Source organism: Ctenopharyngodon idella, chromosome 6, assembly GCF_019924925.1.
Source record: "Ctenopharyngodon idella isolate HZGC_01 chromosome 6, HZGC01, whole genome shotgun sequence".
NCBI classification, from domain to species: Eukaryota; Metazoa; Chordata; class Actinopteri; order Cypriniformes; family Xenocyprididae; genus Ctenopharyngodon; species Ctenopharyngodon idella.
The window spans coordinates 30567654-30633457 of NC_067225.1; the positions used below are offsets into that span (position 1 = coordinate 30567654).

A 65804-nucleotide genomic window follows, 5' to 3' on the forward strand; every position below is an offset into this window, starting at 1 on the left:
GCCTTTACAAAAAAAAAAGGTAAAACAACGATGTCGGACAATTTTGAAGTTGGTGGAGAAAATGAGAAAATGAACTAATCCTTTAAGTATGTAAATATGCAGAGGTACAAATGAGATGTGAGAGTTGCGCTGGAAGGCAAGATTTTTATTAAATAACAAATACATTTCAGAAATTTCAGGATGATTATGGTCTTGGAAGAACCTGATGAGAAAATGTTTGAGTTTATATTGAGATTTACATATTTTGGATTTGATGTGATGTCGAAATCTCTTCTGAAAAAGTAGACAAAAGTCTCCATTTGTTCTTAATATAATCTTATTGTTGAGATTAACAGTTGCAATATTAAAGCTATTACTGAGATATCAATATACCTCCTTTGTTATTTTCTTCCCAAGGAAAGCCATTTATGTCTCCGAATGAGTTAAATGTGAATTGTCTTAGGGTTGTGAATGTCTTGCATTTACAGATACATTAGGAGACGCTACATTGGCCAGTCAGTGAAGCTTTTAATAAGCATTAATGTGAGTGTGTTGAGCTGCATTGTGAGCCAGTAAGTGCATCCAGCTGGTGGTGTTATCGGTGATATAAGTGACGGTTTCTTTCCTCGGTACACTCCTCCGTATGTGAGTCACCAAAAGCCAGAGGAAGCAGGAAGAGACGAGAACAACACCCAAAATGACAGTCGTTTTATTTTTGTCCCCAAAGACTCAGGGATCTTGTGTGGGAGCTAAAAACAAGCAAAGACATTTATGAGACGGAAATATATTTATCGCACGTGGATTTCTGATAATCCTTAAGCAATTAAGGTATAGAATCACTTTGAGTTATCTAGGGCAGCTTTCACATTAGCCTGTTGTATAAGGCAGTGCAAACTGGGTCTCAGCTGGTTCTCAATTGGTTTTGCACCATAACACAGATTACAAATGGCGACCCATCAAAGTACCAAAAGTAAACAAAAATGTCTTTAAAATTATACATTGAAAATTTGAAATGTATTAATATTACCATTCATGAGCTATGCAAAGCTATAATGACCAAAGCTGAATAAGAAAAATGTCAATTTTGGTTTGTAAATATCTCCCGAATATCGATTTTTAGAGACATTATTTATCCTTTGATTAAATGTTTTTAAGCATTATTTATTTTACTATCCTAACTATGCACGATTATATGGCCAGTTGCATGTTATTATTTAAAATTAGCTCTCGGTGACCTTATCAGAACAGATCTGCAGCCCATTTTTTGGGTTTGAGCACACCAATTATTCACCACTGCGTTACACATTATTTCTGCAGTTCAGCAGTAATCTGTTGTTTAATGGTTAACCTTATGAAAGTGTCTAGCAGATTAATACTCCTAATCACCATTTTATCAGCGAAGAAGTATAAATGAAACAGAGTGGATGTGCAAATCCAAGGCTCATCCTAAGTTTTCCCTCAGCACGACTCCTGCTTAAAATAGCTTGGCTTGCGGTTTAAGAACAGGCCTGTGTATCAATCAACAGAAGCGCGCACATGCACAATTCAACACCCGGTCTGCAAAAATAGATCATCGCACTGAGTGCTGGCACGTTGTACAAAAATATGCCATGGCAGTGGAGAAGAGCATGCATTTGTAGCCGTTTCATCAGGATTTATAGATGTCTTTGAGCAGTTTTAGTGTTTGATGAGGTCATGTGTGCATCTAAAACAAGAGACACAGTCAGGTGGGATGTCATGAGTGATTTTTGCATGGTTGCACAGTTGGACAAAAGTGTTTTTGGTTGGTCATCATGTGGCCACCTGTTATTCCACTGGGAAAATTCCATTAGCATGTTTAGGGTCATGGTGACCATGCAAGTCACACCGCCCACCTCAGAGGACACTTCCTCTTCCCATTCATATAAAAGACCCTGGTGACCACCAGTAGTGCCCAAACAGATTATAAACCTTGAGATTTGAACCTCGACAGCTTACCAAACCAGTAAAACACAAGAAGAAGAACCATGAGTACGGCTGCCGTTCAGCAAAACCGGCCTTTCAATAGAGCCGTCAGAAAGATCAAGGTGGCTTCGACAGTGAACAGCCTGGCCAAGAGCTGGCAAAGCTGGGCAAATAAACACACCAACAAGCAAGACACAATCCCAAGCGGCTGGATGCCCGACACCATCATTGAGGATGAGAAAGAAAAGCAGAAGGAGAAGAGTGAGATGAAACTCTTGGTTACACCTCGTGTGGTATCGGTGAATAGCGAAGACTGTGCGGACGACGAGATCAAGACCGTAACCGTGACTAAAGCCATCATACCAAAATGTAATGAATACGAAAAAGACCTAGTGAGCGTCATCAAGGAGAAGATCAACACCAATCAGCTAACATCAGAGGACACCAAAAACTTCCTTGGCAATGAATCTCCCACCAGGAGACGTTACTGTGGTGGAAAAGCTGGAACTTTGGTGAAGGCACTTGGAAAGAAAGAGGAAAAGACAATGGGATCCCGAAGTAGCAGTTTTGATGCAGAGGACAGTGGTCTTGGGGAGGAAGCATCTCTGAGCGACAACAGTGATCAGAATGAGAACGAACCGAAGAAACATGTCAGCAGACACAAGGTATGTTTATCTGTATCAATCAAGCTATAATTATGGCGTATGTTTTGGCAGTTAGAGGCAAAAAACACAAACAATCAGGGAAATAATGAGAAACCAAGGAAACACACTAAACAGAGCAGGGAAACAGGAACTAAATGAAACAGAACAGAATATTAAAATAAGAGTCCATAAGCGTAACACTACCATATTTTCCAGGAAAATAATTAGCAGTTGACTATAAGTATGTACATTTTAAATAAATGAAAATGAATCATTCACAATAAGATCAATAACATGCATTTAGGACTTGCATTTAGGGTGGATTTTCATTTAATGACGGCTTTAAGTATTAGTGTGTACTGAACCAAACTGAAGAACAAGTTGTAATATTATGCTGCTGTCCACAAGACACCAAAACATTACTTTGGTTATCACTTAAAAGTTTAATTTTAGGAGGGCTAAAACAATAATCGATTACACTTTATTTTAAAGAGACATAGTTACATTGTACTTACTCATAAGTACTGTGTAATATTAATTATTAACTATATATACTTACTGTAGAGTTATGGTTGGAGTTAGGGTTTGGTTTAGGGTTAGTTACTTGTAATTATGCATAATTTACTGTTATTACTATAGTAAGTATATGTAGTAACGTTGTAACTATGTCAACTTAAAACAAAGTGTTAGCCAATAATCTTTTTAAAAATGATTCAGATTAATGCGGTTCACACAATTTTGGAGTTTATACATGATGTGAATTACTGCAGAAATGAACAGACTATTCATTCAAGGCTTTAATCAAAACAATGAAAGTTAACTCAGCATTATTTTAAACTATAGATTTAGCCTGTAAGTAATGGTCACAGTCTATATATACTGTCATTGCAGCACAATGTTCCATCATAAACTCAGACATGTTTTGCTGCAATGGAATATATGTAAATAAAAACAGTGATGGATCATTTACATCTGACCTTAAAAAGTAGCATGCTCACCCTCAACTTGACGAGTGAGATCCATCACAGCTGTGTCACCGTGGTATTTGATTCACCATCTTGCATTTCACAAGATGCATTTGCACCGGTTCAAATGGCACCCTTGTGAAATAAGTGGCCCTTGAAGATATCATGGCAAATATTTAGCAGTAATGCTCAGGCATGTTGGACAGTAGAGTTATATCACTGTCTGGTGACAAGCCAGGTGTCTACACCTCAAACAAGACCTGAATAATATATTAATGACAACCGATGAAAGAAATCAAAATTTACAGTACGTACTTTACTGATCTTATTGTGCACATGAATATAATGAAAAAAAAAAAGTTTAACTTCAGAAACACACTATTGCTTTAAATTAAATTAATAACTTGAAATAATCTTTAAAAAGCAACTTTCCTTTTCAGATAATGTCATCTAGTCCATGCTAAACACTATTACCAAAATACTTTCTTGTCTGAGTACTATAAAATCTATGGAGCCCCTAGAGGGACATGGTGGTGGAAAAAAATATGAGATGGGAGGAAAAAATATACATCTTTCAAAACTTTTGCGTTCCCCTGAGAAACTTTGCGGTCGATCGCAGAACTTTTTTTTTCCCTGAGAAACTTTGCATTTGCATACAACATTTCTGGGGGGGAACGCAAAACATTTGTGAGAGAACGCAAAAGCAGTAGGGCTGTCAAATCAATTAATCGCGATTAATTGCATCTAACATATTAGTTTTTGTTTATGTAGTGTGTATATATTGTTTTTATATATACATATGTGTATATATAGACACAGACATACACACACATATATATATATATAATATATAAATGTGTGTGTGTGTGTGTATGTGTGTGTGTATATATATATATATATATATATATATTATATTATATTTTTATATATATATATATATATATATATATATAATATATATATATAAAATATAATATAATATATATATAAAATATACACACACATATATAAACAAACTTTTATGTTAGATATGCTTAATCGCGATTGATCGACATATAATTTTCCCTCCCATCTCATATTTTTTTTGTCACTTTAGGGGCTCCATAAAAACTAGTTTATAAATTCTAATGCAAATTAGTAAAGATTATTAAAGATTTTAAGCTTTTATTTTTTATCATTTAATTTTCAGTGTTGACTTTTATTATCCAAACTCATCCATTTTATTTTGCAGCACCTCTCTTTTTTTGTATATAATTCTTTAAAACATACAATTGACTCTGTGGTTCTCAATAACCTATCAACCCTGTCATTTCTGGTCCTTTCAGATTAAAATAGCCACAATGAATGACCTGAAGAGCAGGTGGCAGCAGTTCGCTAAAGAACACATTGAGGGTCAGAAGCTCAACCCTTTCAGTGAAGAGTTTGACTTTGAGCATGCAATGGCTATTCGACTCCACAAGGGCGACGCAGGATATGGACGGCCCAAAGAGGGATCCAAAACAGCCCAGCGTGCCGATCGAGCCCAGAAACACATCCATCGTGAGATGGATGAGATGTGCTTTATCATTCGCGACATGGGCCAACGCGATAAGAATGGACATATCTGGGTTACCTTCGGCCGCCTGTTTGACCGCTACGTTAAAATCTCAGATAAAGTTGTGGGAATCTTGTTGCGCTGTCGCAAACACAAGATGGTGGACTTTGAGGGCGAGATGCTATGGAAGGGCCAGGATGATGATGTTATAATCACGTTACTGGTTTAATGTTCTGAAAAGTTGCTATGCTAAAATATAGCTAACAATAGCAGTGTCAGGGAGTAACTTATAACTAATAGTAACTTATTTTTTTTCAGTAGTGTGACAGTAGCTCAATTCTTTTCAAAGTACTGTAGCTTTTCCACTGAAAACAAGTAATGGAGTAGAATGTCAAAATGGTACATTGCTGTTTTTTACACATTGGAAAAGCTGTGCAAATTTAAACAAAGATTGTTTTGATGCTATTTTTTTGCTTCAGATAAAAACTTCTTTCAAAAAGGTAGCTTGAGTGTAGTTGAACTACTTTAAGAAGCTATCTGGTTTCAAATTAGCCCCTATTACACTATTTATAATTTTATTTAGCAGGATGAAATAGTAGAACCTTGAGAACGTTCCAGAAATCTGATAAACTCTCTGAGATGAACATGTGCTCTTCTGGTGCAAGATGTGTTTTAAAAGTGGCGTCAGGGTTTAGTTTTAGTGGTGAGGAGTGTCATATTTGAGATGGTGAAAGGGCGACTCCTCGCTCACAGTTTACACAAGGGAATGGACGGTTCTCTGCCTCCTCACGCATCAAACATCAGGCATCTTCTGAATGCTTAGCACACCAGCCTTGATTTCCAGACATGTTGTGGAAATAATCTCATGTTTCAAACTTCATGTTGCATGTTGCCCTGTCAGATCAGAGTTAGGGTTTCTTTTATGTTTTTGCACAATTAGTAATTCCCATCTGAATATTTTGTTCATTTGCGTCTATTTTCAAACATTTACTGTTGTTGTATTGTCCACTGTTTGTTCACTCATTTTAATAACCTCTTTCAAAATGAAAGCATGATGGTCTTCTTACAGAAGGATTTGTTATAAATACTTGAATATGTAGTATAAAAAAAATATTTATTTGATGTGGAATTATTCTTCTGTCAGTTAAGGGTGAAATAAAACCACAGAAAATACAACATTGACCTGAGAGGATGTCTCACTTTTTCCCCTCATTTTATATATATATATATATATATATATATATATATATATATATATATATATATATATACAGGTGCTGGTCATATAATTAGAATATCGTGAAAAAGTTCATTTTTTTATTGTAAATTATTTTAAAAAATGAAACTTTCATATATTCTAGATTCCCTACATGTAAAGTAAAACATTTCAAAAGTTTTTTTTTTTGTAAATTTGTTGATTAGAGCGTACAGCTAATGAAAGTCCAAAATCCAGTATCTCAAAATATTAGAATATTTACATTTGAGTTTCATTAAATGACCATCCCTACAGTATAAAATCCGGGTATCTTTTGTTCTTTGAAAGCACACTAATGGGGAAGACTGCTGACTTGGCAATGGTCCAGGAGACAATCATTGACACCCTCCACAAAGAGAGTAAGTCACAGAAGGTCATTACTGAATGGGGTGGCTGTTTACAGAGTGAAATATCAAAGCATATTAAATGCAAAGTTGACTGGAAGGAAGAAATTGGGTAGGCAAAGGTGCACAAGCAACAGGGATGACCGCAAGCTTGACAATACTGTCAAGTAAAGCCGATTCAAACACTTGGGAGAGCTTCACAATGAGTAGAATGAAGCCGGAGTCAGCACATCAAGAGTCACCACACTCAGACATCTTCAGGAAAAGGACTACCAAGCCACTTCTGAACCAGAGACAATGTCAGAAGCATCTTACAGTGGTCGAAAGTCCTCTTTTCAGATAAAAGTAAATTTTGCATTTCATGTTGAAATCATGGTCCCAGAGTCTGAAGGAAGACTGGAGAGGCACAGAATCCAAGCTGCTTGAAGTCTAGTATGAAGTTTCTGAAGTCAATAATGATTTGGGGGGGGCGTGACGTCTGCTGGTGTTGGTCCATTGTGTTTTATCAAGTGCAAAGTCAATGCAGCCATCTTCCAGGAGATTTTGAAGCACTTTATGCTTCCATCTGCTGACAAGCTTTATGGAGATGCTGATTTCCTTTTCCAGCAGGACTTTAGCACCTGCCCACAGTGCAAAAACCACTTCCAAGTGGTTTGCTGAGCATGATATTATTCATTTATATATATATATATATATATATATATATATATATATATATATATATATATATATATATACACATAACCCTCAGGTCCTACAATGTGCAGGCCTCCGACCCGGGTTGCCAGCATGGGAGGCGGGTGCACTAACAAGGACGCTAAAAACCGCAGTCTCTAGCATCAGTCATTAGTGCGCCTCTTGAGATCAGGGGAGTGAGGTTTATCCACACAGTTCTCACTAGCTGGCCTCCATTACACTCACCCCCCTAAACCTCACTCCCACCAGGGTCAGGACACCAATATAACCCCTCAGGTCCTACTCACCCCATGGGAGGCGGGCACACTAACAAGGACCGCAATCTCTAGCGTCAGTTGTTAATGCACCTCTTGAGATCAGGGAAATCAGGGGAGTGAGGTTTACCTGCACAGCTCTTACTAGCTGGCCTCCGTTTTTATATATATTTATATATATATATATATATATATATATATAAATATAGTACTGTGCAAAAGTCTTAGGCACTTCAGTATTTTCACCCAAAAAAAAAAAAGCCTTTAAGCCAGTTATTTATATCCGTCATCGAGTCCGTCTGGAATTACATGAAGATACAGAAAAAACTGAGACAGACTAAATCCAGAAGAACTGCAGCAACGTCCCCAAGATGCTCGAAGAAACCGACCTGCAAATCTACAGTACTGTGAAAAGTTTTAGGCACTTGTGTTAAAATGCTGTAACGTGAGGATGCTTTAAAAACATGTCATAAATAGATTTATTTACCAATTAACTAAATTAAATCAATATTTGGTGTGACCACCCTTTAAGTGTACCTAGGACAAAAGCTGTTTTAAACACAAACATAGTTTTTCAGGTAGCTTTGGAGTTAGGTTTCTGCCAGTTGTAAGTAATGTTTTTTGAAAATCTAAAAATGCAGAAAGATTTCTGTGATGAGTAGGTTTAGGGTTAGGGGATATATACAGTTTGTACTGTAGAAAAATCAATAAGTCAATGGAAAGTCCCCATAAAACATGAAAACCCGTGTGTGTGTGTGTGTGTGTGTGTGTGTGTGTGCGTGGGATGTGTATAAAAGCAACCTGAATCCTTTGTAATTACATCAAACAGGGACAAGATTATTCATCTGTCCCTTTGTTAGTGACAGTGGCTACACACACACACACACACACACACACACACACACACACACACACACACACACACACACACACACACAGAATAATGAAACTCAGCTGTATCCCCTAAATACCAACATCCAGCTCAATTCCCAAATCAAGAGTGCTTGATCTAATTTTCCTTGATCTAACTCTTAAAAAGCCATTTCGTCTCCTGATAAAGACTTGAGTGAAACAGACAGACTGGGTAACTATAACACTCAGGCAGTCAGAAATATCTGATTCTCTCTGACATGCTCAATAAGCTCATCTTTATATGTTGGTTGTCAAAGGTTATCAGATGGTTTCAGAGGAAGTCTCCTTTCTAAACCACAACACTTCAGGGAGCTCATGCAGTCATCAGCCGCACAATGTTTTGTAAATCAGAGTGAGCTATTTTATTCTTTATAACCATTTTCAACAGAGTAACAATACACTAAATTGTGCATGTATTAACAGTGACATTATTTTACGAATTCAAATTCATTATTTTACATATAATAAATAGTATTAAGGAATTAAACAAGTATCTCCACAAAGAAAAATATCACAGCATCCAATTTAGGAATATGTTGATTATTTTGCCATATCAACTTCAACAAGTATATTTGATATGGTAAATCGTTAAGTAGTAACAAAAATGTGTGGTGAAAATTGTGATGACGAAAGGCCATGACTATTTACCAGATTGAAATAAAATTAATTACAAAAAGAAAGAGAAAGACAGAAATACACATAAAAACAGAATGACATTCTTGCATGCTCGTTTCTCCGCCGTACAATTGAATTGTGTTAAGACCTCTGGTTTACAAGTTAAGGCTTTACAAAAACTATTCCTAATTCAACATGTGGAATGGAGATGATTAATTTTTATGCTCTATAAATCACATTCTTTTAAACATTTGGAGTGTATTTGGAGTTTAAAAGCTATTATGCAAATATATCCAATCCATTTTACAGTAGCCTATCAGCAAGACCATCATGCTGATATAAACAGAAGAATTGTGTTGCTTAACCAAAGTATTACAGCCTAAAAAACTAAAATGTCAATATTGACCATCTTTTGATGAGTTACTGTTGTTTTGCCCACTAAATCCAAGCTGTCTATTTACAGTAAACAGACCAATAAAATGGAACAGGAATCATATGTAGTTTTTCAGACAGTGATTGACTATGATCAATGGAATTATGCTATATTAAATTGATGTATATTAATATATATGGTTTATATTAAAGGTACACTATACTTTTTTTGTTGTTCAGAATAACAAAATTTAAATAATTAACAAGTCAATACATAATAATAAGTCAATACATCATGAATGCGTCTTCCAAAACGTGTTTTGTCTTACCCTGATTCACTATGGTAAGCCTGTTATAAGTGTTTATATTTTAGAGCTAGCGGGATGGTTTTCGCGGGAAATTGCATACATACGTCACTCACCGCGTGTGTCACTTCATATCCGTAAATAGAGAAATGTTTCTCCGGCTACTTTGATGGGTATATAGTGTGGGAGTGACATAAGATAATTTAGTTGTCACAACTTTTTTTTCTCGCAATTGCAAGAGTTATAAAGTCAGAATTGCAAGATATAAAGTCTCAATTCTGACTTATTTCTCGCAATTGCGAGTTTTTAATCACGCAATTCTGACTTTTCTTAGAATTGCGAGTTATAAAGTCAGAAATGCATGATATAAACTGGCAATTGCGTCTTGTAAAGTCAGAATTGCAATATAAATTCGCAATTCTGACTATAACATGCAATTATTAATTTAATCTCACAATTCTGACTTAATAACTAGCAATTCTGACTATAACTGTCAATTCTGACTTTATATCTCGCAATTCTGACTTTATAACTCGCAATTGTGAGGAAAAAAGTCATAATTGTGAGATAAAAAGTCGCCATTAAATTTTTTATTTTTTATTTCATAGCGGAAACAAGCTTCCATACTTAAGCCTAGAACTGAATGTTTTATGAACAGTAGGATAACCATATTCATCCACACAGTCACGCAGAGCCGAAGCACAACCAAAACAAAGTTTTTCTGCAAATTGCATGCAGTTTTGTTCTTTAACCGCTAGAGGGCCAAAAGTTACTTAGTGTACCTTTAATATACAGTGCTAATCACTACATTGCTCATTTTTTTCAAGCTTCTTTAAGCTTTTCCAAATCATTAATTTCTTTTAGCCCATCAACACATCATGAAATGCACTTTTTTGGCACTAAATTGTTGAGGATCTCAGACATTCAGTGCTTCGTCTAAAACTGAGTATCTACTATATTGCTACATGGATGCAGAAGTTTCTAATGTAATGCAGAGACAATCTGGCTTTACTCCCTGTAACAAATAAAGTGAGCAAAAATTGATTTAGTTATTGCTTTTTAAGACAATGAACATTTAATTCTTCGAAAAGAATGTGGCAGTGCTTTATATGGCCTTAACAACATGATTATGTTGAGGGTGTTTGAGGTATGTTTTTCAGCGTTAATTGAAATAATCACTCCCGAGACTCTCAGAGAGGAATAAATCTTTTTAAAAAATCCTTTTGTCTAGTGGTAAATCTTGTATTTCCTTCACAAATAGTCATATTGTTATGCTGGACATAAAAATTCTTGTCTATGCAGAATGCTGTTTTCTTCCATTTAGTTTTCTGTGCTAGCATGTATAAATGTTTTGCTTTTCACCATTTCAGGACATATGAAAAGAAATTGTATCAGTATTATTTATTAATAAAGATGGCACAGAGTATATCTCTGTGCAGTGTAACAGTATTTGTTTGATCATTCGCTGCTACATGTTTGCTCGACTGCCAGCGAAAACGCTCTATAATCCAATTCCATGCAAATTCTCATTAGATCGTGGCAAACTAAGATGCCTTTCATGCGTATGCTACTATCTAATGCTACAACCTTATCATTGCTACTAAAGATTCTGCATCCTGAAGTCACAAATAATATAATAATATAAAGAAGAAAATTAACTTTGGCTTATGCCAAACTAGCGGTTGCTTGTAAGAAAGACATTTAAGATCATAAAGTGCAAAATGAAATTATCTTTTTATAATTACTGATAGACTGTAAAATATCTATCGACCAGGCCCATTAATTTGATCGATATTTGGCCATTTTTTGTCCAATTGGCCGATTTACAGAAGTGGTCATTCCGCATAGTGTCAGTTTTAAAAATCACAACTTTGTTGATCGATAGCATAAATTTTCAAATATTTGTCATTTGTTATTATATATGTATATATCATGTCTGCTTTCTATCACTTTCTAGATATCGGTATCAGCCATTAAAAACCTGTTGGCCACTACTGCAGTTATAACTGTAAGTATATAATTTACTGACATTAAGCACTCTATAACCATATGTTACTTAAGTGTCTTGCATCCATTTTCTTTTTTCCATATACTATTAGTGTGGAAAAATATACAGTGACATCAACATTCCTCATCTGGAATATATCACTGTTACCTCGGGAAAAGACTGTGGACAATTATCATCTCTCTTTTCAAATTTGTGTCTGGCTAGATTATTGATCAATAAAGCATCTAGTCACTGAATATAGACACTAACCACAAATAAAGCCACTTGCTGGCAACATTGGCACTGTTCAGTAATGAGAAAGACGAAACAGAAGAGACACGAACAGAAAAAGATCATTGACTCTTGTCAAACTACACATATTGAATCTTTTTAAGACATATATCTGTTCCTGTATTGTTAATTACGCAAGATAATGAATGCAAACCCGCACTTTTTTACCGATACATTCTTCTTTCTATCGTATGTCATATTGCACAAGCCCATCCGTTTCATCTAATAGGAATCAATCCGTTGCAGCACCCACAAACATTGGCCTGTTTTCTGGAAATCAATTTTAAATTGAGGACGTTTCCTCTGAAAGACATACGGACCATCACAAGCTAATGTGTTGAAAGCTAAAATAAAGCCCAGACGTTTGGTCTGCATTCTTTGCCTGTCCTGAAGTCTTTTTCTCGGAGGCTGAAAAAGAGCATTCCCTCTGTGGTCGATTCTGGAATATTCCAGAAAGGCTATTTGTTCTGAAGAAATTCTAGAACATTCCAGAGGGTTCCAGTGCTGCAGTCATGCACAACCAGGGGCTGTGAGAGCCCTTCCAGAGAAAAATAAATCTAGTTGAGTTGTTAGTCTTAGGAGCGTTCACAGCACGGCCCCACGGTGCTCTCCAGAGAGAGCTGTGAGGAGTGTCGGATCAGCGGCGCCATTGTGGGATCCACCATAGAAGAGGTGGGGAAAAGCTTGTACCAGCCAATCACCATGTTTGTCAAATCCAGCTCCTCCAATAGGATGCGTGCCACGCCCATAAAGCATTTACGATCCATCCGGCCATAGTTTCCCCAAACAATGACCTGTTTGTGAGAGATGGAAGTATTATTTATCATATGGAACAATCAACAGTTTTGATTATAATATCGACAATTTAACATTTATATCATTTAATTGATCATTATTCACATTGATTTTTTGTTAGTTCCATTAATCTAAAGGTGAATCACACGATTTGAAATGTATATAATCCTCCTAATTCAAAAGTCTCTATTTTGAATTTATTATAATTCATAATGATTTTTTGTTCCATTAATCTGGGTGATTATCAAAATTTGAAATGTATTTAATCATCATAAATTCATCATTCTCAATTTTGAATTTTTCATGATTCATAATGATTCTTTGTTAGTTCCATTAATCTGGGTGAATATTACAGTTTGAAATGTATATAATCTTTGTTATTCATAAGTTTAAAATAGAATATAATCCTCATAATTCATAAATGAATAATTCTCAATTTTGAATTTACCATTATTCATAATGATGTTTGTTTCATTAATCTTATGTCCAGAAATACATGTCCAGATCACCTTAAAATCTAAAAAATTATATTTTGCATAAAGAAAATAAAGCATATTTTTGGAGCATTAAGATTTTTTTTTTCATTAAAATTAAGCAATTTTGTAATTACTCTGTGAATTCTCATCACATTCTCATTACTGTATTTTATCCCACATTACTTAAAAAAATTCTGTAATACAATGATTTTTTTTTTTTTAAATAAACCTTTACCATTTAAATAGTACATCATAATTTTTTTCTGCATCAAAGTGTCAAATTCAGTGTTTTTGCATTACAGTAATGACAAATTGCTTTATTGTCATGAAAATAATGTCACATCGCAAAAGTTCCTTAAAATAGGCTACATTTTCTTTAAGCAAAACAAAATTTCTTAGTTCTTTCTTTTGATTTTTGTGGTGTAATATAATGCAGACATGTTTTTGATAGGTTTTGTGTGATTCTTCCATCTTATATAGCACAAAACTGAATAGTTAAATTCCCAAATATGATAATGTGTGAAAAATTTGAAGAATAATCTTTAAAAAGGGAATCAATCTGAAAGTTCCCTTAGATTCATTACATAATAATGGAAGATGTTTGGATGGAGGGTGCCGTACATCAGTGAATAAACAAATGCAAATGATGTTTTTCCCACCACCTGATGTTCCTGAACATCCTGCGGTCTGTTCTAACCTTTAATGTTTGCTGTGACAGGTTCTCATAAACGGTGTCCTTAGAAAAATGTATAATACGGAGAGATATGAAATGTTTCTCCCTATTCCTTCTCCACTGCTAAAAATAAAGCATTCACTGCATTGCTTTTTCTTTGCCTGTTCTCTTCGCAAGTGATGGAGAGAATGTATAAGAAATGATCATTCACTGACATCACGTCACCTACAGAGAAATTACACCAAACTGGAAAAGACGTGGGTAAAATTTGCTGTAAATTAGAGCCTTTAATCGCTGTTTTCTTTGTCATTTAAATAACAAACCAGACAGATGCATTTAAAGTGCTTGACACCCTAATGTTCAATGCATTAAGAAATGCAAGTATTCTAGGGTTAGTTTGCTGGTTTGATGTTGCAGTTTTAAGCAACACTACTTCTTTTGCTCATACTTAGAGTTTGACATTTGAACATCCTCTTACCCTAAATATTAAAGTACTTTTGTAAAAACCTCTATGATGGAGCGTAGTATCATTGCGGTCAGTTTTCCACAAGCAACCCTAATTTATTCTTCAGAAAAGGTCGAAATCTAGTTTACCTGTACAACCTTTCCCTGCGGGCTCTCTGAAAAAACAAGGACTTGATTGTAAAGGGGATCTAGCGATTTCCGAACAGACTTCGTCTTCTTTTTGGCAATGCAGATGCCATTTTCCAGAAGGTACACTTTAATGTAGGCCGCTGAAAAGGAGGAAGAAAACAAAAAAAATATAATAGTAGTTCAAACTACATCCTTGAAATCTGCAAGACACTGAAAATCACTTTGAATACCCAGAAGAGCCACCAATTTAGACTCTTTTCAATTTCCCTTCTTTTTTCAAAACACACACACATTCGCTTCTAGATAATGAATGCTCAAATAAGAAAAGAACAATCACAGATTGGATCTAAGAGAAACTTGTGTATTTGAGAACCAATCTATAAACATTTTCAGTCAGTTTTGTCCTCTGGCTAAATTAATCTAATCAGACTCATCCCTCAGTACGTCAGGTTTTGTCTGATGAAGAATCACCTGGAGGGCCCTTAGATCCAGGCTTCATGATGAGTCCTCGAGCCTGAATGATCTCAACCTCCAGCTGCCCGTTCCTCTCCATCAGACCGATCTCAACATCTCCTGAAAAACATCAACGCACATTAAAGAATGTCAAGTGACATGGGTGAATACAGGTAAAGTGACTTTTTCATCCTTTTTCAATAGCATTGTGTTGATCTTAGCTATTTAAATATTTTACTGACAAATTACATTGTCATTTGTAGTCTTATTTAAAGTTATTTTATTGAGAAAGTTCAGTCCTGGAAGCTCATTGATCCATACAGCATTTTGGCTAAATGGCTGCTTTTAGTAACATAGATGCAAAACGCAGCACCCACACAAAGAACACATTTTGTTATTTTTTTACTCTACTCCAACGAAATTGGTAATCATAATTATTTGATTTCTATCATTTTACATCACATTTGAGAACTAAATAAGCCTTGATTAGCATTCACTGACCATTTCTTGAAATGACATCGAAATTACATTGTTTCAATACCCTAATTTCAGAGTTTGCTTCTTTAATTATATAACTGTTTTTGTCAGAGGTTTGTTGAAATTATTTTTCATTATAATTTTTTTTAGAAGCATTAAGATGGAAAAGCATGTTAATTTTTATGCATACTAATTTCCAAGTATTTAATTAAATATTTTGTTAAACAAACCACCTTTCGACAAGCACCTCTGACAATTAATAACCACTTGTTGAATATTTAAAAAGGTGTCAATTTTTGCCAATCTCCATCATGCTTGTTACATACATATTAATGAAAATTGTGTGTATATATATATATATATATATATATATGATGCATAATTTTCATTATCATTTTAACACAATAAAACACAAAATTGTGTATTTACAAATGGCTAACTTTTATTTGCATAAAAGAAAAGGAGACATTTCAGCCTGTTCACCTGTAGTACATTAAGATGCGAGGTAGCATCAGTAGTCTGATGTATAAGTGCACTCACCCAGTGAAGTTGTAGCTAATGTCTGTCTCCCCACAAACTGAGCCGGCCCCATCCCATCCAGAAAGTCACTAAACTGAGCATCTGATGCCAAACACATTCCACTGTAGTTCAGACTAAAGGGAAGAAAACAGGGCAGTGTTACTTTGAACATTGGCATTCATTTGATTTGAAGTTTCATGTATACAATTTAATGAGTGGTGTGTTTTGTTGGCCATATATTTAGCTGGATAGAATATAGATAAAGCCGTATTAAAGGTGGGGTAAGCCATTTTTCAAAAACGCTGTTGGACATTGTTGATATTTGAAATCAACCCAAACAAACCCACCCCTCTTTTCACTGCTCCGCCTCCAAAACTCACCCTCCAATTATAACCTCCCTGCTCCAAGTCAGTCTCGAACCTCGGCCTGATCGCTGCTGCCAGGTGAGGCGAGTGCACTAACAATGACGGTAAACACCACATTCTCTAGCGGTCATCAGTGCACAGGTTTACCTGCAGAACTCTCACTAGCTGGCCACTGTGACACATGCAGTGCAAGAGTGGATGTCTGTTTATCACAGCTGACACGCAACTAAATAATGCTTCATGAAAAATAAGGCGAAGATGATGAACGAACGACAAGGAAGCAAAAAAAATGAAAGTACAGTACACAAGACTAAATACAAACAAGTGTTTGTTGCTAGTCGGCAACAGCACAGCAGCTCCAGACATTCAATGACACTCAAACCCAGAGTTACTCGCTTGTGGAGCAGAATCAAAGCAGCCTCTCTGAAAACAGGCAGTTCTCTCCAGCGCTGGAAAGCTTTTCTAATATAAACACGGGTCCTAAAGTGCTTGCCCAGTCATAAACCTTCATTCCAGTGATATTCTTTTGAGCTCTTTTGTATTGTGTCTCATCTCTCTTTCTGTTTTTTTTCTTGCTCGTTCTGTCTCCTCGACCGTCATATGCCCCCTAATGCTGATTGGTTACACGTTTGTTGTTGGTGTCGGCCCGACTAACTTCCAAACAGTGTTTTTGAAAAATGACTAAACCCACCTTTAAAATAATGTTCAGAAGTTCAGTGCAGACATTTTTGAATGCATTGAGTACATTTATTTCATTGCTTTGAGTATTGACAGCCTAAATTGAGCATGTAGAATTACTTTCTGTCATTTGTAAAGGTTAATTTCCAATCAGTTTTTTTCATTTTATATTCAGCTTGCAAAAATATCTGGCTTTCAGAATATCTGTGTTGCTTGTGATGGCTTTGAAGATGCTAATGACATTTTCACATTATGAACATGTATGACTGACATTAAGAGTTTTGCTTTATTCTGTGATGTCTGAACCGATAATGGCACGGCTCTGTGATGGGACGGGATCGGTGGACGGAAGGCTCTTCTCTTTTATATAATGAAGACAGACAGCCTTTAAGCCTGACAGTGAAGCTCTGCTTTGATAGTGCAGAGTGCTCCACTGGAGCAAAGCCAACACAGACACATATAATCATACTGCTTTCCTGTTCCTATAGGCACATTTCAGAGGTATGCGGCCAAAAATTCATTACTAACAGTATATGTGTTTCTAGGAGATGAGCCCAATGCTCCGTGTCATATTCACCCTAGTGATCCCTTGAAATAGGAGGCCTGGCCTTCATCTAATAGCACAGCAGTGACTAGCCACTTTTTCATCAGCCTTGGTTTCCGGAAATATTTTTCGGATTACTTTTACCCCCCAAAAAATCTTCAATAAATAATTCTAAGCCTTAAAAAAACCCAACAAGCTCCAATACTAATCACAATGTTATAAACTATACGTATATACACACACAAAGTAAAGTATATACACTTTGACAGTATATATAAAATATTAATAATGTTATTAATTATTCATAATCAAATATATTAATACACAGTGTTATATATTTTGAAGTATATTGTCAAAGAAATGGCCATGTACCTGCTTGTCTCATTTGTGAAATGATTCTCATCTCTCATTTTCTGTTTTACTCTTCAGTTAAAATTAAAGACTTAATATCAGCTATCTACACAAGTGAAGAAGCCCATATTTGCTTATCGTAGCTTTTTATGATGTTTTTTCAGCAAACAGAAGGCAGCCACTTGTGCTTGGATGAGATTAATTAGGTCCAATTTTTTGTAACAAGAGATCCATTTTAGATACAGAAACAGATGGTGGTGGAAAAAGTGTTTTTCTTCTGCAAGAAAAAAAGGGCTCTTGGGCCAAAGATGGGAAAGGGGTGCTTATTTGAGCCAATGTAACCACCCTGCTCTGTACATCTCTGCTGACATAATGTGTTTTCACATTCCGTGTGAAGATGTAGTACCACATAGAAGTTGAGATTGGGCATATTTGATGTGGTTATTGTTGTAAAAGAAATGCCACTCATTTTACTTTGTGACTTCTCACTAAAACTGGGCCATTTGTAGGTTGATTCTCCTGAAAACACTGTGGCACTATTAAAACATTTTTCTTTTTATTTAAACAGTCCAACACAACAACTACGACTCAACCAATGGCGTGAGTTTGGGGCGGGACTATCTGTTTTGACCGACCAATGGCAGATGGGGTGAGTGTTCAGGAAACCTGTTTGGAAATAGTCATTACACACACATTTCATCTGTATTTATATCAATTAAAAAGAACATATGCATTTTAAAAAGCTATCCTTGGTGGTCCTATATCACATTCTCCTTCAAGCCTCCTTTCAAACCTATCCCTCCCTCCCTTCTCCATTCCCATTCTTCTGTGTTTGTTCTCAATGATCCTCCACACTAATGTGGACGGATTCATAATTAATTTTCTTTCTGCGGTTTGACCTCGATTCTCTCCGGCTCCCCTCCACCCATTCCCAGTTCTGTCTCTTTCGCTTGCCATCTCCGCACAGGTCTATTTTTAAAATGCTTTTGGGAGGGTCCAGACAATCCTGATGCCTAATACTCAGACTGGGCATCCCAAGAGACGCCATTTTCATTGGCCCTTCATTCTCTTGCTCATTTTTCACTTCATCCTGTCTCTTTGTCCCACGTCAATATCTAGTTCATCATTTAGTCTCTCGTCTGGTGTTCCTATCCACTTGTCTCTCTGTTCTTCAAGGAATAGTCATCATTTACTCCCCCTGATGTCAGAATCTTTATATAACCACACCACCAAAAAAGAATCATAAAAGTATCCCAAACAAATTATTTTCACTATAATAATATTCACTATAATTACCTTTTTCTTTTTTTTTGGTCTAATTTTCCAATTAAAATATGAACAAATAATTTTACTTGAAGCTACACTTTTTAACTAAAAAAATCTGCCAGTGCAGACAAAAATACACTTAAACAAGATTTATTCTTTTATGCAGTGGTACGTCTCATGTAAATTTAGCTTGTTTTAAATGTTGGTTGATATACACTGCCATTCAAAAGTGACAGTGATAATGTTTGAACTCTACTGATCAAAGAACCCTGAAAAATGTATATTATTCAAATTTTAATAATATTTCACAATAGTACTGCTTTTACTTTATTTTTGATGTAAATGCAGCCTTGAGACTTCTTTTAAAAACATTAAAATATCTTACCAAACCCAAACTTTTGAATGGTAGCGTATTTTTTGGACAATAAAGGCCTGTTCACACCAAGAACGATAACTATAAAGATAACTGTATTTGCATCCACACGAACATATGATAACGGTCTGTTTATTCGAAGCTCACACGCTGCAGTTTCAAAGTGTGTACAACTTCCTCTCTTATTGCATTTACACGGCTTTAACCAGCAGATGTCCTCAGCATGCTATGTTTCGAGTGAATACTATAGCTAGTGTAATCGATCTAATCTAACAGTGAATTTAGCTGACAAAGTCAATATAGTGGAATAAAAACAACGCCTAGTCTTTTTCACTGCAACTTCAAAGGAAGCTAGACAATGTTGTCGAAACTAGCGCTGGATACCTGAAGTAATTTTATGTTCTGTTTGCTAGCCTAGCATAATGATCTCATCGTTAATACTTCTCACCATTTTTTATTTCGAGGGTATGACCGATTATATTCCATAAATCCATTTTCTTTAAAGTATCCTTGAAAAGGGGGGTTGACTTGTCAAACAGTGGTGGCTTTATCTGAACCTCGCAGCAATTAACTTCTCCGCAATGTCGTCTGCCATTTTAAATGGCGAGCCCTTAAATTATTACGTATTCTTATTGGCTGGCAGTGTTTTATTGTTCAACAGCTGGGGAAAAAATCGCTCTGAAAGTGATCCCAATGATATCGTTTCTCTATCGTTATAATTGTGGTGTGGACAGTCATGTTCTTTTATATTTAGAACAATTTTTAGAACTATATCTTTATAGTTATTGTTCTTGGTGTGAATGGGCCTTAAGACAAAGAAGGCCTAATTGAAAACTCATTAAGAAGTATTTATGCAGTGTTGAAGCCACATGAGGACCAAAAGTGTTTAAGTGCATCTTAGCCTCCAAAACAACTAAGCTAAATAAAAGCTAAAGAAGCAAAATTTATGATACCATTGTTGTCATATTTTCTCGCTGATTTATTATGTTATTGAAACAATCTTGACATACACTTTGATTTTTCATAGTAGACAGGAGCTGTACTTGTACAGGAAATGGCAGAAAGATGGCAGCTGAGTGAACTGATTTTGAAAACAACTTGGAAGGCTTGGAATGAAGCACACAAGTCTGACTACTTTTTTGTGATGTTTCTTATCTTTTAAGGAGCCATAAATTTAACAGCTGTGGTCATGGCTATGATGGACTGCAATTTGTGGAATAGGCTGCATGAAGATTCTTCAAAACATCTCCTTTTGTGTTCCACACGGGTTTGGGACGACATGAGGGTGAGTAAATGATGACAGAATGTTCATTTTTGGACAAAATATTCCTTTCACTCTCTCCTCTCTCTCATGTGACATTTCATCATTCTATCTCGCAAAATGGAGAGTCATTATTAGTCACTGGCCCCTGTGTGCACTGGCGTCAGCAGCAGCCATCAGTAAACACACATACATTACTACAAACGCTTCGGAGAGTGACAAATACACCTATCACCGCTCCACATATTACACGCCGCATTCTTGATGTCACTCGAATAAACATTTGTCTGTGTTATGTGTTAATCATGGCGTCTCAGCGCACTGCTTTCAATTGCTTTATATATCACTGTCTCCATGCTGTTCTTCTGGCGCTCATTGCATGCAAACTTTTTAAACAGATGCTCCATTCTTGCATGCAGGAGTATGTACAAGAGTTCTTTTCTGGAAGAAGGTGAAAAGTATGTAGGGAATGTTTATGCATCTAAAATAGAGCGCAGAAGTATCTGCTTATCTTTAAATGTGGCAGAGATTATCTTCTGTTCAATTATAGTTATATCTCTAAGTTTAGCTGGTTGTTTTTACCTGCCTTTTGAGAATTTATAGAATGTAGAACTCGACGTCACAATCCTTGTTAATTATACAGTGGCCCCAAAAAGAATTTGGACACTTAAAGGTGCAGTAAGTGATTTCTGAGAAACACTGTTGATATTTGAAATCAACCCAAACAAACACACTGCTCCCTTCATTGCTCTGCCCCCAAAATGCACAAACACGCAATGCAAGTGTGGATGTCTTTTTATCATAGCTGAAGAGAGGCAAAATAATGCTTCACAAAAAATAAAGTGAAGATAATGAACGAACGACAAGGAAAAGCAGAAAAAGAACATAGAGCACACAAGAGTATATACAAGCAAGAGTTGTTTGTTAGTCACTGGCAGCACATCAGCGCCAGATAAAAAAAATGACACTCAAAACTGTCCTTTTATTCTAGCTAACATTACAACAACAGCACATATTGGTTCTGTGAAACACAGCAAAACCAATGTTACTCACATATGGAGCAAAAACAGCGCAACCTCAGTGTCCGTTTTCAGGCCTTCCCGCTTAGGTCTCTCCAGCGCTGTAAAGCTTTTCTGATATATTAAAGCGGGTCCTAAAGCTCTTGCCTGATCATAACACTTCTTATTCCAGTGATATTCCTCTGACCTTTTCTCCTTTGTAATGTCTCTCAGCCATTTCCCTCTCTACAGTCTTTCTTCAAATCTCCCTCTTGCTCACTCTCTCTCCTCCCCCATAATGAGTGGACACGCCCTCTATTGCTGATTGGCTACAAGTGTGTTGTGGCGCTCAGTCTGATCCACTTTCAACAGCGTTTTTCAGAAATTCGCTTACTGCACCTTTTAAGACACGCTTGTGAATGTATGAATTGCATATGAAATATCCAAACTAAGTGGCATTTAGCACAACCCAATTTTTGTAAGTGGAACATTTCACAAAAAAAGTTTTAAATGATAAGACAATATACTGTTCATAATTAAGTATTTGGGCACTTTTTGGTTGTCAAATGTCAAACCTGTGGTAACTTTGCTATAACACCTGTGTGAACTTGAGGATTCACTTTTGCATTCACACTGACTTCATTGCATTTCAGTTTCTGGCAAAATGCAATTTTTATGATTTTATTTAGGACATCTAAAATGATCATATTTTTGGTCCATGCACCATGAGCAGTTCTGGTTTTGGAGTTATAATTAGAGCGCTTTCTGCTTTCTAGGGCATTTTGACAGGTCCATTACATAAATGTCACTCATGTGACCTCTTTCAAACTTTCTGCTCCCCAAAAGATGACTTTACTGATAAAATAGGAGTTCATGCAAGAGAATCAGTCTTTAATTTAGGTTCATACTATTTGTGTTTTAATAGTGCAAAAGCACATGAACTGTAATGACAACTATGCTTCTACATCTGTATAACAGCTGCAGCCAGATGCTTATTATACAATATTTATTAATCTTTGTAAAACTCGCAGTGGGTCAATAGACTATAAGTGAGTTAAATTTAACTTCATTATGTTTTGCAGGCAACAACTGGTAATAAATAATACTCTAATGTTTTAATAATTTGTTGTTATTTATTGATGCTTTTTGTAATGCTTTTACATTTTTAAAATGTTTTTATAAATGTACTCTTCGTAATGTTTTCTTACTTTTCATATAACGTTTAAAGTGTTTAATGGCAAAAAGCCCAACTTTATCTAGCCTAAAAGGCAAGTTACAAATAATATCTAATGGAAACCGCATAAAATAGATATTGAATAAATATTAGAGAAACTTCCACAGAAGTTTATCCAAAAATACCATTGCATCAAATCAACCTTGCGCTATGACTTTCCATCACTGTTGTTTGTCAGAGCTCAGACCGACAGCGAGTGTTTATGTAAAATATGTTTTACTCCGTTATGTATTCATGAGATGCATAAGATGCAATGTAATATGGTAAAATATCCTCAGCGATGGCAGCCAAAACTGTAATCCCCATGCTCCATAAACTGCGCAGTAATCCAGCTGAATTGGGCTGGATTTTACTCCCATGATGAAGCTGCACAGGAAGAGTGTTCAACTACATTACATAAGGTTTGTGGGGAGTTTTTGTCTGTTTGTGAATTTCTAATAGAGCTTTGGGTATTGGACATGGAGTTTGAGGGGAAATTTATGCAGAATCGACTGCTGTTTGAGCACAACATATTGCTAATTATGTAACTGAACATACTGTTTCAAAGTGAACTATACGAGTACATTTCAGAAGTTTTTGTCATAAATGAGTGGTTCTTTTTTTGATTGACCATAAAGTGTCCAAATACTTTTTTTGTCTTCATTTTGAACCAAATATCTATTGCTTAATCATCGTGTTTTGTTTTAAAAGTGAAATAAATAACACTTGCTTCAATATTTTGTTATCTAATGCAATAACCTTCATACATTTCTTACTTTTTTGGCCTAAAATTTGGTGTAAAAAAAAAATTCTCTCAAAAAATGCTAGTAAATTTCACAGATAATTACGAAGAATTGGCAAGTAACACAGAATTAAATGTAAAATTTTGAAGTATAAAGAATTAAATATATTTCCTTGTAAAGCGTATTCTAATAATCTTTGATTTATTTACAACTTTGAAAAATATTTTTACTGTAAATTGTTTTTGTTTTTTTGACCATGTAGTAATGGTTGATAATCAGTTTGTTCAATGAAATAAAATTACAAAACTTTAAAATCTAGACAGCAAAACATATTTGTCTGAACTAGCCCAAACCTGCAAATATCTTCTCCATTTATGTATCCAAACTTTCTGGCACATTGGAACTGAAGTTAAACAGCTTTTGTCCTCCACAGAGCTAATATAAGACTACATCTTACAAAACCCAAAACCTGTGGCTTTGATGTGACACGCCGAATGGTGTCCAGATCTGAAATGAGTTTACAGTACATCTACACAGAATTCTGGATTTCATTCAGAAATGGAGCCAGCAGGGAAAAGGTTTATTACTGAGAAGGGGGTTTATGTAACTTATGGGAATACCTCAAACACTTTTTATTTATTGCTCGATAAATAAGATATAAGCACAATCTCCTGACAGTAAAGACACTTTTAATGCTTTTCTTGTGTTATTGGATGAGCATCCCTGTTTCTAGAGGAATGTAATGCAATAACGCATGCAGTGTATCCCAAATCAATAAAATGGGAACATGAGACTTGTGATTCCTGTATAACAGTGATTCCAATCCAGGGGCATTTAGGTGGATGCCAGAGGGTACATGTAATTTTTTTGATTTTGCTTTGTTAAACTAATAAAACAGACACGTATTATATAGTAATTCATGTTTTTTTATGTAGCTGGAAAAAAAAACACAACGATTTTGTCTGGATGAAGTATGTAGCTGAATATATACAAATTTGTGATTTATCTTTACTCATCTCACCTGCACTTTTCCACAATTTAATAAAACAGTCCTTCCTATTTTTATCCCATCAAATGCATCAGCCAATCAAACTGATAACAAACTAAATGCGGTTGCAAAATAACAGATTCTATATTTGTTCAGTTTGAGAGGAAGCATCTTTGGGAGTCTGTTTTTACCCTCAGTATTAATTGTTGTAGTTTAAAAGTGATTCATTGTGTTAGGGGATATTTTTATGACATCAATAATAATGCTAAATAATATCAAGTATAATAAGAGTTGAAGTGGACACGTTTCTGTTTTGTTGTGGATGAAAGCCTGTTTCATGTAGGACATAAGTACACTCTTAAAAATAAAGGCCCTTCATTGGCATTTGTGGATCCATGAAGAACCTTTAACATTCATAGAATCTTTGCATTGCACAAAATGTTCTTTATAGTGAAAAAAAGTCCAATCATGCTGTTGCACATTTTAAAGAACGCTTTGATGCTTTATATAAAAAGGTTCTATATAAAGAGAAATGTCTTAAAAGATTGCATAATTTAATTTAGTATGTTTACGAGCTGCTTAATTTATAAAATTTAATTAAAGTTAAAAATGAATTAAAACTAAAACTAAAATGATCCCATGATGGGAACACCTTAAAGGTTGTATATATACAGCATGACGCACCTGACAGAACCCTTTAAGTTTTTATTCTAAGAGTTTGTTGTTGGTTGTGTGTTTGGCCTTACTGTTGGGATTATTAAAGGTACATTGATTTATAATACTCACTTTCCCTCTGAGCCATAGCTGTTCATGCTGTCCTCGATGGACTCGTGGCTCGCCTGTCGGACCGTACGACTGGGCATCTCTACTGCCAGCCCTGTCTCTGTACTCCTCTGAATGCTCTTTAACCTGCGGCCCTCTGGGTCTGAAACAAAGAAAGAAAGATAAGTTCACCAAACCAGTGTTTAATTCATAAGATGTTTTTCTATACAGTCTCTTTGATTTTAAGTCCCTCCTTCAATGTAAATTTTTGGGATTTTTATGCCTCTTTATTGTGAATTTCATTACACCTCTTTTCATCAAGCCACATGATTTAAGGTATCATTCACGTATGTAGCAGAAACAGTTTTAATATGTATTAGAGCTGTGCGATTCAGGATAAACTGAGAATCACAATTTTTTGTTTCAAAAAGAGATTATGATTCGACCACGGTACTGAGTAGACAACTAACTAAACAAAATAACATATAATTTACTAGAGGTGCTGCCAGAATGTTAATTGCTGCAGTCCATTTAAAATACATATATATTAATTTGAATGAATAATTTTTTTTTTTTAAAAAATCAGTTTGAATGATTGATTCAATGACTCACTCATAAAGACTTCACTTGTTTCATTACTGGATGAATTGGTGTTTTTAAACAAATCTCTTGAATGAATGATTCAATGACAAATACATTTTTTAAGTCACTTGTTGCCACCTACTGGTGTAATGATGTAATTGATACAGTCTTTATTTTTAAAGGTGATTTACTCTATTCTGATTGCTACCATGGACATCCATGTTTATATCCGAACTACAAAACTTATATCTCAGTACTTCTGTGATAATATGAAGTATTGTAAGACAGAAATAATGATACTGAGATGTTGAAAAGCCTGTTTGTGAAGCTGTTTCATATATATAGATGACAACTGCTCTCTCTGGCTCAGCGCCAACACGGATTTGAATGTTTTCGCTGTGATCGTACTTGTCAAAGATTTAATAGACACAGCTGAATCATTGTCATTTAGGAATTAGTTCGCATGGGTGTATTTGAATCGAGATCACAAACTTTTAACAATTAACCGTGTAGCTCTCATGTGTATGGTTAGGGTTTTTTCCTTAGCAAGCATCACAAATGATTGTGAAATATCTCTGATATTCTTGTATTTCTGCCTGAGCAGCAAGGCACTGGAAAAAGCAAGTTATATCAAATCCTCTCCATATCATTCTGAATGAAATGTTGTGATAACATTTCAGCCAGGTAGAGCACTGGTTGTATTAAAAATAAATCCTTTGGAAAATATAATCTTCTTGTATAATTCAAGTGTGTAGTGGTGCCTTATTGAACTCGGATGGCTTAGAGAACAGATTCACAAAGCCTGAACTTTTCCTAGTAAAGGTGAAGGGGATCAGCCACAGACTGATCGCTTTACTAGCCCATGAACTCATGAATATATTTCTATTCAGAGAATGATTTTCAGAGGAATTTCAAAGCTGGATGTCATTTCATAATGGTTTTGTTATTCATTTTTTGCATGTATTTCATATAAATCAACATAAAACACAACCCATTTTACCCTCGTAGACTAATGGTGAGCCTGATTTCACCAAGTGCAAGTAACATGTTTATTGATCCTATTATTCCAATCAACTAATTAGATTTGAGGAACAAGTTTACATTTTATGGCAAGTTTAGGTTTAAAAAACAGGGTCAGGTGTTTCTATCATTTCCCTCTGATTTTAGGGATACGTTATGGGTAGGGTTAGGTTCAGGTGTAGGGATAGGGTCAAGACTAAAGTTTTGGACAGGAATGTTGTTCCAGGATCAACAAAATATGTTTATCCACTTCTTTATTTATGTTTATTTACTTGGCAAAATCACGGCGACCTGGATGGATATTCAATGAGGTTGAAAACCTCAAAAGAGGGATTTTTGATGTCCAAATTTTATTTTATACATAAACATATATATATATATATACACACACACACACACACGCACACTAACGTTACAACATTTAAAGGGTTAGTTCACCTAAAAATGCTATCATTTTATATCATATATCTACCTTAATATTATAAAGTGACGAGAATACTTTTTGTGCGCCAAAAAAACAAAATAACGACTTTTCAACAATATAGTGATGGGCCGATTTCAAAACACTGCTTCGGAGCTTTGTGAATCGAATCAGTGACTCAGATCTCCTATCAAATGGCTAAACTGATGAAATCATGTGACTTTGGCGCTCCGAATCACTGATTCGATTCGTAAAGCTCTGAAGCAGTGTTTTGAAATCGGCCCATCACTATATTGTTGAAAAGTCGTTATTTTGTTTTTCTGGCGCACAAAAATATTTTCTTTGCTTTATAATATTAAGGTAGAACTACAGAACTTGCATGAACTGTTTTAAATATGTTTTTAGTACCTTTATGGATACTTTATGACTCACTGAGCCATCGGATTTAATCAAAAATATAATTTGTGTTCCGAAGATGAATGAAGGTCTTTCGGGTGTGGAACGACATGAGGGTGAGTAATAAATTACATTATTTTCATTTTTGGGTGAACTAACCCTTTAAGGTTGGCACAATTTAAAAAAAAATGTTTTTAAAAAAATAATAATTAAAATAATTAGTCTATTATTGGATCAAAAACAGTAACAACAGTAATATTGAGAAGCATTACTGCAATTTAAAAGAAATGTTGCAAAGCTGAATCAATGCTGATGTGATGCTCAAGAAACATTTCTGATTATTATCACTGTTGAAAACAGTTGTGCTGCTTCATATTTTTGTGGAAACAAAAAGTGATACTTTTTTTCAGTATTCTTTGATGACTAGAAAGTTCAAATTAACAGCATTTATTTGAAATAGAAATCTTTGTAACATTATAAATGTCACAGAATAAATAATGTAACAGAAATTAAGATATAAATATAATTTAGTCATCAGTGAGAACAAGTTATCCATGGAAATGCGCTCTATCTGCACTAAGACGTTCTCTCTGTAGTGATGGGAATACAGCCATTTTCACAGCTTTTTCCTGGCCGTGAAGCACATGACCTAGTTAGGCGGTTCCTAAAAATACAGCCCTCTTTTGTCTGTTCCTGCGTTTCTGGTACGGTTGGCACATGCTAACTAGCATGTCATCGTAACCTTCCAAAACAGAACATCGTGTATCAGGAAATGCACTAGAAATGCCAGGGTTGCTATGGGAGACAAGAGCAGTGTGCTTCAATGGATCTCTCACTCTCTCTTTTCTCTTTTGCAGTTTTTGTTTAGTGGAACATGCTTGAAAGAATGATTTAATCTTTTCACAAAAAACAGTCCAATTTCAGGAAGTGTGTGGGCAAAAAATTTGATTTTTAAATGTGCATTGTACATACACTTTCCACCACAATCCTAGGCTCCTCAGTGTGGCCTCCAGGGTGTTGCTAGGGGGTTGCTAAGATGTTCTGTTCGGTTGTGGTCACTTGGGAGTTGTTTGGTGGTTTCCATAGCAGTTGCTAGGGCATTGTTAAGTGGTTTTTAGAATGTTCAGGGTGGTTGCTAGAGATTTGTTTGCTGGTGTCCAGCGAGTCGAAGTCCCTTTAAGACAAGTCATTTCATTCAGCAGCCATCTTTGAAACGCCTCTCAGGCATCCAGCTTCTATCTTTTTCAATGAGGAATCATCAAAGTCTCCAAAACTGTTCACTAAGCTTACGGTGAAATTTCATATTTGAAAACACCAATGCATTCTGACAAAAACATTCTCATAATCTTGTTTCTTATGTTCAAATAGCGTTTGTTTTTCATGCTAGACCAGCCAATGCGCATGCGTAGTCATGAGCGCGAGTCTGAGAACGCTTTCTATAGCAACTGGAGCTTCTAATGGCAGCTGCAGTGATGCGATGACTTTACTAATCAACGATTGGCTCTTTCACTTAGAAGGCAGGGGTTATTCGCCATATTGGGTGTTGCACTTTCTCCCATTCATAAGTAATAGGAGTGGGCCATCTTTCAGCGAGTGGTTACTAAGTGGTTACTAGGGAGTTGTTTGGTGGTTTGCAGGGCGGTTGCTAGGGCATTGTTAAGTGGTTTCCAAGGATGTTCTGGGCAGATGCTAGGGATTTGTTTGTTGGTGTCCAGGGAGTTGTTTGGTGGTTTTTCACAGTATAAGCAACAATTAATTGGCTCTAAAAACACTCCATTTTTTAATTATATCTTGTGTAAGTGTGATGTTTCTGATCCCAGGACATCTCTCACCAACGCTTTCTGTCAAGTATTGTGCAACCACAAGTAGGTCTCACCGACAACAGATAAAGTATCTCATTTTATCAGTATGACCAACACCATTAATCAAAGTGGCATTCATGAATTTACTGCAAACAAGAAAGAAATAAGAGGCTTTTCTAACAAGCCCTTTTAGTTGCTATCTCATCTTGCTTGTGGTTTATGACCCACGCTTGTTAGTTGTCAGAGCGTTTAGATTTATAATTTGATTAAAAGAACAGAGAGGCTTATAGAAAACCTATTATCAGACTACATCCTTAGTAAAGACCTATTGTTAAAGCAGAGTGATATGTGAATTTAATTGCAAATAGTTGCATCATTCACTTAATTAAAGGAATAGGTCATTTATAAATGAATTTGATGTCATTTACTCACCTTCATATCATTCTAAACCTTTATTATTATTTTATTTCCTCGGTGAAAACACTAGGAGAAATTCTTTTCCATTAAGAGCTTACCAGCTCCAAAAAGGACACAAAGGCACCATAAAAGTATCACTTGTGTGCTTTATGGACTACTTTTATGGTCCTTCTTGGAGCTTGGTGCAGGAAAAGAGCACCAAGTAAGTTTCCTTTTGTTGAAAATAGTGACAATTTAAATTTTTGTGTGAACTGTCTCTTTAAGAGCATGTTGTGTTGATGTGTCACTAACAGACTGCGCACATCCCATGTTCAGATGAACAGGAATAGGATGCTCTTAACTTAGAGCAATCAAATCAAACTCAGTTTGATTTCAACATGGCTTGCTGAAGATCATTAGGGCAGTCATTGATTGTCATCTAAATGAGCATGTCAGTTTTCTGGTTTGTCCATGCTATCGATCATGCCATTACCTCTCATTACCCCAGCCTGCCTTAATTACCTATTAACTCTTTGATAAATCAGTAGCACTAGAGGCCTATTGACCTACAGTGATGTTGATAGATGCCTGGTTGGAGGCTATAACCTCTGCGCTTTCTAATCACATGCAAAATCTAAGGCCATACTGTTTTTGAAGTAAAGAGGGATATCCAGACCTTCCTTTCATCCATCCATCCATCCATCCATCCATCCATCCATCTATCCATCCATCCATCGCACTGTTTTTTTTATAGAACGATTTAATGGAGGTGGATGATTACATGCAGTTATTTCATTCGTATTACTGTAATGCAAAAACATTACATATTATTTCAAATTTTTAGATTTATATATCATTATAATATTTTTTTATTTTACATTTTATTTTACATTTTATTTTATCCAGGACGTATTTTTACCCTACAAGGTTCTCATTTTGTGGTTTGATGTTCAATTCCCTATCAGCTCCTTTATATTTGCTGTATTGCCTTGTTTGTATAGAAATATTTCACTGTATTACAGAACCAGAACTGAAAATAATTGGAATTACAAAAATCTCAAAACTAGAACTTCCAGATGCATTATGGGAAATCTACATTATGGAAAATGGAGCAATACATTGAGATTAGAATGCAAATATTTTAATCAAATTAAAATTAATAAAAATGCTCTCCTTTCTTCTAAATATTTACTTTGACGTCATTTTTATTTTATTTTTTTTTTTTTTTTTTATAACCTGGACATGTTCTTGTCCTGCTCCACATATGAATGTGTTAAAATCCTTTTAAAGCCCCAAATACAGAAGCATTAAGCATGTGCTAGTGGTTAGATGAGAGCCCATCTGTTTAATCACAGTGGAGGGTCTGATCATACACAGATGCGTCCGTCTCAGCCAAAAATTATGCCAAATATTTACTCATATACTGGCATAATTCAGCTCTGACGTTTTCCGTACATGCTAAAAGAGAAGTGAGCTTCAGGAGACAGTGAACGTAAGAGCTTTGATCTGAGCTATAAATGAATGCAAGGGGGGAAAATGACCTCAGAAGGTCATTTATCAGAAGCAAATATATGAGAGTTATATTAATATACCTGGGATATTTCTGGGATTTTATGAGTTTGATTTTTCATACTAGAGCTTCAGTATAGCTGTAGATCAGACACAAGAGTCTGTTCACAGCGAACATTATTAAAACATTTGTCTTGTGTTTTATAATTTGAGTATTTTATCATTGCTGATAGTTTAAGTTCATCTATATTAATATAATTTATATTTTTTTTTTTCATTATTTGATTAGCAATTAACTGACGTTTTTCTTAAAGTGCCCCTATTATGCAATTTTAAAGGTTTTGGAGGTCTCCTGCAGTAGATTGACATGCATCAAAGGCCAAAAAACACTTTTCTCATAATATACATTGAACATCACCTCATTTCTCAAAGGGTCTGAAAATGGTTCGTTTGAAGATTATAAACCCCTCCTTTCCACGAGTCTACTCTGCTCTGATTGGTCAGATGGCTCAGTATGTTATGATTGGTCTATCGCACATGTCGGCAATGGAAGGCATATTACCATATCTGAATTTTTTTAATGAGTTTGTTGGTGTTTTGGAGGTTACCTTTGTAGAGTGCCACTTGTGTTTTATATGTTGAGGATGTGTGTGAACAGAGTAATAATTCTATAATTCTTTTGTGCTAATGTAGGTATTTGAATAGAGTGTATGGTTTACATTGTGTAGAAACACTGCCTACAATAGTTCAGCCAGACAATATTTCTTTGAGTGTAGATTGTCTCAGAACGTTCTATCTTCAATTTTTTAAAATATGTAAAAGCTGGTAATGTGTGAATATCATTAAGAGATGGGAGTGCATTTACCCTACCATCCATTACTTAAATGAAACTCAAAATAAGTAACTCTTTGCCTGAAATCTATTTTCTCCACCGAGTAATATTAGTGTGAAATTGTACTAAGCTCTGCCTTAAATCAGACACATCTATTTCCATCTGATTGCAAACCACTTTATAATAATGTGCACTGAAGAATCGTTCACGAGACCAGAAATGTTTATTAAAGGGTTAGTTCACCCAAAAATGAAAATTCAGTAATTTATTACTCACCCTCATGTTGTTCCACTCCCGTAAGACTTTCGTTCATCTTCAGAACACAAATTAAGATATTTTTGATGAAATCCAATAGCTCAGTGAGGCCTCTATTGCCAGCAAGATAATTAACACTTTCAGATGCCCAGAAAGGCAATAAAAACATATTTAAAACAGTTCATGTGACTACAGTGGTTCAACCTTAATATTATAAAGCGACGAGAATACTTTTTGTGCGCCAAAAAAACAAAATAACGACTTTTCAACAATATCTAGTGATGGCCGATCTCAAAACACTGCTTCATGAAGCTTCGGAGCTTTATGAATGTTTTGTTTCGAATAAGTGGTTCGGAGTGCCAAAGTCACATGATTTCAGTAAACGAGGTTTCGTTACGTCATAAGTGTTTCGAAATTTCAATGGTTCATGTGACTTTTTGATACACGCTCCGAACCATTGATTCGGAACAAAAGATTCGTAAAGCTTCGAAGCTTCATGAAGCAGTGTTTTAAAATCGGCCATCACTAGATATTGTTGAAAAGTCGTATTTTCTTTTCTTTCTTTTTTTTTGGGGCATACAAAAAGTATTCTCGTCGATTTATAACATTAAGGTTGAAACACTGTACTCACATGAACTGTTTTAAATATGTTTTTAGTACCTTTCTGGGCATTGAAAGTGTTAATTATCTTGCTGGGAATAGAGGCCTCACTGAGCCATCGGATTTTATCAAAAATATCTTAATTTGTGTTCTGAAGATGAACGAAGGTCTTACGGGTGTGGAACGACATGAGGGTGTGTAATAAATTACTGAATTTTCATTTTTGGGTGAACTAACCCTTTAAGAAACATTTCTGGTCAAAATGGTAAACAGGGTCCATTTTGTTCACTTTAAATCATTTTAGACTATATACTGAAGGTTTTCTTCTGTGTAAACTACCGTAAAAACAAAGTAAAAGCAGTAATATGGTAAAATTCTATTATAATTTAAAATAACTGTTTTTTATTTGAATATATATTAAAATGTAATTTATTCCTGTGATGTAAAAGCTGAATGTTCAGCATCATTACTCCAGTCTTCAGTGTCAAATGATCCTTCAGAAATAATTCTAATATGCTGATTTGCTGCTCAAGAAACATTTCCGATTTGATGTCTAATTTGATACAGAAAAATTAACTGCTAGTTGGCCATTAGTTCTTAAGACACAGTCTTAACATAATGGCTATATTTATGCAACTAGCCACAGGAAGTGACACACAAGCCGGACTCAAACTCATATTACCTGCATGAGCACCAGTACCACTAAGTCACAGCTCTGACTTAATTGCCTTTCAGAACAGTGTGTCCATTGAAAATGGCCACTGGATGCTGTTTCAGATACTTCAGTCATAATAACGTGTAGGCGGCAATAATTGAGCAAGTGAGTGTTCAAACAGTCTCGTTCTGCATATCTGCTCAGAGAGACTTAATGCTACAAAACAGACTGTGATTTACTACAAAAGTCAACTGCTACTCAAACTGATGTGCTCACCGAACACTTCTGCCAAGCGGTGTATTAAAAACAAATGCATGTTTGGTTAGGATTTTCAATTATGATCTTCATTTGTAACATTGGGTGCACACCTGTTATTTCATTATTCCATCATTATGTAGATGTAATTGTCATTATAATATTATTATATTGACTCTACTTCTAAATGAATTAATTATGAAACCTCAAAGTTGTTGGATGCACTCCCTGCTAGTGTGTAATTTAATTATTTATTTATTTATTTTTTTATTGATCTATGATGGTGATCTCACGAAAACCTGTCAAAAACATACTGGATCATATTTCACCTCAAACTTAAGAAAAAGGTGATGTAATATAAGTTATGTTTTATATTAGATTATTTATATTAAGTTATATTTTGTATAAAATAAATTAAGCCTAAAATACTGTATTACAGTATTACATTAATGAGATTCTATTTAGACTTACTATTCAGATAATAGTTATAATGAAGGCTTTTCTTTTCTTTTCTTTTCTTTTCTTTTCTTTTCTTTTCGAGGTGAAATGTGGCCTGGACCGGTTTTTGTGAGATTCAATCACAGCCATAATGATTATTGATGATCAAAATAAAAGTCCATAACATGATTCTCAGTTCCAGGCTGTAGCAAAGGAAATGACAGCAGGTAAATCTGAGCATTTGTGCACAACCATCTGTTCTTGTTCCCGCGCGTCACTGTATCGCTGTGCTTTCTGACTGCATATGCCAACACAAAGGGTGCAGAGCAAATGCACCTGCATGCTACACTGTCAGAGGACACGCTGGGAAAGGAAAAGAGAGATCAATCAGTGCTGCATTTACAAGGCTTGTGTGCACAATGATCTGATCCGCAAAGCATATTTTTTAAAAATACTTTTGCATTGCAAAAAAACAAAAAACAACAACAACAAAAAAACAACACTATTTTACTTTTTCCAGTAACATCCTTAAAATCAAATCAATTTACCTGAAAAAAATTCATTTAAAGCTGAAGTATGTAGTTGGTATTTTTTTATTTTTAATTTTTAATTTTTTAATTTTAGTTACATTTTTAGCATTTTTATTTATTTATTTTTTTGCATTTTTGTAATTTTTAATAGTTTTTGTTTTTAAAAATGTCTATACAGTTTTTATTATTTTTTATTTCAGATTTTTCAATTTTTGCATGTAGTTAAACTAAATTAAAATTTTATTTCATTAATGAATTATTTAATTTCAAGTGACAAAGTTTTTTTATGTGTGGTTTTAGTTTGTTTTAGTAAAATAACCCTGTTTCTGCTAAACTGACCATCTCGATGATACTAAAATAACACATAAATTATACACTTTAAATTTAAGCATAAGCCTCACTAAATTATTATTATATTTCTTTCTTTTGTATTTCTTAAAAGCCATTTTTGTGTACGATCTTAAAATGTTGACCCTTTTTTATTGTAAAAGACTGACAATTGAAACTTGATCTTTGTAAAAATCAGAAATCAGCATTAAATTCTCGTTCTATGTAGCAACTTTTATGCTTGTAATCAAACTAATTAAACTATTTAAACACATTTCTCTGATAAGATGCTACAGTATTTACCTTATTAAAATCTTTTAAAAATAGAAATTGCTGATTTCATTTTATATATTTGTTTTTTATGTATATAAAAAAGATTTTGACGTAGGCTCACATTTCAAAATTAGAACAAAAAATATTTTGTATATGAGATGCTTCTAACAGGAACAATGAATGATGATTATACTATGAGTCAGAATATGCATCAGTGTGAAACAAGAAATTTTATCATCTGATTGGACAGACTGTTGTCTTCACATTGGCATCATGTGATAGATTTCTCACCCTGACTGACTTTTTCTCTTTTTCCACTTGGGAAAAAAACAGACAGCTTGCTTTCTCACCTGTGCATGATGGCTGGGAATCGAACAGCACTTCAGCAGCCATTGATTTAAGATCACTACACAAACACACACCAGCTCATATGTGAATCCACTGCTGCACACTTATCACACTGACATTTTCTAAATAATTGAACTTGGGCAATGGAAACAGACATGCAATCTCTACCATAGAAATGCTTTCATGACATTTTCAAAAGAGCGTAACATTTGATAAAGTGATGCCACTTCAGATTGTCTTTAACCAGACCTATTTGATTGAGCCCCGATTGAGTCTGAAGATATTTTTTGCAAAAAAATAAAATTAAAATAAAAGGCTACTAAAAAGTAAGAAATAAAACTACATTTTTACATTTTCTGAAGAAACGTGTGGTTCTTAATCATGCAAAACTTACTACCTTGATGCTAAGATGTTGTCATGCTTTGCTAGGTGTTTGCTACAGTGTTGCTTACTGGCTCAAGTCAAAACAGCTTTAGCACAAGTCTCTGATACTCTGGTTTCTAGATATGGCTCCTTCAATGCAAGTCTATAGTAAACTTACTAGAAAATAAGCTGGAACGCTACTAATAGCACACCTCTCCCTAAAGGTAGGATAGGCAGTTTTTTTAATATTTTAAATAAATGTTAAAAACACTGCATATTTCACTACATGGCAGCAGCACAGAAATCTGCATCTTACCTTGTGATACTCAAATGTTTGGCGCTCAGGAGTTAGGGCTGGTTCACACAGAAAGCAAAAACTTTTGAAAGCAAAAACACAACACCTGGGCAGTGAATGGGGAAAAAACGCAATGTCTCGAGATGCATTTTTTAGAAGTTTAACTTATTTTATCTTTAGCGCCTTATTTTTAAAATGCTGTGTCATGTGCGAGACGCTGCAAAATATGCTCACTCCATGCAAGATCGGCTTTTGAAGTTGCCTATAGTTATTTCTCATAAAACCATATACAACAACATATTAAAAACGAAATAATCTTTAAAATAATTTCATTAATAAAGGTGGAAAATTAAAAACAAGTTGAAAAAAAAAATATATTTTAATTTATTTTAAAGGGGACCTATTATGCCCCTTTTTGGTGTCTCCAGAATGTGTTTGTGAAGTTTCAGCTCAAAATACCCCACAGATCATTTATTATAGCTTTGCCCCATTTAGGTGTGAGCAAAAACACGCTGTTTTTGTGTGTGTTCCTTTAAATGCAAATGAGCTGCTGCTCCCGGCCCCCTTTCCAGAAGAAGGCGGAGCTTTAACAGCTTGCGCTTCAGTTGCTCAACAACAACAAAGCTGGAGAATCTCTCGCAGACAAAATGACGATCGTCAGTAACAGTGTTCAGCCTTACATTGTTCAAACAGCTGTCTGCAGGGGGTGCTGCAGTACCCCTAGTTCCCGCGGCCATGTTGAGAGGAAAGTGCGCAGCACGTTTACATATTCATCTAAACGTTGCTATCAGCAGCATGGGCAGCGTCAGGATGTTCGCCAACTTCTTTTTACGTCTAATGCCGTGAGGGGCATTGAATCACGTTCCGTCTATTGAGTGCATGAGTGCGAGCACGAGCAATAAGTTGCTGGCTGCTGTTCACTTAACGGCCACTGGTGTCGCTAATAACAAGGGCTTTTGAATTGTACATATAGCCCCTTTAAATTGTAAGAATATTTTACAAAATTACTGTTTTTACTGTATCTTTATAGTAGTGTACATAGATGAAAACATTCAGTGTAAAGACCTTATGTAGCGCACAGCGCTGCACTCGTTGTGTTCTGTCTTGGGGGCCCAGTTGCATAAACATAGCCATTATGTTAAGACTGTATCTTAAGAACTAGTATGAACAACTAACAGTTAGTAAGGGGTAATCACTCTTACTTTTCAATATCAAATTAGATCAGTCAAAGTTTTTATGTAACTGACTTAAAAAAGTTTTGAACAGTCTTAAATAAAAATATTTGATGACTAACTTGTAAGACTATTGTTAGCAGTTTATGCAACCGGCCCCAGGGTTTATATTTCCTCAGGATGAAGGTAAGATCTTAGGGATTCATGAATGTTCTTCTAATTTTAAAATCTTCCCGGTCTACTGACATTTGTTATGACATCCACTTGAAACATTACAATGCTCATTATAACTTTTGTTAGCTCTACAATAAGTAAATCCACTTCACCACCTAATTACTCTTTGACAGTGATGCCATAGAAATATAAAGAGGTATTGCAATAATGGAAGTTCAAACACAAAATTCTAAAGATGGCTGCGTGCTTGTTTCTCTGACGCATAAGTATGACTCTGATTTTACAATATAAATATCTTCACCCATCATCCTTCACCTGCTTTTTAAAACCAAAGACATGCTGATAATCAATGTCACCATTAAATCCCATAAGCACGGACACACATGCACATTGGAGACGGATGCTACGAGTATCAATCATCCTGACCTCCTTCTATCTTTTCCTCTGTCCTTGATTCACTACGCTCTTATGCAACACAGAATGTGCGCCTGCCGCCATATGACATCTCACTGATGGCGTGTGTGTGTTTGTTTGCGAGTTATTTTGAGCAGCAGCATCAATGCAGGACCTGTCAGTGTAGGAGGGTTAATAAGCCTCGAGACTTCAGAGCGTTCGCTTTTCTTCGGTAGAGATTTGTTCCTGTGCTGGTGGAGGGGGGAGCGAGACATGTTGTGCTTTGGGATTCTTAGTACACATTGCATCAAACAGCAAACAGGATATGAAAGATGAAGTCTGAATGCGCCAAGACAAGCGGTGGGAGGCAACGTTGAGTCTGATGCGTGTCGCAAAGGCTTTGGGCCCTTCTTGTCGACATGGCTGTTGAGCGAGTGTGTTATATAGGTGTTGAACCCCCTTGTGTGGCTGTTAGATTAAATCTTAACACAGAATGATAAAAACAAGTATAGGGTTAAAGCAGTCTGAACATAGTAACTTTGACTTTGAGTTTGAGAGGACAGTAATCAAATATATTATGTGCAAAATAAACCTGATTAAGTAATTTCTCAATTATTATGATCACACAGCACATATATTTGTATTTTACCATGAAAAATCCCACAAAATGTGTCTTTTTAGCCTTTATTTTGTGTTGCTTTAAAAAAAAAACATCTATTTTTTTTTCTTTTTTGCTTATGCAGGTTATTCTAAATAATTTCTTAAAGATGCATGCAGTTTGATGCCATTTCCTAGCTAGATAGGATGCAAAAAAATTTTTTACCCTCACAGAAAGCGAAAATGCTTCAAAGCGACAGCGTAAAGTCAATGAAACTGTAGGGTAACCCATATCAAAAAAAGAAAATAAACATACTGGATTAAATCATTTCTCAATTAAGTCATCACACAGAACTTATATTTGCATTTTACTTTGAAAAAATCCCCCCAAAATGTTTCGTTTTAGCTTTTATTTTGCATTTTCCAGGAAAAAAAATGCTAAAAATGTTTTTTGCTTATGTAGGTTTTTCTGGATCATTTCTTCAAGATGCGTGCAGTTTAATGCCATTTCCTGACCAGATGGGATGCAACAAAAGTTTCCAGCAAGTTTTTGAAAGCGAAAATGCTGCAAAGCAGCAACATGAAGTCCATGAAACTGTAAGGTAAGCCATATTAAAAATTAAATCCCCTGCCTTAGGGAAGCAGTTCAAATTCAGAACACAATGGGTGGGTGACATCGGACATTCTGTCATGACAACTCTCGAAGTGTTTGGCGTGGTAACGGATATTACAGTGTTAATATGTTTGGTCTTGGCGGAACAGATCTGCTACACTGCTGCTGCTGTTGTTTATAGCTGCTGCTGCAGAGCAAGTACAGGACTTGCTACTGCCAATACATACACGACACGCTGCTGTGAGCAAGTAAGACATGCTGCTGCTGTACAATATAGCATACATGAATTACCCGTAGCAGATCTATACATGTGGAGCTGGGGAAGATGGACGGTTTCTGAAAGCGCATTGCAAACTGCTATAGCAAAAGCTGACCAAGTATTTGAAAGTTGAGCGGCAAGCTCATTGGCTGCTGATGTGACATGAACCAATAGAGAATGAAACCCTGTAGAGAATGATGTGATTGCTAGCATATTGAGTTAAGGACCTATCAGCCTGTGCCATCTAGAGTTTCATGACAGAACTTTGTATTCAATCTTTTTTTTTGCTTATGCAGATATTTTTGGCTTATGCTGGTTCATTTCTTTAAGATACATGCAGTTTAATGCAATTTCATGACCAGATGCAATAAAAGTTTCCAGCAAGTTTTTTTTTTTAAAACTCACTGAAAGCAAAAATGCTGCAAAGCAACAACGTGAAGTCTAAGAAACTGTAGGGACCTATGTGCCTTTTCATTGAATTATATATTGGCAGCGGCTACATGCACTTAGCGTAAATAGCAATCAGATGCAAAAGCTCGGCAAAAGGTGGATTCGAACCTACATCGATTGTGTTAAAAGTCAGGTCTACAAGCCTTACTTGCTACTGCTGCGCCACTGAAGACACTGAATTTTGGACGTCTTTCTTAAAATTTGAGTGGCCCAACCAGACATTGGTGGGCGGAGCTAGTGTAAATAGCGTTTGCCAGCAAGGGACGCTATTGGCACTCCGTTATATTTTATAGTTGTCTATTTTTTTATTAGTATTGAACAGAATTAAAATAAGATAGAATACCACAAAATTCAATAATACAAACTCCAAAAAGCCTAGCGGGTTTTATTGTAACAAAAATCACAGTAAAATTTAATAAAAAAATAAATAAATAGAATAAACAAAAATAATACATTTCATTGTCACATTTTCAGTTTTAGTAAGAACAAATACTACATTGCAAGAAATAGCTTTATAAAACGTATAGTTCCGGTCCTTGATTCTGATTGGTTGAGCCATGTTCGAAGCCGTTGTAAATTACTCTACATTCACTGTAAACCACAGCTTCACTAGGCTTATTGCTTTAGTCTATCTTGTGTTGTGCCTGGTTAGGACACATGTTAGTCTGGGTACATAATGGTAGAACAAAGATGAAAACACAGCTGTCTTGTTAAGGAGTGAATTGTAGTCATTAATGGCTCATTATTTAAAAGATATATTAGCCTGCAGACTACAATTGCAGTCGCCTCTCTCATAGCTTCAGTTTTATACATCTGTTTCAGTGAGAGCCTTTTGAGCAAGAAATCATGTTTATGTATTGCAATATCACCCTTCAATTTCTAAAGTATCAGATCAGTTGCAGGTAACTTGAGATGTGAAAACAACACAGCCAAAGAACCTTAACATTCAGTAGTTCTCTGAAATGGACTGACAAAGACATCATTAACTCCCCTTGTTCTTCTGATTAATGGATCCATCCGAAAAGCATTAATATCATGCGGTAGTTCATTTTTTTTCACTAGATAATTTTGCTTCTATATTTGTGGTCAGAAATGTCCCGGGGTTTGAGCAGTGAGTAATGGATGTTATTACGAAATCACCAGCGAGTTTATTTGTTACTGCATTTTCTCCGTCTTTTGTAGAAAATCTTTGTGTCGATCTTCATGTTCATAAACAAAAGGTTTAAATGGTTGCAAACAGATGCAAATAACGTCAAATATCAATATAATTTCCACAATGTATCACTGTTTTGAGTCTTATTTGTTATAAATCACCAGTGCATTTTCAGTCATCTGACATTCAGCAATAGGTGTTAAACTAAAGCACTTGCAATGTGTCGTTTGTGTTCCAGTAATTAGCATATTCATTAGTGCGATTTGCATTGATTAAGTTGATTTATGCAAGTATGTATCGGCATAAAAAGGAGATGCAGTGAGCTGATTAGTTAAATGACAGGCCTATACGTCTAAAACCAATAGAATATGTTAATAATTCAAACGCAAGACAGCACAGGTCGTACAAATGCACAGTACAGCGTATAATTTGATGCATCTCAATGATCATGTGTGCAATATTTTATACAAAGTGAAAATTGAAGATGCTTATGAATGCATGTTACTTTGAGCTATAAGCCAGAAAGTGCTATAAGTGCACTGTTTTTGTGGTGTGTGTGTGTGTGTGTTTGTTTGTTTGAGTGTGATGTGCACATGTTGAACGAAGAAGATCATCAGCTAGGCACAATCTTTTCCTCTCAATACTAGTCTCTCTCCTGCAGAGTAGTCTGTAATCAGGCCAAGGGTAGAGAGAGAGAGAGAGAGAGAGAGTGTGTGTGTGTGTGTGTGTGTGTGTGTGTGTGTGTGTGTGTGTGTGTGTGCGCGCGCGCATGGGTGGGTGTGTGGATGTCTCGGATAGACGGTGGCTGTGTAAAAGGTTTTTTGGGTGAGTGGACAGCAAAAAAGGAAATGAGGGTGATCAAGAAAGGAAGAGAGCACACAGGGACAGTGAGAGAGATTTATAGCATGCCTAGACTGAAAGCACTTGGGAAATTATGCAAAATTGCAACCCTAAAACACTCAGCAAGTAGCACACCGAGCAGTCGGAATATTTCTAATGAGCGCTAAATTAATGCCATGATGTCTGCTGATGGATTTGAGACAGACATTAACCTGCAATCAGACGTTGTTTGAAATGAGCCACAGCCGTACCTGGAGAAAATCACAGCTATATTAGCATTGGAGTGTCAACGCTGTGATTAAATGCCTTCATTAATAAAAACCTCTGTCTGATTAGAATGCCGGCTGAAGGAAGCGTTTTGTGTGTGCATATGCATGTATTCATCATAAGGATCTTTTTTTTTTTTTTACCATTTCAGATTACAGATATGGATTTCAAACGCCACTCAAGTAAGCAACCACACCATTTTCTTTATTGCATATGCAAAATGAGCAAGCTGACACGGCCATACACCCAAACCACGCATGTGGCCACATTTTTCAAGAGTTTGGGGGCTTGCAAACACCCCAAGACTGGCAAAGAAACTGAGCATCATTTTGTACAAAATGAAATGTTGCACTAATGACCCAAATGAGTCACAAAACCACAGATAACCATTATTCTCTAGGATATCTGGGTTGAAGACACCTGATACTTTTATCCAAAGCACATTATTTGGAGTAATCTGGGGTGTGTTGCTTAAAGAGATAGTTCACTTAAAAATAAAAATTCTGCCATCATTTACTCACCCTCATGTCATTTCAAACCCATATGACTGTTTTTTCTTGGACATACAATGAAAGTCAATGGGGTCCAATGTTGTTTTGGACCCCATTGACTTTAATTGAATAGAGAAAAACAGTTGAAACACTTTTTAAAATAGCTTTTTATAATTAATGCAGGTTTGAAATGATGACAGAATTTGCATTTTTGAGTGAACTAATAAACACAATCTTATGGCAATTTGTAGCTATTGTCAATTTTGGCGAATTGGTGGATAATTCATACAATTTCATTCGTATGTTTCTGTACGATCTGACCTGCCTACGCCTCACTGATGGTTATGTTTAGAGGTGGACCTTCATGCTTACTTTTTTTTTTAATTGTAAGTTTCTATATGAATTAAATTCATATATGAATCTGCCACCTTGTAAAATAGTCTTTCATGAGATCAGGTTGAAACTATCCCTCAAAGTCTTGTGGGATTCGAACCCATAACCTCTTTTGGCTTCCAGCCAAAATCTTGAACCACAAAGCCACATTTTCTTAACCCGTACCGATAACCTCAAAATCTCAACCTTAACCCTGACTTCCAGGTGTCACAGTTTGGAAAAAGCAAACCCACATCCTCGGACACACATATACATCCACTCACCGCCATCGTCCTCATCGAAGGAGTTCATGCAGGGGAAGTAGATGGCCAGGGCCTCAAAGGATGCGGACAAGCTGATGCGACTTTGTGACCGCTCCATGTAAAGGCCCGGCGTGGGTGCCGGCGCCGTGTCCACAGGCTTGGGCAGGCGCGCCTGGGCATTCTTCACGCGGAGCACGGCACGCGGCGTCTTGGCTAACTTTCACCGGCCCCTTCGCCAGCCACGAAAAAGAGAGAAAAACAAACGCCGAAGCACCCTCGTACGTCCCGGTGGACCTGGTTTGGGTTCAAAAATCCTGTGAAAATATAATGTCCAGACTTCTTTTGGTGTCTGCAAAGTCCTTGTTTTGTTTTGTTTCTGTCCAGGTCTTCAGGACAGAGAATTAGGATGTATGGAGTCTCATCTCAGAAGCTGATGTCTCAGAGCTGTGCTGGATCTGCTTCTGAGAACATGATCTGTTGCTTTTTTCTGTCTAGCTGATCCTTCACTGGGCTGTGCACGGGATGGATGGATGGATGGATGGATGGATAGACGGATAGCATATAATGCCGTGTGTCTGTGTGTGTGAGAGAGAGAGGAGGACAAATGGAGAGAGAGAGGGAGAGATGGGAGTGAAGAGACAGACGGAGAGAGCGAGAGAGACAGACGGGGAGAAAAGGTTCTTACTATTCTAGCAGTCTGAGGCTGATTCACTTCATTCAGCGCTGAGCTCTTTGTGGAGACAAAAAGGGGGAGGAGACACCCAAGAGCTGTTGCTGGGATTCAGGATACTGGCCAATCACATGCCAGATGTCAGGATATGGGCGTGGCCATGGTCTACAGGCACAATAACTGTGAATATCACAGACATTGACCTAACACGGTGAAGAGGAAAACTTGAAACATTTGGAAGCAGGTATATTTCAGACATGGTTTGATTGCAGTATGTTTTTGCCTGGTTCTTTTCTCCCGGTAAATCACAGAAAATGCAACAGTTGGCTATATATTAAGATCAATAATGTTTTGAATAATGTTATGAATGAAGTTGTCACCCCCCCCCCAAAAAAAAAAAAAGATTAAGAGGATTTTACAGATCAAATAAACATTTGTCACTGAATAATTCATGTAAATGTTTTTCATTGACAATAATACTTTAAATAATAAATAATGTTAATAGAAAGTTTAGAAGTAGAAATGTGAAAGCTTATTTTTGCACTTTTTGATTAGTCCACTTTCAAATCAAATTAATTTACTCACCCCCATGTCATCCAAGATGTCCATGTCCTTCTTTCTTCAGTTGAAAAGAAATGGAGGTTTTTGATGAAAACATTCCAGGATTATTCTCCTTATAGTGGACTTCAGTGGCCTCCAAACGGTTGAAGGTCAAAATGTCAGTTTCAGTGCAGCTTCAAAGGGCTTTAAACGATACCAGATGAGGAATAAGGGTCTTATCTAGCGAAACGGTCGCTCATTTTCTAAAAAATGTTTTAAAATGAATATGCTTTCTAAACACAAATGATCGCCTTGCAAGTGCTTCCGCCAGACCGCCTTCCGTATTCTTCAAAAAGCTTACGCTGTATGTCCTGCGCCTTCCCTATTCAACTTACGGAAAAAACGGAACTGGCGCTGCGTTCGTTCCATAAGTAGAATAGGGAAGGTGTAGGACATACAGCGTAAGCTTTTTGAAGAATACGAAAGTGCGGTCTGGCAGAAGAACTTGCAAGGCTGTGTTTATAAAGCATATGCATTTAAATTTTTTTTTAGAAAATGACGATCGTTTCGCTAGATAAGACCCTTATTCCTTATCTGGGATCGTGTAGAGACCTTTGAAGCTGCACTGAAACTGTAATTTTGACCTTCAACCGTTTGGGGCCAATTGAAGTCCACTATAAGGAGAAAAATCCTGGAATGTTTTCATCAAAAACCTTCATTTCTTTTAGACTGAAGAAAGAAGGACATGGACATCTTGGATAACATGGGGGTGAGTAAATTATCAGGAAATTTTAATTTGAAAGTGGACTACTCCTTTAAAGGGTTAGTTCACCCAAAAATGAAAATAATGTCATTTATTACTCACCCTCATGTCGTTCTACACCCGTAAGACCTTCATTCATCTTCAGAACACAAATTAAGATATTTTTGATTAAATCCGATGGCTCAGTGAGGCCTGCATTCACAGCAATGGTACTTCCTCTCTCAAGATCCATAAAGGTACTAAAAACATATTTAAAACAGTTAATGCGAGTTCAGTAGTTCTACCTTAATATTATAAAGCGACAAGAATATTTTTGTGCGCCAAAAAAACAAAATAACGACTTTTCAACAATATAGTGATGGGCCGATTTCAAAACACTGCTTCGGAGCTTTGTGAATCGAATCAGTGATTCGGAGTGCCAAAGTCACGTGATTTCAGCAGTTTAGCCGTTTGATAGGAGATCCGAGTCACTGATTCGATTCGTAAAGCTCCGAATCAGTGTTTTGAAATCAGCCCATCACTATATTGTTGAAAAGTCGTTATTTTGTTTTTTTGGTGCACAAAAAGTATTCTCGACGCTACTGAATTGCTGACATTATTTTCATTTTTGGGTGAACTAACCCTTTAATTCTTTCACACACACACACACACACACGTTATTTGCTAACTAGTTTTAGTTATTGTTAGCTAAAACTATGAATTTTCGTTAATTGAAATAAAGCTAAAATATTAGATGAAAAACTTAAAACTAAAAACAAGTTGAAGTACTAACATTACTAAAGCTAAAATTTAATTAAAAATAAAATAAAGCTAAGTAGAAAAAAAGCACATAAAAAATGAAAAATAAAAAATTTAAAAATTAAATTATGTGAAAATATAAACATAAAAGCTATTTCAAACTATTAGCCTAATAAATACTAAAATAATATATAAAAATTAAAATAATAAAAATAACACTGGTTATTTGAGCTGTACATTTTTCAAAACCATCTACTTCAGTAGAGTAGAATAAAGAAAAAAACACAAAATGTAATAAAGGCCAAGTTCCATTGAAATACCTTCATTATGCTTTATGTGAAATTTACCAGGTCTGCCTGTTTTATATGTAGGCTACGTTTCATTTGTTTTTAAAAACTGAGTAATGGTAGAAACACAAACAGCATTCACAAACAGGCCTATTGCATTTGATTCAAACATTGTATGTTGTGGATTGACGTACAAGTAAACAGCAACAAAATGACAGTAAAACAACCACATTTCTTAGTGAATAACCTCTGATGATTGGCAATTTAAACATAGCCATTGACAGCACCCCTGGGCTTCAGCTGTATTGTACCTTTAAGAAGCGGAATAAAAGAATGACACTGCTAGCTGAGAACAGTCATCTTCTGTTAAAAACGCATTTCGTCTTCAGTGTGTCTGGCAAGAGAGGCTAAGTGTGTGTGTGTGTGTGTGTGTGTGTGTGAGGGCTGAAAATGTCACCTGTGCCACCTCAATGAACAATCACAACTCTACTGCAAATAACAAACGCAGGAGCATCACTCATAGTTATGAATGCCTCATAACCGATGCTGACAATCTTGGTCTCTCTCAAAGTGCATCCTGTCAGTTTTTGAATAGATTTAGTCTTTGTGTATGGTTTAGCCTCAGCAGGGTTGCCAGAGTTCATCAGATTATATGCTAACCCTCATTTATTTACTAAATTTTTACATTTTCAGAAGAAATTGTAGTTCATGTTGCTATGTGGTTGATATAAGGCAGGGGTGTCCAAACTCGGTCCTGGAGGGCCACTGTCTTGCAGAGTTTAGCTCCAACCCCAATTAAACACACCTGAACCAGCTAATCAAGGTCTTATTAGGCACACTAGAAACTTTCAGGCAGGTGTGGTGAGGCAAGTTGGAACTGAACTCTGCAGGACAGTTGCCAACCAGGACCGAGTTTGGACACCCCTGATATAAGGTGTTCTGAGTGATTTGCATCTGATTGGATGCAGCACACTGCTATATTTTGGGAGATTGCTGAGACATTGTTAAGGTGTTTTTGGTAGATGTTTGACTTAACAAATACCACAGATTACAGTGATAAAATATGTGCATTTCAGTACCATGTTATATTTGAAGTGCTGATACCATCACTGTACCATGGTACCATCACAGTACTGTTTTATAAAGGTAATCATTCAGTCACTATAAACCAAGGAAGTACCAAAAAGTAACATGATACTGCCATTAGCTTTGAACATATACCATGGTAATCATGGAAGTACCTTGGAGCAGTGTTGCTGTTGTTAACTAAAACTGTTAAGTTGTTTTTGTTAATTGAAATAAAATAAAATAATTTAAAATGCTAAAAAAACTTTCTAAAACCTAAAAAAAAAAGTGACAAAAGCACATAAAATTACTAAAACTTTAAAATTAAAATTAAAATCGCAGACTAATAAAGTAATTTATTGTATATTTATTGTATGGGATATTATGAATGTGTGTGTGTGTGTACTTGTACAACTATCTCTGAGGACCGGTTTGAGTTGTAGACCATCGGGGTGAGGACAAAGACAGTAAAGTGAGGACATTTTGTCCATTCCTCACTTTCTGAGACCCCTTTAAAGGCCTGTTTGAGGGTCAAGACTTGGTTTTTGAGTCAAGTTTATAATTAGATTAAAGGGTTACTTCACCCAAAAATTCTGTCATAATTTGTGTTCTGAAGATGAATGAAGGACTTACGGGTGTGGAATGACATGAGGGTGAACTCATTTTTGGGTGAACTAACCCTTTAAGGGTAGGTTTAGGGTAAGGGTTCGGATTAGGCACTTAGTTGTGATGGGTAGGGTTAGGAGCTGTTAATGAACGTCCTCACAAAGATAGATGTACAAGAGTGTGTGTGTATTAGAGTTGTTTAGTCACTGCATTGTAGCCATTGGCAGTTGTACTGGCTCTTGTTCACTGCTTCACTGACCTTTTACCATGTTGTTCCATCTACCAGCAGGACCCAGGGGAAGGGGCCGTCTCACGGTGATGACATCTTAAGTGCGAGACGCCAATGAAACCTGACAAGCGCTGAGAGTAAAAGTGAACACAGGTTTGTGTTCGAATGAGACAACATACGGGAGGAAGAGAGAGAGTCGAATTAGGGCAGGATTGTTCTCTCCGTCCAAGAAACGAACAACATGTACTTGCAACAGTTGACACCCCTTCTGTTCAAAGCCCCTTCTGCAGAAACCTATTATCATACTGTGATGATAGACATTATTGAAGATCTGTAGTTCAATCAAACCCTTCAAAATTGACCCCTTTTCCTCATTTTTGACTATTGTAAGTCAAAGAGCTGCCTACCTGGACAGCATTTTGAGGTGCACTCCAGACATAAAAGCTATTTTAAATAATACACTTACAAAAAACTGTACAATACATGGCAATCGCGAACTTTATCGATATAGATTTTTAAAATCCCAAGAATGATCTTATTTTAGTAGAAACATGGCGGCATGAAGCTTTGAGTCCTTTGCGAATCTTTTGTTTTGAATCAAGATTCGTAACGCGTACCAAACAGAACAAGTCCGCAAACTTTTTTGCATCATGTCAGATCAATAAAAGACAATATTATAAAAATAATTTAAAGATATGATATTTACTGATGTTATAGATTGCACTTTAATGAAAACACTTATTGTTTTGTAGAACATGAACAATTTTGCGGCATCCTCTTGCATTTACACTGCTTTAACCAGCAGATGTCCACAGCATTTCGAGCTCTCCGAAACAGTGAATCATTTTGCGAAGCGATCAGTTCAATTTATTCAAGTCTGATTCAATAACAAATTACTCTAATGAACCGGTTATTTTAAAGGGTTAGTTCACCCAAAAATGAAAATTATGTAGTTTATTATTCACCCTCATGTCGTTCTACACCTGTAAGACCTTCATTCATCTTCAGAACACAAATTAAGATATTTTTGATAAAATCCGATGGCTCAGTAAGGCTTCCATTGCCAGCAAAATAATTAACACTTTCAATGTCCAGAAAGGTACTAAAAACATATTTAAAACAGTTCATGTGAGTACAGTGGTTCAACCTTAATATTATAAAGCGACGAGAATACTTTTTTGTGCACCAGAAAAACTAAATAATGACTTTTCAACAATATCTAGTGATGGCCGATCTCAAAACACTGCTTCATGAAGCTTCGAAGCTTTACGAATCTTTTGTTTCGAATCAGTGGTTCAGATCGCGTATCAAACTGCCAAAGCTACGTGAACTATTGAAATTTCGAAACACTTATGATGGAACAAAGCCTCGTTTACTGAAATCACGTGACTTTGTAATTGTAATGTGACTCCTAACCACTGAATCAAAACTAAAGATTCGTAAAGCTTCAAAGCAGTGTTTTGAAATAGCCCATCACTAGATATTGTTGAAAAGTCATTATTTTGTTTTTTGGCGCACAAAAAGTATTCTCGTCACTTCATAACATTAAGGTTGAACCACTGTAGTCACATGAACTGTTTTAAATATGTCTTTAGTAGCTTTCTGGGCATCTGAAAGTGTTAATTGTCTTGCTGGCAATTAGCCTTACTGAGCCATCGGATTTCATCAAAAATATCTTAATTTGTGTTCCGAAGATGAACGAAGGTCTTACGGGTGTAGAACGACATGAGGGTGAGTAATTAATGACATTATTTTCATTTTTGGGTGAACTAACCCTTTAACCGGTTATTGAATGACTCACGAACGAATCAGTGTGACGAATCCTTCAATGAATCCGTGAGCAGTTACTAAATCAACCAAATCAGAATATTATTACTTCTATACTATTGATGAAATATAGGCTAACACATTAGCCTACAGGATGGACGGTTGGAATGTTTATCACATAATTTAAAAATAAATCATATTCGGTCCATTTTAACTTAACCTAATGATTTGAAGTACATCTCGGAGATGTCTATTTGATGTCAACATTTACAAATGCAAGATGTATTTTTTAGAGCGTTTGCTCATCTGCAATACGTCTCTCGGACGTTTTCTATCAGATGTCATATAGACATTTAGAAGATGTTCTTTGAGATGTTTAAGATTTAGATTGTATGTAAAACTGCTTTTTCTAAGACGTTTATCAAATGTTTTTACACAGCAGACGCTTTCCAGATTAACAGATCTTTAGCAGACATCTTACCTGTCTGTTCTTGACGGATTTTCAGGGAAACAAGCAATTCAGGTACCGAATCTCCAGATCAAAACACAAACAAAAAAGGAGCAGAAACAAGCGATAAAACCATTGCTCATGCATGTTGTAGTCTTTGAAAAAATGCGATTTTCTCAGCTTTTTGTTCAAAATGTTGCTGTAAAAAAGCAGAGGCTCTGTTCTTTCTTCTGATATATTGCATGTTCAGATATTCATACAACAAAATATTGTAGGGTCCAATAAATTACAATGATCAAAAACGCTGACGGTGGCTGGCAACACTTAAAAAAACGCTGGCAGGTAAAGAGTTAAAAGCAGCTTCTCTGTAGGTGATTTTGAAATGTTTTATATGTTTCCTCCTGGTCAGTAATATTGTTTAAGAGCAAACGAATGACATGTGATGTCATGATCACGATAGAGTATATTAAATTGTCCTGTATTCATTTTGTTCAGCTGACGCCTGCCTGTGGAAGCAACAGCTTTTCCTGCTAGGAGAGCACACAATATGGGATTAGAGACATAACAGCAGGTGACAACAGCAGCTTTATTTTTTTCAGCTCACTGGCTTCCTGTACAAACACATCCTCCACTATTATCCTGTCTGCAAAAAGAGAAATGTATATTTGAAAGAAAACTTTTACCTTATATCAAATAAAACTTGTCGAGCAAATCAGTGAAGGAAATATAATCTGGAAGGAAATAACACAATCAAGATAATCTTCCATTTTCAATGCCCTGGTTTTGCACTGGCAGCAGTAACTATGATGTCAGGCTGTGGAACGGATCATTTCAGGTGGCTGCATTGCATCATGGAGATGTTTCGACACGTGACCGCCTGAGATACAGACACACGTGTTGAAGATGTGTGGCTTCATGTTCATGAGCTGCATTGGGGGATGCATGATGATAGGATGAAAGGGCAGCACTTTTATGTTTTAGTGTCCATTTGTAAAAGCTCAGAAAGCATTGTTTGATGCCATTAAAAAGGAATGGTTCACCCAAAAATGATTTACTCGCCCTCATGTCTTTCCAAACCCATTTGCTCTTATTTTTCTGTAGAACAGAAAGAACAATCTTCACACAATAAGTGATCGTAGATAGAGGCTCAGATCGTTTGGTCTTGGAAGAATTTAATGAGAAATATTGAGACTTTTGTTTGCAGTTTAGTGTCTTGGTAAATCTGAGCACATGGTTGAGATCTCTTCAAAACTCTACACTCTTAAAAATAAAGGTTCCAAAAGGGGGATTTTGCAGCAGTGCCATTGAAGAACCATTTTGGGTTCCCCAAAGAACCTTTCAGTGAACAGTTTTTTTTTCTTAGTGTGAAGAACATTTCAAAATTCTAAAGAACCTTTTTCCACTATGAAGAACGTTTAGTGGAATGGAAAGGTTCCATGGATGTTAAAGGTCCTTCATGGAACCATCAATGCCAATAAAGAACCTTTATTTTTAAGAGTGTAGTGGAGACACATTTGAAATCTGAGAATCAGGCCACAGGTAAAAACCTCTATTTGATGTCTGTTTAACCTCATTGCTGCCTAGGAGAAACAACTGAGATATTAAAGAGATCTCATTTGTGGTATTTCTTTCCTGTGGAGCACCGCAGTGTGGATGGCCTATATTTTCTGGTCCAATTGTCTGCATTTTTTATTAACACACTGTCTTACTCTGAAGACAACTTGTAAAAGTGGAGCTCAACTGACATCCAGGTCAAGCTGATGTGGGCCAGGAAACACTTTTAAATTTGCAGACTCATTTTCAGCCACCATCATCTCAGTCCAGAGTGGCGGCCCATGGTTTGCCAAAGCCTTTCATACTTTAATTACTTAATAGTGCTTCAATAAAGGTAATTAAAGTAAATATATGGTTATTTGATTAAAAGAAGAGGCTCTTGCTGTTAAAAGTGCCACACACACACAAACCCAAGTGATTGTCTGGTTCTTTTTTGGGGGCGTGTTGTATTGAAGCTTTGCTTGATCACATCATTTTACCAACCAAGCAAAAACGCTCAGTCTATCACAGTATTGCAAAATCCACTTACCGGATTTACAAAGCGCTGTGTCCACAGGCCAATCCTTCTAACAGCTTTTAATATCAACATAGTGCCACACGTTTATCTCTCTTCCTTTGTCTATCTCACTGTCTCTCTTGTTTTCCTAATATGCTAGCTTCTCCTTCGTTTTGGCATTTAACTTCAGTTGGAGCAATTTTGTTGTAATGCCTCATGGGTCGCCAAAAAAAAATTCAGATTTACAAATGCACGCAAACCTACTGAGGTAAGATCTGGGATTAATTCCACAGATTTATGTAATTCCCTGGTGAGCCTGCTTTTGGCATCTTAAAGGGATAGTTCAACTGAAAAAAAAAAAAAACATTTATTCACCCTTAGGTCCTGCTTTTTGTAGAATCACTATATTATCTATATGATAACTACTAAAACTTATATTGATTTTAGCCAAATAATGCCAAACTTGCATTAGTTGTGTCTATCTAAAAAAAGATTGAAGCTGTTGATTTGATAGACATGAGCCCACAATCACGACCAGGGCTGACTGATGCCCGTAAACATGAAACAGACTGGCGCTCTCCACAGGAAGTGGAAGCAAGAGACCAACCTCGATAGTTCATCTCAGGCTGTGTGGCATTTAGTGCTGTTTAGTTCAACGAGTCATGTGTAATTTCGGGTGTTTAATGTATGCGCTCAGCAGGAGGTGTAATGTCACAGATCATCTCATCCAAGATGCCAAACTGAACCAATTCATGGTTAATAAATTTTTCCAAATTGAAAGCTATTCTTAGCAAGTCTGCCTACTGAACATACCACCGCAGCTCCAAGCCCAGCTTTTTAATACAAAAGTCAAGCTGTTTTTCGGATATTCTTAAAATCCAAATCAAACCAAATCTGATGCATTTTGACAGCAATTACATCCTCTTTTGTAAATGGACTACCATTAAAATAAATATCCTTTGTGTTGTCAGCGTCCCAGTGTCTCTACAGATAAAACCCTCTTAAGCTGTCAGTTATTTTATTTTTCTTTGTTTCATCTCAAGCTTTTTACTAAAACTGTTGATATACAGTCAAAACAAAATTTATTCAAACACCTTGAACTTTTCATTCATTATTACAGTTTATTCACTATAGTTTAAAAAATGGTAATAAAATATGACAAGATCTCAGCGTTAAACTGTCAGAAAAAAATCAATCTTAATTATGTCAGATAACACTTAAGTAAAACATGGACAGGTCAAAGTGTCTGATTTTTATCAATTTTACTGGTAGTCCACTGTATGAAGAATTTTTGGGTATAATATGTCATACTTTATTTTGCTATCCTCACTTACATAAATGAACTATAGTGTCCTGCACCCACTAGTAAAAATATATAAAAAATGTCTGAATAATTTTTGGTTTGACTGTATGCTGACTTCTTGATAACTGATGTATTCTAATTTCTAACTTTATTATGGAAAATCTTTTGTTTGTACTGGAAAAGACCATGTTTGTTATTGTCAACTAAAACAAAAACTGTTAAAAACATTTTTGTTAATAAATCTGAATACAAAGTTCTGTCATGTAACTCTAGATGGGGCAGGCTAATAGGTCCTTTAACATCGTTATCTATAGGACACAGCTAATTGGTTCCTGCTGTATCAGTAGCCAATGAGCTTGCGTGCCCAACCTTCAAAATACTTGGGTAGCATTTGCCTTTGCAGTGCAGCGCTCTTTCAGAAACCCTCCACCTTCCCCAGCTCCACCTGTATAGATCTGCTACGGGTAATTCATGTATGCTATAATGTACAGCAGCAGCATGTCTTACTTGCTCACAGCAGCGTGTCGTGTATGTATTGGCAGTAGCAAGTCCTGTACTTGCTCTGCAGCAGCAGCGTAGCAGATCTATTCCACCGAGACCAAACATTTTAACATTGTCATACCCATTACCATGCCAAACACTCCGAGAGTTGTCATGACAGAAATATAAATATTAAAATAACCCTGGAAATCATGATTTGAGGGACAGTTTATCATATAAATATGTAATATTTATATAAATATGAAATAAATTCTACAAATAATGTGAATATCATAATAATAAATATTGAAATGTTTGTTTATTTCAGTCATAGTTCATCATACTTTTAAATATTTTTTAAAAATGTGACTTCATATAAAACATATTTAAAAGTTGAAAATAAATAAAAATTATATCGTTTTTTTAGTTCTAAAACCACATTTACCTCTATTTCTTAGTCCATCAAATCCTTTGCTTTTCTTCCTGATATTTTTCAGATGTTTATTATATAACAGCTTTTTGTTTAGACCCGCATCATTTCAGTTATTGAAACACTGTTTAATCCTGTTGGCTTTACCCTGATTTTTTATGATAATTCTCTAATCTTGTTATGTTGATGGCTGTGTGAGTTGAGCAACATGCACAGATGTAATCTCACCCGTTTACTTCTGGTGTCTGTTATTGTGTTGTTTCCTAGGCTGCTGATAGTCTGGATGCTGGGCATCTCATAAAAGGAGCTGCAGAGCCACACACTGATTTACTCGATGTAGTATTGCAGCAGCTCCTGCTCTAAAAACGGTCCCAATTTTAGGACACTTCTTTGGTTGCCACACGAGAGAGTCCCCTTCGAGTCGGCCTATTTAAACACGTCCTACACTGAACTCAGACTGGGTTATACAACAGTCTGGAGGTTAGTCAATAAGTGTGCTTATATGTGCAGCAAAACACTGATAACTATGAAACATCAGCTTATTGTAAAGCCAGACAATGCAAACAACACTGGACCTCATTGTCTTCCATTGTATGGACAAAAAGAAGACTTTGTATCCAACACAAAAAAAGAAAGTTTTAGTATAGGGTTTAGTTTGACATGAGGGTGAATAAATTATGACAGAAGTGCCCCTATTATGCCATTTTAAAGGTTCCTAATTTTGTTTTGGAGGTCCCCTACAATAGATTTACATGGATCAAAGGTCAAAAAACACTTTAATTTTCTCATAATATACATTGAACATCACTTCATTTCTCAAAGATTCTGAAAACGGTTAGTTCGAAGATTCAGTCTCTCTAAACCCCTCCTCTTTGAGAGCCTACTCTGCTCTGATTGGTCAGATGGCCCAGTCTGTAATTTGGGGTACCGCTTACAGAAACTAAACGGCCATTACCATATCTGAATTTCAGCTCCGGAGTCTTCCTCAGGGCTTAATACGATGTGATACGAACTGTAAAGATGGCATCATTTTTTCCGTATCAATTTCAGCGCGAATCCTCATCCTTTGGAAGTGCATGCAAAGTGGATTTGCAGCGCATAAAACAGTGTCTTCTTGAGACAGTAGACATTGTTTGTGGGCAGCCAATGAAGACAATAGGCGGGCATTATGCTAATTTGTTACATAGGTATGTAACATTAAGTGAGACTGGAATTGCTGACAACTCATTTTAGTCAGTTCAGAATCGATTCTTTCTTTTAGGAGACAATAACTTTATTTGGTGTACACTTTCATCTTTAAAACTGTGCAGACCTTTTACATTCACAAACAGCTATATTACTGACTACGTTAACCAGCAGTCCAAAATGTCGCTAGATTTGTCGCTAGTAGCTTTTTTGAAAAAAGTCAATGAAGGGGTCTGAAAAGTCACTAAGTTGGCAACACTGATTATGCACAGTTGTGCTTTAGTAATATGAGTGAATCTGTGCAGAAATGGACACAGCGTGTTCTGTCATAATGTTGAGCAAAATCAGTCTTTATCAAGCTCTAATGTGAGTTGCTCCAAAATAGGCCCAGACCACCTGTGTGTGTTTACGTGTGCAATCAGTACGCCACTCGCTGAGACACACCGCGCCACAGGACAGCAGCAGCTACTCACATCCTGTGGATAACACATTTGTGAAGTGAGCTGAAGAAATAACTTCACTCTCGTATTCTGTTTGAACTTTGGATCAGTAATTTAGAAGACTCAGAATTTAAGTTGGACCCAAGAAAGTACCAAAAGAAAAAAAAATTCAAGGCAATATTGGTAAATGACTATTAACAAATTGATAACTGATGCTAAAGACTAACAAAATACTGTGGTCTTTAGCATCTTTTGCGCCCGCCTCCCATGCCGGAGATGCCGGTTCGAATCCCGTTCGGAGCATAGGACTAGTTAAATTTGGTTCCGTGACCCGGAGGGGAGCGAGGTTTAGGGGGGGGTGAGTGTAACGGAGACAAGCTAGTAAAAGCTGGGTGAGTAAACCTCAATCCCCTGGCCTCAAGAAGGGACGTTAGAGACTGTGGTCTTTAGCGTCCTTGTTAGTGCACGCGCCTCCCATCCCAGAGACACCGGTTCAAATCCTGCTCGGGAGTGGGTCGAGTAGGAGGTTTAGGGGGGTGAGTGTAACGAAAGCAAGCTAGAAAGAGCTGGGCGAGTAAACCTCACTCCCCTGGCCACAAGAGGCACATTAGAGACTGTGGCCTTTAGCGTCCTTGTTAGCAGTCCCGCCTCCCATGCAGGAGACGCTGGTTCGAATCCCGCTCGTAGCTGGTCGAGTAGGACTGGTTACATTTGGTGCCGTGACCCGGATGGGAGTGAGGTTTAGGGGGGTGAATATAACGGAGGCAAGCTAGTAAGAGCTGGGCGAGTAAACCTCAATCCCCTCGCCTTAAGAGGCACATTTAGAGACTGTGGTCTTTAGTGTCCTTGTTAGTGCGCTCACCTCCCATGCCAGAGACTCTGGTTCGAATCCCGCTCGGAGTGGGGTCGAGTATGACTGGTTACATTTGGTGCAGTAAAATTAAAATAAAAACTAATCATATGAAATTAAAAGCTTAGTCAAACCATTAATAAATACTATAATAGTATATAAATAATACTAAAATAACACTGAGAAGGAGTAGACTTTCCAAAAGTATGCTGAACATGTTTCTACCCTCATAGTGTGTCCCAAAGATCAGCACCCACAAAAATAGAGGGAACAATTGTGTCTGTCCTAATAATAATGAATGAATAAAGGGTTGAGGATGGATAAATTGCATGAGCATTTTTAACTGTTGCCATTACCTTCAACATTTACAGAGGTCATCACCTTGCAATCAGGTAGCTGGTGTGTGTGAGTGTTTCTTGTCATCAAACAGCACAAAGTAATTAAATAGGTACCCAGGAGACACAATTCTCAAGCAGGACAAAATGAGGATGTCTCTGCTGATGTGTCCTTGTGACATCTTTGGTGGAATGGTAGAAGGAAGCGAGCGAGAGAGGGAGAGGTATGGCTGCATCTGGACGTTGAGCACTTGCTGATGTTGTGGGATTTGGGAGAGGAGCTAACATAAATCATTCCGGTGTAATTTGCGCTTACAGTGGCTGTCTACAATAAAGGTCGAGCACTCTCTCTCTGTCTCGCTCTCCATGTTGGTGATAGTGAAAAGCAAAGTAGGGAGAAGAAACTGTGGTTTCATTAGCTGCTGTCTGAGGTGCAGATGTTCTAGTCTGGTTTCATTTGACAATGGTTTCATCTTTGAGAGCCGCTTTTCCAGCACCGCTCTCATCAGCATCATCTTTCCCCTTTCACATCTCTAGAAAGCTCTTCAGCTGGAAGCTGCTCTTTGTTTATTTTTTATTTATTTGATTTTCTTTTTTTCTTTTTCTTGGCCCTATTTTTCCTGTGCTCTTGTGCTCCACAACTGTTGCTAAATTTATTTTATTAGAATTAAATTTGTCTGTCTGTCTGTCTATCTATCTATCTATCTATCGCTAGATATACACATTTTAACTACTTTTTTTTAGCAAGATTCAAAGAAATATTCTGTAACGAAACTAGCTGACCTCAAAAGAAAAATTGACCATGTTAGAAGACAGTCCAAGTACACTAAAATGCCTGCTATAGCACCCCTTGAGGTAAAGCTGAGAATGCTATGTGTACGTTGAGTTATGAGATGGTTACGTTCTAGTCTCGCGTAGCCAGACCTTCAGACTGAAGCCCAAAGTATACACATTTTACGCGTACACGAGGGTCAGCTTACAGTGCGTGTGATGCGAATTTCATCATCAGAAGAGCGCTGCCGGATTTTTGTAACCACGCGTATAGTTTATATCACAATTTGAGAGGGAAAAAAGACAGAATAACGAGTATATCTCACAATTCTGTTTTTCCTTCTGAGATATAAAAAAAAATATCAGAATTGTGAGATATAAACTCGAAATGAACTTTTTTAATACTTTTATTCCGTGGCTTTCACAGACTGCTACTGCAGAACTGTCATTTTCTGCCACCAGGTAGGCTTCACCCACAAAAAACCTCATCGCTGTTTGCAAACACAAAATAGGTCTATTTGCTTGGACCATAGACTGTAAAAAAGATAGGTCTGGACATACAGGAAATATATCTTCACCAAACTGCTACGTTTACTGTAATGACTGAATTGGAACAGCTGGTTTGTGTACGCACATATTCACTCTCAAAATGCATTTTACTCACAGACACAGGCACAGCACATCTCCACAGAATCATGCATCAGACTGACCTAGAAAACAGGAAAGCCATCATCATCCTTTGCCGCCTCTACAAAGAGCTCACAGAAATGAAGCCGGTACCTGCCCTTGACATAAGTAAAGCACATTATGATCATAGAGCTCCATTTGTTCTATCGCTCCACCCTGATATAGTACACACTCCCTCATATGCTTCTACCGTATTTTTTGCAAGATATGTTTTGAAACCGTTCAGACTAAAGCTCAAAGTATACTTCACTTTTTACACATACATGTGGGTCAACGTACAGTGCGTGATGCAAATTTCGTCATCAGAAGTGTACACGCGTATTGTACGTGCTGTACGCAGATTTTTGTAACCGCGCATACTTGTACGCGCAGGTCGCACATGCGCATTTAATTTTTTTTGCAGTAATTAGTTCATCCACAAGGTGGCAACTGTGCCCTGGGGGCGTTGATTCACAAGGTAGCCAAAGAAAAACTGCATAAACAGAACAGACTGGAACGCATGCAAGCTACAGCGACAATGGAGGCCTACATAGTCGAGAGATTGTGTGAAGAGGTTAGAAAGTACCTCATTTGTACAACTCTAGCAAAGTTTTTACACGGGTTGTAACTTGTTGGGAGGGATTGCTTAAAACTGTGAACGCGTAGAACGACTGTGTATGCATATGAGTCAAATGAAGTATACTTTGCAAGGCTGTGCGTTCAACTGTGCGCGTACACTAGCATACGCGCAAAAAAATGAAGTACACCCAGGGCTTAAATTCCAACGTATACTTCACTTTTTACGCGTACGCAAGGGTCAGCGTACAGTGCATGTGACGCGAATTTTGTCATCAGAAGAGTACGCAGACCGCTGGATTTTTGTAACCACACATACTTTGTATGCGTAGGTCACATATGCGCGTTTATTTTTTTTGCAGTAAATATTTTATCCACAAGGTGGCAACTGTGCCCTGGGGGCGTCGATTTACAAGGTAGTCAAAGAAAAACTGCATAAACAGAACAGACTGGAACGCATGCAAGCTACAGCGACAATAGAGGCCTACATAGACGAGATTGTGAGAACAGGTTAGAAAGTACCCTTATTTGTACAACTCTAGCATGAAAGAATACAAAGATGTTTACATGGGTTGTAACTCGTGGCGAGAGATTGCTCAAAACTGTGCATGCGTCGAACGCCTGTGTATGCGTACGAGTCGAATGAAGTATACTTTGCAAGGCTGTGCATTCTGTGCACGTACACTAGCGTACGCGTTAAAAAAAACTAACTATACCCAGGGCTTAATAATAAAGCATGAATTCTGACAGTTTGTTTACAAACCATGTGATATCATGGAGTTTGGAAATACATTATTACATTATTCAGAGATATAACTGTATTCAAAGATATTGAAAATATATTTTTTAGCAGTATCAGAAGAAGGAAAGAGGGCTATAGAGGAAGATGCTTTACAGTACAAGTGTTATTCACAGCAGATGCTATATGTCTCACAAACACCTGCTAAGGCCACCCTCTCTTGTTCCCGTGGTAACCTCATTTGTTGGTGCCTGCTCACCTACTGGGTTGGTTTTGAGCACGTCCAAGGACAACGATGCATGCAGGCTGTCTCTATTTACCAGCGACAACCAGAGAGAGAGAAGCAAATAACGCAGCCAGCTGTTTACCACCGAGGGCCCAGTACCTGGTATAGTGTGAATTAATTTTACCAGGACATGCTGAGTCAGAAAGCAATTTACAGATGACGTCCCACCACTATATATCTCTGGGAGGGCTGTGGGGCAGGCATGTCTTATGGGATAAGCATTGACGATTTAGATCAAAGATGGATATGTATAAATAAATTCTCCATATTGCCTTTAGGGGCTGCTGAATATTTCATTTTGAATCTATTATTCTTTGCACTGCAAAATCAAAATTGTGGTTTTGATAACAAATGGTATGAGATACTATACTATCTTCCCTGTGTGTTTAATGTAGATTTATAAATTACAATGCTCCATCATTTACTGCTGACATGCAATGAGTAAAACTACAAAATAGAAAATACTAATGCAAGAAAACTTCATAACAAAATTGATTTCAGTTGCTAAAACAATGCTAAAATGCTTGTTTAAATTTGATTTGGAATAACATGCACTGATTCATTCACAATAAGACCAAGAACATGCATTAATAAAGAAAATAGAGTTCATTTTGATTTGATGTTGCATATTTTTTAAGTAATCTCGGACATATGCAAGTACAAAGACTTATTATGTGATGACTTGTGCAGAAACTCTCTGTTCCTCGCTGCAATTGCCAACCACAAGTTCTTGGCACTCGTTTTAAGAGTGCCATCGGTTTCCTCCAGTACACATCAACCTAGATTGCTGAAAATGGAGCAGCCTGCTGCCAGTTAATATAGAAATTGGGGCTCTGAGGACGATGCTGTGTCTTTCATATCTGATATCCTCGGCTAATCATTAAAACCCGGAGGATGAAGGACAGGCTAAGTGTGTCACTGGTTCACATCCTGAGATGGTAATGTTTGACACAGAGGCAGTAACTATGCTAGACCTGGACTGAACCTGAAATACAGGCCCATTACTTAATTAAAATCAATCAAATGCTTATAGACTGTAAAGAAGCACTAGAAGAGGATGCAATTAAGGAAAACAATAATGATCAAACTAATGATTTCATTTGGGCTAAGGAGGTTTTTCAGACTAACACCTGTTTTTCAACACTCCTTGGCACTTATCGATCAACTTTAATTGTTTTTAAGTCAGATCATCCATAGCGTTTCATGCTCATCCTTTATCTCTGTAAAATCCTGAGTGCAACAACACTCTAATCTTCAAATAAAAAAATACAAGCATGTGAAAGCATTATGCACATATGCATTACAAAATATTTTTTGAAGTTAAATAAAACAAAGATTATTGAAGTACATTTTACAAGAAAATACAGTTTCAGTCTTTCTACTTCAAAATTTCCCGTTTAATGTTACTTGCCATTTCTTTGTAATTACTTTGTGAAATTTACTAGTAATTTCGGAGAGAAAATTGTTTCAAAGTAAATTCTACATCTAAATATTTGTCAGTGTACCTTCAGAAACTAATTTGCTGTTTTTGATTCTTTTGTTGAAGTTCTGTCATGAAGCTCTAGATGGCGCAGGCTGATTGGTCCTTAAAGAATTTGTTCACTTTAGAATCAAAATTTCCTGATAATTTACTCACCCCCATGTCATCCAAGATGTTTATGTCTTTCTTTCTTCAGCTGAAAAGAAATTAAGGCTTTTGAGGAAAACATTCTTGGATTCTTCTCCATATAGTGGACTTCAATTGTTGTTTCAGTGCAGCTTCAAAGGGCTCTACACGATCCCAGCCAAGAAATAATGGTCTAATCTAGTGAAACGACCGGTCATTTTCTAAAAAGATAAAAAATTATATACTTTTTAACCACAAATGCTCGTCTTGCACTGCTCTGCGATGCGTCACGCATTGCATAATCACGTTGGAAAGGTCACACGCGACGTAGGTGGAAGTACCGCGGTAGGGCGAAATCTCATTTTCTCCTCCAACTTCAAAATCGTGCGACATTGTTGTTTTACCTTTTTTGTAAAGGCCTTTGACTTAGTCTTTTCACGTTCGCTTTGTAAACACTTGCTTCTGCCTACGGCATGCGTGACCTTTTCAACGCGATTACGTAATGCGTGGTGCATCGCAGAGCTAGTGCAAGACGAGCATTTGTGGTTAAAAAGTATATACATTTTTATTTTTTTAGAAGATGACCGATCGTTTTGCTAGGTAAGACTCTTATTCCTCATCTGGGATCATGTAGAGCCCTTTGAAGCTGCACTGAAACTACAATTTGGACCTTCAACCCGTTGGTAACTGTTGAAGTCCACTATATGGAGAAAAATCCTGGAATGTTTTCCTTAAAAACCTTCATTTCTTTTCAACTGAAGAAAGAAAGACATAAACATCTTGGATGACATGGGGGTGAGTAAATTATCAGGAAAATTGAATTCTGAACTGAACTAATCCTTTAACTTAATCTGCTCTCAATCACATCATTCTCTACAGGGCACACCTGATTGTTTCCTGCTGTATCAGTAGCCAATGAGCTCGCTGCTCAACCTTCAAATACTGGTCAGAATTTTCTGTAGCAGTTGCAGCACGCTTTTTGAAACCCTCCACCTTCCCCAGCTCCACCTGTATAGATCTGCTTTAGGTAATTCGTTCTATTTTGTACAGCAGCAGCATGTCGTACTTGCTCACAGCAGCATGTTGTGTATTGGCAGTAGCAAGTCCCGTAATTGCTCTGAAGCAGCAGAAGCGTAGCAGATCTATTCTGCCAAGACCAAATACATCAACATTGTCATATCATTACCATGCCAAACAAGATTTGTTTTGACAGAAATGCTCAGAAAAAAAAAAAAAAAATCTGTAACATATGCCAAAAAATGCCATATGCTTTGACTGAAATGTAAGCCATTAATCACATAGCAATGCTCTAACAACCACTCCGAATGTAGAACGTAACACCCTGGCAACCAGTCAGAACACCAACGACCTAACAACCACCCAGAACACTCAAGCAACTGCATAGCAATGTGCTGACAACCACAGTGATTGAGTTTTGCATTAGCAGGCACCATTCACTTTTCTTCAAAAAATCTAGCTTCTCATTCATGTTTCATGCTGAGATTATATGCCATTCTGCTGTGCTTCACTCCTTCCTTTGAATTGTTTGGCTGTCAGTAATTTGTGTTAATTTCTAACCAGGAAATGATTAGGAGCTAAAAATGGCATGCTAGCATAAAGACTATATCATGTGCTAGTATAGTTCTGTCCTTTATCTTCATGCATAGTAAAGATCTCCACCTCTCTCCATTATGTAGCTGAACAATTCATGTCTGCTATTGTCCAAAACTATAATGTTCGCTCTCCAACATGAGAGGCAAACAGTGGCTTGAATACAAGAGGAAAACAGACTGAAGTGAAAAGTGCTCTGAGGCTTCCACAATCATCATAGTATCATCCACAATAGCCTACTTCTTAAATGGAATTGTACTTCTTCTAAGGAAAATGTAAGTGTTATTTGACTGCAAAGACCACTGACACAATGCTAAGGTGTTGTGAATGGTTGCCAGGATGTTGCTAAGTGGTTGTTAAAGGGTTAGTTCACCCAAAAATGAAAAATTCTGTCATCAATTACTCACCCTCATGTCATTCCAAACCTGTAAGACATTTGTTCATCTTCAGAACACAAATGAAGATCTTTTTGATGAACTCAGAGAGCTTTCTGTCCCTCCATGGACAGCTACGCAACTACCACTTTCAAGCTTCAAAAAGTTCATAAAGAGATCGTAAAACTAATCCGTATGAATTGAGCGGTTTAGTTCAAATTTTCTGAAAAGACACAATCACTTTATATGATGAAGAGATTTAATTTAGGGTTTTATTCACATAAACGTTGATCAGCGAACATAATTAAAAGCTCTAACGAACCTGCTTCACACGAGAACAAACCTTTTCCAGAAGTTCAAACGTGCTGCGTAACACACGAGAATGAACCTCATTGGTTCTCGCACATCAAGCAAAAATGCTTAAGCTTCTGTTTAACACCACTGATGTGTGAGCTGATGAATGTATATATGAGAGTAAAAGCCTAAATTTAGTCTGTTCATCATATAAAGCGAACGAGTCTCTTCAGAAAATTTGGACTATACCGCTCAATTCATATGAATTAGTTTTATTAACTTTTTAAGCATCAAAGTGGTAGTCACACAGCTGTCCATGGAGGGACAGAAAGCTCTCAGATTTCATAAAAAAGATCTTCATTTGTGTTCCGAAGATGAACGAAAGTCTTACGGGTTTGGAACAACATGAGGGTAAGTAAATGATGACAGAATTTTCATTTTGGGGTGAACTATCCCTTTAAGGTATTCAGAGTGGATTTAGTGCATTATTATGTGGTTGCGCCAGAGAAATCTTTTGAATTTTGTCTTTGAACTTCCGTTTTTGCGGTAGCTCTGTATATTTTTATGGCATCGCTGCAAAAGAGTAATTAGCTGGTGAAGTGGATTTACTTATTTTAGAGTTAACGAAAGTTATCATGAGCATTGTAATGTTTGAAGCGGATGTCATAACAAATGTCAGTAGACGAGGAAGATTTTAAAACGAGTGATTCATTTATAAATCCGTAAGA

The 65804-nt window shown here is 36.5% G+C and overlaps 2 protein-coding genes and 1 long non-coding RNA gene across 3 annotated transcripts; 2 read left to right on the forward strand and 1 right to left on the reverse strand.

Annotated features, from left to right (window-relative positions):
- Positions 1 to 1871: 1871 nt before the first annotated feature.
- On the forward strand, positions 1872 to 6248 carry abraa (actin binding Rho activating protein a). Its single transcript, XM_051898288.1, has 2 exons — positions 1872 to 2588; positions 4858 to 6248. The coding sequence occupies exons 1-2, from the start codon at positions 1986 to 1988 to the stop codon at positions 5293 to 5295; spliced, it is 1041 nt and encodes a 346-aa protein (XP_051754248.1). The 5' UTR covers positions 1872 to 1985; the 3' UTR covers positions 5296 to 6248.
- Positions 6249 to 8865: 2617 nt separating this feature from the next.
- rims4 (regulating synaptic membrane exocytosis 4) lies at positions 8866 to 44671 on the reverse strand. Its single transcript, XM_051897840.1, has 6 exons — positions 43989 to 44671; positions 25651 to 25789; positions 16106 to 16218; positions 15107 to 15208; positions 14636 to 14775; positions 8866 to 12891 (listed from the first exon to the last, which is right to left on the reverse strand). The coding sequence occupies exons 1-6, from the start codon at positions 44083 to 44085 to the stop codon at positions 12673 to 12675; spliced, it is 810 nt and encodes a 269-aa protein (XP_051753800.1). The 5' UTR covers positions 44086 to 44671; the 3' UTR covers positions 8866 to 12672.
- On the forward strand, positions 15117 to 44069 carry LOC127514732 (uncharacterized). Its single transcript, XR_007930696.1, has 6 exons — positions 15117 to 15261; positions 18591 to 18671; positions 20825 to 20946; positions 39723 to 39861; positions 42993 to 43023; positions 43930 to 44069. It is a non-coding gene; the product is annotated as an uncharacterized LOC127514732 (long non-coding RNA).
- Positions 44672 to 65804: the final 21133 nt, after the last annotated feature.

What these genes read in the sequence shown, in the direction of transcription:
- abraa (XM_051898288.1), top strand. Translation starts at nt 1,986, where the DNA reads ATGAGTACGGCTGCCGTTCAGCAAAACCGGCCTTTCAATAGAGCCGTC. An exon ending in AACATGTCAGCAGACACAAG is followed by an intron (nt 2,589 to 4,857) that starts GTATGTTTATCT and finishes TGGTCCTTTCAG; the next exon opens with ATTAAAATAGCCACAATGAA.
- rims4 (XM_051897840.1), bottom strand. Translation starts at nt 44,085, where the DNA reads ATGGAGCGGTCACAAAGTCGCATCAGCTTGTCCGCATCCTTTGAGGCC. An exon ending in ATTAGCTACAACTTCACTGG is followed by an intron (nt 15,209 to 16,105) that starts GTGAGTGCACTT and finishes GATGTTTTTCAG; the next exon opens with GAGATGTTGAGATCGGTCTG. An exon ending in CGCAGGGAAAGGTTGTACAG is followed by an intron (nt 12,892 to 14,635) that starts GTAAACTAGATT and finishes TCTCACAAACAG; the next exon opens with GTCATTGTTTGGGGAAACTA.